The sequence below is a fragment of the Ipomoea nil genome, unplaced genomic scaffold (genome assembly GCF_001879475.1).
Source record: "Ipomoea nil cultivar Tokyo-kokei standard unplaced genomic scaffold, Asagao_1.1 scaffold2942, whole genome shotgun sequence".
NCBI lineage: Eukaryota > Viridiplantae > Streptophyta > Magnoliopsida > Solanales > Convolvulaceae > Ipomoea > Ipomoea nil.
In genome coordinates this window covers 1,974,971-2,047,059 of record NW_017619370.1, presented here as the reverse complement: position 1 = coordinate 2,047,059, position 72,089 = coordinate 1,974,971, and the positions used below count along the sequence as shown (strand labels likewise).

At 36.1% G+C, this 72,089-nt stretch overlaps 5 protein-coding genes and 3 long non-coding RNA genes across 9 annotated transcripts; 5 read left to right on the top strand and 3 right to left on the bottom strand.

Annotated features, from left to right (window-relative positions):
- Positions 1–28,887: 28,887 nt before the first annotated feature.
- On the top strand, positions 28,888–29,762 carry LOC109162504. The gene is made up of 3 exons (XR_002051105.1): positions 28,888–28,928; positions 29,552–29,659; positions 29,741–29,762. It is a non-coding gene; the product is annotated as an uncharacterized LOC109162504 (long non-coding RNA).
- Positions 29,763–30,124: 362 nt separating this feature from the next.
- On the bottom strand, positions 30,125–44,931 carry LOC109162506. Its single transcript, XR_002051107.1, has 3 exons — positions 44,694–44,931; positions 44,653–44,660; positions 30,125–30,138 (listed from the first exon to the last, which is right to left on the bottom strand). It is a non-coding gene; the product is annotated as an uncharacterized LOC109162506 (long non-coding RNA).
- On the bottom strand, positions 32,367–36,840 carry LOC109162502 (protein NRT1/ PTR FAMILY 4.4-like). The gene is made up of 6 exons (XM_019311211.1): positions 36,771–36,840; positions 36,584–36,680; positions 35,873–36,090; positions 34,959–35,402; positions 34,275–34,405; positions 32,367–33,377 (listed from the first exon to the last, which is right to left on the bottom strand). The coding sequence occupies exons 1-6, from the start codon at positions 36,771–36,773 to the stop codon at positions 32,498–32,500; spliced, it is 1,773 nt and encodes a 590-aa protein (XP_019166756.1). The 5' UTR covers positions 36,774–36,840; the 3' UTR covers positions 32,367–32,497.
- LOC109162505 lies at positions 36,516–42,647 on the top strand. The gene is made up of 3 exons (XR_002051106.1): positions 36,516–36,532; positions 42,446–42,496; positions 42,537–42,647. It is a non-coding gene; the product is annotated as an uncharacterized LOC109162505 (long non-coding RNA).
- On the bottom strand, positions 38,945–42,502 carry LOC109162503 (GPN-loop GTPase 1). Of its 2 annotated transcripts, none has more exons than XM_019311213.1 (7): positions 42,418–42,502; positions 41,600–41,701; positions 41,398–41,506; positions 40,944–41,170; positions 39,874–40,164; positions 39,572–39,777; positions 38,945–39,311 (listed from the first exon to the last, which is right to left on the bottom strand). In XM_019311213.1, the coding sequence occupies exons 2-7, from the start codon at positions 41,657–41,659 to the stop codon at positions 39,044–39,046; spliced, it is 1,161 nt and encodes a 386-aa protein (XP_019166758.1). In that variant the 5' UTR covers positions 41,660–41,701; positions 42,418–42,502; the 3' UTR covers positions 38,945–39,043. The 2 variants fall into 2 exon arrangements, with proteins under 2 accessions (XP_019166758.1, XP_019166759.1); XM_019311214.1 differs by lacking the exon at positions 42,418–42,502 and adding an exon at positions 42,256–42,282 and having other exon boundaries at positions 39,044–39,311; positions 41,600–41,700.
- Positions 44,932–51,908: 6,977 nt separating the features above from the next.
- LOC109162454 (probable leucine-rich repeat receptor-like protein kinase At1g35710) lies at positions 51,909–57,319 on the top strand. Its single transcript, XM_019311155.1, has 10 exons — positions 51,909–52,056; positions 53,626–53,752; positions 54,654–54,725; positions 54,827–54,898; positions 55,046–55,114; positions 55,717–55,788; positions 55,866–55,937; positions 56,039–56,110; positions 57,057–57,128; positions 57,244–57,319. The coding sequence occupies exons 1-10, from the start codon at positions 51,909–51,911 to the stop codon at positions 57,317–57,319; spliced, it is 852 nt and encodes a 283-aa protein (XP_019166700.1).
- A 1,080-nt stretch (positions 57,320–58,399) lies between these two features.
- Positions 58,400–61,743, top strand: LOC109162468 (probable LRR receptor-like serine/threonine-protein kinase At1g53430). Its single transcript, XM_019311170.1, has 11 exons — positions 58,400–58,448; positions 58,561–58,593; positions 58,731–58,783; positions 58,867–59,246; positions 59,324–59,519; positions 59,616–59,729; positions 59,873–59,982; positions 60,057–60,264; positions 60,356–60,572; positions 60,700–60,856; positions 60,960–61,743. Coding segments are annotated over exons 2-11 (1,800 nt in total). The 5' UTR covers positions 58,400–58,448; positions 58,561–58,591; the 3' UTR covers positions 61,323–61,743.
- A 1,526-nt stretch (positions 61,744–63,269) lies between these two features.
- LOC109162453 lies at positions 63,270–67,217 on the top strand. The gene is made up of 3 exons (XM_019311154.1): positions 63,270–63,320; positions 63,363–65,864; positions 65,961–67,217. Exons 1-3 carry the CDS (start codon positions 63,270–63,272, stop codon positions 67,215–67,217), a joined length of 3,810 nt encoding a protein of 1,269 aa, XP_019166699.1.
- The last annotated feature ends 4,872 nt before the right edge of the window (positions 67,218–72,089 follow it).

The following is a 72,089-nucleotide window of genomic DNA, read 5'->3' as shown; positions in this document are numbered from 1 at the left end:
TATTTTTAATTATTTCGGTTTAATAATATTATATCTTATTTATAAAAATTCAACGTAATACTTTTAGTACTATTGAATATTGATTGACTAAAAATTATCTTAATTATTATTAAGACAATTAATAAGTATTTAGCTTTAACAAGTCTTCAAATATATGAATTATACATAGTAGCATTGAATTGAATCAATTAGTAGGACAATTATATTAGGTAATCTAATTAATAATTTACTTTTTAAATTATATCTCATTTTAAATAATGAATATTTTCTTAAAGTATATACACAGACTATGCTTATCAATATAGAATTTAAAGTGTGTGTGTGTGTCTCTCTCTCTATATATATATATATATATATATATATATATATATATATATATATATATATATATATATATATATATATATATATATATATATATATATACACGAGAGCGAGATTGCGCTCAGGTGCGCCTACAGTCTTATAGATGATGGTTCCTTTGCACGAGGGACAGGCAGAACTAGAAGTACCCCCTAGAAGGGCGAAGTAACCAGGTTTTGGATAAATCCTGCCTGCCCGTTTTGAAGAAAGCTTCTTCTATGTAAAAAAGTCGCTTGTGGCCACCAGTCTTGACCACAAATCTAGCCCGAACTGAGGACCTTGGAGCCCGAGCGGGATGGTCCCGTCTTCGTTATTGACTTCATGAAAAAAAGTGATATATATATATATATATATATATATATATATATATATATATATATATATATATATATACACTTAATGTATAATATGTATTCAAATTAATTTTAAAATATTATTTAACCCCTAAACATGAGAAAATTTTATATTTTTAAAAAAGATACAATTTGATCAATATCATAAATTAATTATTGCAATATCATTTATGTTTACGATGAGAATAATTAAAGAGAAAATAAATAATTCAAATATGTGAACCAATGATTTCAAAATAAAATTAATATACATTTACAAATAAATATAGCATGATTAGATTTAATTTAATTAGTTTTAATTTCCTTAATAAAATGATTTTTATTTATCAGTTTTTGATGGGAGATTAATGGAGTGTTTGGGTTGCTGGAAAATATTTTAAAACAAAAATAATTTAAAATTTTTTCAACCGATAAACATGTAAAAGTTTTATATTTTTAAAAAGATACACTTTGATAAATATCATAAATTAATTATTGCAATATCATTTATGTTTACCATGCGAATAATTAATGAAAAAATAAATAATTCAAATATGTGAACCAATGATTTCAAAATAAAATTAATCTATCTATACTATTAATAAAAGTAAAATCTCCATTTTCAACATTCCCGCCCAAATTAATATGAATATTAATTAAATAGTAAAAAATTAATAAAGCTTAATTGGTAACAATAATATTTCGAATTGAGTAATTGACTAATTGACTAGAATGAAAAAAGAAATTGTCATGATCATTGCATTTTAATTAAAAAAAAAAAGAAACAAAAATTAAAAATTAGACAAAAATATTTCAATATTATTCTACATCATCAATAGGAAATGCATATTTTAAAGTTTAAACAATATAAAGGTAAATTAAAAATATAACGGAAATATTTCAATAAAAATATTATACATCATTTAAAAATGGAACGGAAATTAGGTAAAAATATCACTGCATCTAATAGTCTAATTAACTAATTGACTGGAAAAAAAAGAATAATTGGCTGAAAATGAATCTGATATTACTAATTGACTTAAAATATAAAAGGATCACTAATTGACTGATATTCTACCATTATATATTTTCACCCGAGTCACCCATCTTGATGGACTGAAGGTGTTAGCTCTAGAGGAAGATGGACAAGATTGTGTTACTATTACCAATGTTGTCTACAAAGATGTTTCTATAATGTGTAAATACAATCGGTGATATTATGTTTTTTTTTTTTAATGGCAAAATTGCTATATATCTAGACAAAAAATATATTTTTCATACAAATGAATTAGGATATCAATTCATTCTTATAACTGAGTTGCTAAAGAACGAGCACATTTGCCTAATTTATAAAAATACTAAACAATGATAAATAAAATCTCCAAAGCTACAACACCGCATGCGTACATCTACACATTAGCTATTAATTTGAGCAATTATTTGCTCAAATTCAAGCAATGATAGCATAAAAACACAAAGGATCCAAACCATACCTTCAATTGCACTATATAATATTTGATGTTATAATTTAAATAATTATATATCAATCCAAATATTCTTAATATATTACAACAAATTCATTCCCTGCATCGCACGGGTGAAAATATTAATAACAATAATAATCCAAACAAAACTAAATACAAAATAAAATTAAAATTAAAAAAAAAAAAAAAGACAAAGGGGAGCCACGAGCTCCGTTTGTAAATGATGTGAGATCATTTTGATCCCACATTGAAAATGTTTGAAAAGATGAGCTCTTGAGGTCTTCTATATAAGAGGTACAAACATAATTGATTTGTTTAAGAAACTTTAGCTTTGTTTCCTTTTTTTTTTTTTTTTTTTTTTTTTTTTTTTTTTAGTTTTTTATTATTTATTTATTTATTTATTATTTATTTATTATTAGTGGGGTTTGGGAAAGATTAACCCAAAATGTATGTGTTGTTTTAGTTTTTAGCAGTTGGGAGCAAATTACTGAGTTATTAAATAATATTTTGATGTTTTGATTAAAAATAAATTGTTAAAATAGCGAATTTGTTAAAATTTTGACGAAATTGTCAATAATCAAATAATAATAATAATAATAATAATAATAATAATAATAATAATAATAATAATAATAATAATAATAATAATAATAATAATAATCCAAACAAAACGATATACAAAATAATTTTTTTTTTAAAAAGAAGACAAAAGGGAGCTCGTGGCTCCCTTTGTAAATGATGTGCGATCATTTTGATGTCCAGCTCCTCTTACAAACATAATTGCTTGTCTATCAATGTCGACAAGTATTGAGAAGTCCAAAGTTTTTTTTTTTGTTTTTTTTTTTTTTGTTTTTTTTTTTTTTTGTTGAGAAGTAAAAAAAAATTAAAAATGGAAAGGAAATATTTCAATAATAATATTTTTACATCATCAAATAGTAAAGACATATTCTAAAAAATAGTAAAGATAAATAAAAAAAATGGAACAAAAATATTTCATTAATAAGATTCTACATCATCAAATTAAAATGGAACAGAAATTAAGTAAAAACACCACTGCATCTATATTATAATTGACTAATTGACTGAAAATAAAAAAGAATAATTGATTGAAAATGAATCTAATATTACTAATTGACTGAAAATATAAAAGGAAATGAATATTAATAATTGATTGTAAATAAAAAATGATCCATAATTGACTAAAAAAAAAAAAGAAATGGTCAGATCATTACATTTTAATTAAAAATTGAAGGAAAATATTTCAATAATAATATTTTACATTATCAATAGTAAATGCATATTTTAAACAATTGTAAAGGTAAATTAAAAATGGAATGGAAATAAAAATGGAACGAAAATTAGGTAAAAATATCATTGCATTTGATATTCTAATTGACTAATTGACTGAAAATATATATAAAAAATAATTGACTAAAAATGAATATGATATTAATAATTAACTGAAAATATAAAATGATAACTAATTAAGTGATATTCTACCATTATATATTTCCACCCAGGTAACCCGTCTTGATGGATTATTGAAAGCGTTAGCTCTAGACGAAGATGAACAAGATTGTGTTGCCACTACCAATGTCGTCTACAAAGAGGTTTCAATAACGTGTAAATATAATCGGTGATATTAAGTTTTTTTTTTTAAATGAAAAAATTGCTATATATCTTGACAAAAAAATATATCTTCCATACAAGTGAATAAGGATAGCAATTCATTTCTATAACTGAGTTGTTAGAGAACGAGCACATTTGCCTAATTTATGAAAATACTAAACAGTGATAAATAAAATCTTTAAAATATAGCACCGCATGCGTACATCTAAATATAGCTATTAATTTGAGCAATTATTTGCACAAATTCAAGCAATGATAACATCAAAATTAGGGCTGTGCAAACCCGACCAACCCGTCCGATCCGAAAGCCGAAACCACCACATCCGACCCGCCCGTGGTCCGATTAGCCATATCCGAACCGAAGGCATAAACGACGTCGGATAAAGGAGGTCGGATAGGGTTCGGTTTTTTCCCATCCGACCCGTCCGACCATCTGATCTAACCTAGGGTTAGGTTTTATGTGTATGCTAGACGACGTCGTATGAGGTGAGTATATATGTATGTTGAAGCCCTTGTGAAGCCAGATGCGCAGCCCTACTCTTCTCTCATTCTCTGAGACTCTCTCACTCTCAGATCTCTTCTCTCGTTCTCTCGTTCTCTGCTCTCTACTCCTCTCAATCTCATCCTCTCATTCCTTTGAGTCTCTCACAGTCTCACCTCTCTCTAGTCTGTACTCTCTGAGACTGAGAGTCTGACTGTATGAGACTCTGAGTCTCTGTGGACTGCGGAGTCTTCAACTGTCCGATTGTCCGATTGTCCGGTGGGCGGTGGTGGACTGGTGGAAGCCCTTCTCGAGTTGGTGGTGGAACGTGGACTGGTGATTAGAGGCCCTTGTTCTCCGGGGAATATTAAGGGGAAACCAAGTAAATCAGAAACCCTAGTTTTTCCATTGTTTTTGTGATCTGTTGATTCTTTTCTCTTTGTATGTTCATATGCTCGTATATTTGTGTTAGATTATGCTATGTTGTGTTCTATTCTCTGATCTATTATGGTGGAAGCAGAAACCCTAGTTTTTGTTTTTGTGATCTGTTGATTCTTTTCTCTTTGTATGTTCATATGCTTGTATATTTTTGTTAGATTATGCTATGTTGTGTTCTATTCTCTGATCTATTATGGTGGAAGCAGAAACCCTAGTTTTTGTTTTTGTGATCTGTTGATACTTTTCTCTCTGTATGTTCATATGCTCGTATATTTTTGTTAGATTATGCTATGTTGTGTTCTATTCTCTGATCTATTATGGTGGAAGCAGAAACCCTAGTTTTTTGTTTTTGTGATCTATTGATTCTTTTCTCTCTGTATGTTCATATGCTCGTATATTTTTGTTAGATTATGCTATGTTGTGTTCTATTTTGTGATCTATTATGGTAGAAGCAGAAACCCTAGTTTTGTACCTGTGATTCGTGTGGACTGTGATATTGTAATCTGTTGAGAAGTTCCAGATTGCATATCACTTGTCTCTAATTTTGTACTTGTGATTTGTGTGGACTGTGATACTGTGATATTGTTGATACTTGAGAAGTTCCAAATTGCATTTATTGGTGGAAGGCATTAAATGTTGAAATAAAAGTTAAAGGCTTGAATGCGAAATTATCAAGTTTCAAACTTGAAATTTCCATTTATTGGTGGAAGCCATTAACTGAAATCCAGATAATGATGAATTGGATACAATTCCTGAATTTGGATTTCTTTCATTATTTGAGTATGTTTATGGATGTATTACCTTTAATTGAATATTTGAACGTAAATATGTAAATATGAAAATGTGAAATCTTGATACATGATGACACAAAAAGTGTCTGAATCCTGATTTCTTTGTATGTTTATGTGAATGTGATTGTTGGCTTGTTGCCTTTGCTGAGTAATTGATGCCCATCATTTTAGATGGAAAACATCAATGTTCCTGACTCTAGACCTCAACTCAAGAGGGACATGGAGGACAAGCCCAAGGCACTGAGAATCCTGCTCAGCAGCCTCAGGTTGCTCCTGCTGTTCCTGCAAAAAAGAGGAGGGTGGTTGAGTCTAGATCTCCAGTCTGGGATCACTTTGAAAAGATCAAAAACTCTGAAAATATAGTGGTTAAAGGCAAGTGCCTTTACTGCCTGAAAGTGTTTTTCAGTGAGTCTAAGAAACATGGCACATCATCTTTGAAAAATCATATGATGGCATGCCATAAAAATCCTGTTTCAAAGGATATGAGGCAGTCCCTTCTCACATTCAATACTGTTTCAACTTCTGTAACAGAGGCTCCTGTGGGGGTTTTGGGGACTTGGGTCTTTAATCAAGAAGCCATTAGAAGCGCATTATGTGAGATGATCATAATAGATGAACTCCCTTTTAGGTTTGTTGAGGGTCAGGGGTTCAAGAAGTTTATTCTTGTAGCTTGTCCTAGGTTTCAGATTCCTTCTAGGTGGACTATTTCTAGGGATATCTACCAAATCTTCCTAGATGAGAGGTTGAGTCTTAAGAAGTTGTTTAGGGTGGGCACCCAAAGGGTTAGTTTAACCACTGATACTTGGACTTCTGTCCAAAGGATTAATTATATGTGCATTACTGCACATTTTATTGATGACCAGTGGAGGCTTCAGAAAAAAATCATTTCCTTTGTCCCTGTTTCTTCTCATAGGGGGAGTATATTGCCAAAGCCTTAGAGAGTTGTCTGTTGGAGTGGGGGATTAAAAATGTGTTCACTGTGACAGTGGACAATGCTTCTTCTAATGATACAGCTATGCGATTTTTTAAAAGCAAGTTGTTGTCTTGGGGGGGGTTCTTCTGTTAGGGTGCAGTATATGCACATGAGGTGTATAGCCCATATCTTAAACTTAGTGGTTCAAGATGGCTTGAGGTTTGCAGATGAGTCAGTTAAAAGGGTGAGGGATGCAGTGAGATGGGTTAGGAACTCACCTGCTAGGTTGAATAAGTTCAGAGAACTTGCTGAACTCATTGGGGTGGAAGCCAAATCAGCTTTGCAGCTTGATGTCCCTACAAGGTGGAACAACACCTACCTTATGCTCAACACTGCAATTCAATATCAAAGTGTCTTTGACTCATATCATCAAAATGATCCTTCTTTTTTCTGCTGACTTGGGTTCTGCACCTTCTTTCCTTGATTGGGAGGCTGTTGAAAGCTTAATGAAGCTTTTGAAAACTTTTTATGAAATGACTGTGAGAATATCTGGTTCTCTTTATGTCACTTCTAACACATTCTTCTCTGAGATCTCTGATCTCAGTTGCATGCTGGAAGATATGACTAAAGCTGAGAGAACTGAAAAGGTAAAAAACTTGTGCAATTTATTTGTGTAATTATGTATATCTTGTAAGTTGTTTACTTGTTTGTGTAATTGTGTTTTTAAATGCTTATGCTTTCTGAGTTTCTGCATTTATTAGGCAATGGGGACAAAAATGAAAGAGAAGTTTGATAAGTACTGGGGAGATCCAGAAAAAATGAACCATATCATTTTCTTTGCCAATATTCTGGACCCTAGAGATAAGGAGGAGTACATGCCTCACCAGTTTGTCCAGTTGTATGGAGAGGCCAAAGGCAAAGAATGTTTTGCCAAGGTCCAAAATTCAATGGTTGCATTGTACAATGATTATGCAGCTACATACTCTGACAGTTCATCCTCTAACCAACCTGTCCAGTCTCAGCCTACTACTTGTACAGTTGGTAGGCCTGTCTCAAGGATGAAGAGTGAACTTAAAAAAAAAAAAAAGAGATTGGAGAGTGGTGGTGGAAGCAGTAAGCAGACAGAGCTACAAATTTACTTGAGTGAAAATCTGGTTGAGGATGATGAATCTGTGAGTTTTGATGTTCTAAAGTGGTGGAAGAATCATAGTGAGAGATTTCCTATTCTCTCCAAAATGGCTAGAGATGTACTTGCAGTTCCTATTTCCACAGTGGCATCTGAGAGTGCATTTAGTACAAGTGGGAGGGTGCTTGATGCATTTAGGAGTTCCTTGACTCCTAAAATTGTGGAAGCCTTACTGTGTACCCAAGATTGGTTGAGGTTACATAATCAGCCAATCACACTTGAGGAAAATTTAGATGAGGTTGAAAGATTGGAGAAATGTAAAAATATCCATTAAATAATAGTTTCTTTTTTACTTTTGTAACTTGATAGTCTAGAACTAATTACATATTTACTTAACTGTTTTGCAGAGTTACCCACTGGAGCTGCAACTACTGTACCATCAATGCTGCCATCCATTCCTGTAATGTTTTCCATAATGATTATTTGTTTTACTAATTATTTATCTTTACTGTTGTTGTACTGTTGTTTGCTGTTGGCCTACACAAGATGAAACTGTACGAGTTTTAACAGTCTGAGTGGCTTGGAAACTTTCTATAATTATATTATAGAAATGTTACCCCACTTAGAGTTGAGCAATGAGCAGTACTCAGTAATCTGTACTGGTATCCCTTACTCCCATTACATCCATTCTGGATCTCTGGTATTCCTCTCACCCTCTGAAATCTGAATTGATCTCTGTTGATGCATTATTATTTATTACTTATTTTTTTGGCAATGATGATGCTTCCACCACTGTCTGAAAAAATGGTATAGTGTTGCTATGTTGCTCATGTGTTATTATAACACATTTGAGCAATTTGCCACTATCCTTACTTGAAATGGAAAATTGCAATCTGAGCCTACTATTGTTACTTAGTTAGCTGTTTACTACATATGTTGTCTAAATGTCTAATAATCTAATACTGTGTTAAGCTTTCATATGAACATGAAGAAGTGTAGAAATGATGATTGATGTAAGCTGATTTGCTGATTTGAATGATTGCTGATTTGAATGAGTCGAATTTTTGATGTTTTAGAATTTATAACTTCAACTTGGATTAAGTTTGTATTTTTGGTTTACTTAAATTATGTAGCATGTAATATTTTGTTTACTTATTAGTTATTACTTGTTTCAGTTTTAAATTTTATATTATTATTTATTAATGACCTTTTCCAAATCCGACTTAAGTCCGACAATCCGATCCGATCAATCCGAAATCCGACATTGCATATCCGATAGGGTTTTAGTTACAAAAAAAACGGGTAGGATTCCAAAATAGCAATCCGAAATCCGATCGGATGGTAGGAATATCAATCCGATCCGATCCGATCCGTCCGATGCTCAGGCCTAATCAAAATATATAAACGATCTAAATCATATCTTTAATTGTACTATATTATATTTGATGTTCTAATTTAAATAATTATATATTAATTCATATATTATTAATATATTACAACAAATCCATTCCGTGCATCGCACGGGTGCAAATACTAGTTAAAACAAAAGGATAATCCTAGAGGCTGCACTGGTATTCTTTTTTAAAAAAAAATAAATTATTATTTAGTAATAAAAAAACACCTGAATAGTTGAGAGAATCATTTAAGATCTTTGTTGTGCAATTATACGTCATGGCTATTGCGTAATGCAATGATGACGTGTCTGGACAGGCTTAACTCGAATTAATTGCGAGTGTAATAATGTAGCTCTTTTGTTTTTTGTTTTTTTTTTTAGGAGTGTTGACTCTATTACAAGGTAGTATCTGTTGTATATTTTTTTTTATCAATTGCAAGTTAATACTCTATCACTAGGGTTCGATCCTGTGATTTTCTCTCAATGAGAGCCATAGAGGTGTCATCTGAGCACAAATACTCAAAAAAGTTAACTCTATTTAAAATTTTAAAAATATGAAACTTTTATTCACTTAGTTGTGAGTGTAAGGTAAATTTAGTTCCTCAATTATTTGAAAGATGCACATAGTAAAATCTGTTTCAATAAGAGAATTCAGTATAAATAATAGAGTGTGCATGTTTATACCTTACAATATAACTTGCACTAAGGCCCAAACCCATAATCTTCCATTTAGAAAAGTCACTTCATAAGTTTTTTTATCTCACACATTACATAAGTTTATAATTACTTATATACGACAATAGATATACTGTTTTTAGTAGTTGGCCTCAAGTTTTCTGAATGCAATGACCTTCAGACTATTTCAAGTACACTTGCTACTACTTCAACGAGTAAACGAATGTTATGAATTTGACCTAAGATCAATATTCCATTAATTCGTCACTAGTCGGGCGCCCCCATGCTTTTTTGTTAGAGAGATTTACTTTGGGTGTAAATAACGGAAGGAAACAATAGCTAGAATCAAGACTTCAAGCATGTATCAAATACATTTTCTTACCAGTTTTTAATCACTTTATATAAGCAATATGGGTTTGATAGAACTTATGAAATACAAAATGTTGAAAAATTACTTGGATTGCAAAGAGATAATTCAACAAAGAGAGAAAAAGTTAGGAAAATATTTTAGAATTTTTCTTGAACTTATACTATAGATACATGCTCTAAAAAAACAATTCTACAAGATAAATATTGGTTCACTTTTTTTGAATCATCGAAAGCATGACACCTTATTAGGAAATATAAAATTAAGTTGAAAGTGAGAGTTAATTAGTATTACTTACGTTTTATTGTCCTCTAATACATATTTTTTTAGTTGAAGTGTCCGCATAGGTAGCTCAGTTGATCACATGGATAAAATTTGAAAATAATAATCTGGGATTGAGTTTTACTGGCGATAGTGTGGGAGCAACTTCTCAACTGAGTTACCATGATTTATCCCTTTCTCATATTGTATTCAACCTTTTGTAAGAATATTTTTAGTTGAAGTATCAAAATGTGTGAAGTCACCTTCAACACATATACCTAGGCAACGGATACTTTTGCATTATTCCACACAATGAAACTTTATAACTTTCCAACTGTATTCCACCCATAACTTAACTTTGCACAATCCAATTGTATGCATGCATATCTTCTCAATAATTGCATCAATAATAATGACTACATTCCCTTCTAAAAAATTCTTTTCTACCCGTTTTGTTTAATCAGTGAGAAATTTGTGACAAAAATACTCTCTATACAAATTTTCAACATTAACAAGAGAACATGGTCAAGAATCTAAAAAGGCTGAAAAATGTCGTAAATAATTAGCGGTTAAATTTTAATGTTGATTTAAAATATGAGAAATTATTCTCATATTTGATGAACTAGTCATTAATTTTTGAAAGCTTGGATCAACTAGAAATTAGCTAGATTCCATAAAGTAAAGGAAAATAAACCCCGATTATAGATGGTAGGATTCATTTTCGCAAGTAACTAGAAAAATATAAAACTTATCAAATTACTTATTTATTTATTTATTTTAGAACCATGTTTAAAAATCTCTTATAAATATACCGTATTTTTCTCTCCTGCAATGTTTGCTATTGATTTACCTATTTTAAGAAATATAACACTTAATTAGCCATTAAAGAAAAGATTACAACTCACCACAGAAAATTGAAACTCACGGAAAAAAGTATATATGTCGTTACTTTTTTTTTTTTTTTTGTTGGCAAATTTTCTTCTGTAGTATCTTATTGACGAAGTGTGTGTATAAAAGAGTTTGTCGATTTCATTGTTTTGTGTTAACGATCTGTGTTATGGAGGGTAAGATTCTTCTTTCTAAGTAAGTAGGGAAACATAAAATTTATTGAATTACATATTTACCCATTTTGGAACCAGGTTTAAAAACTCTCTTATAAATATATTGTATTTGTAACACCCCGTGTTACGACCTCTAACCTAAACTAATTATTTAATTACTTACCCTAAAAAGAGAATTAAAATCCATTAATTAGCTAAAAAGGGGTCCACCATAGTCCATGGACCCTTATCCCTAAAACCAACCCCTTAGTCCTGTAAGGAATAGAATTAGCAAGCCCATACCATGTAGACCCTAATTAGGACTCTTAGATATATAAATAGGGGCATAAGAGGCACCTAGAACCCACACCACAATAACTTTCACCACACAAGAATTCCCAAGAATTCCCATAGGAGAAATCAAGAAAGAAGAGATCTTAAAGAAAGACCCTTCATAGCCAAGGAATTTAATTAAGGCTAAGAGGTAACCCATGTCTCAACAAAACCTATTTTCCTTGCTATAATCTCCTTCTTTGGCTCCTTATTCTATACTTGTGTCTTGATAAAATCTTCTATGATAATTGTGATATGATCTTGATAATTGTTGAGATGATTTTATGTGTGATCTTGATGATCTTGATGATGATAAGAGGATCTTGATAATTGTGTGATGTTCTTGATAAATCTTGATGTTCTTGATTTTTAAAGATAAAGCATGATTTTGTGATTTAAATATGATTAGAGCCTTATGTTGAATCATGAATTTCGTATTGGGATTTTTCTTGGTATATTTGGGTGGGAATTCACATGTTCGGGTGTTGATTATGTTTAGAAGTCATGATAGGATGTGTCCTATGTGATCCTTGCTTTTGATCCATTAATTGTCTACGTGGTGTCGTTATTTGCGTTTAAAAAGTGTCTAAGCATGGTTTCGGGTTCCACGAAGGATCCTGGGACGTTTATTTTGATAAAGAGTCAGTGGGGGGTAGGGGGACCCGCCACCTACCCGCTGCCCAAAGAGACGCCGCCGGCAGCGGGCAGCCGGCGGGCAGGCGACTACCCGCCGGGCACCCGCTGCCCGGAAGTTTATCGCCAACGGGCAGCCGGCAGGTGGCCCTCCACCCACCGGCTATCCGCTGGTTGTTGCCCACCTTGGGACTTTGGTTTCCCCGTTTGATGTTCTCCAATCCCCGTGGTGTCCCAACAGACTCTGTTTGTCATGCATGAGTCTAGTTGATGTTTCGGGTACCGTTCGTAGGATAAAAGAGTCTCATTTATTGCATGCTAGTCGAATCGGTAACCCGTTGGCCTAGGAGGAAGATGTATAAACCCCTTAGGACTATTCTTAGTATGTGGATAATCACGCATAAGTTTATTTATACGCTTTCCCCCTTCCCAATGTGCTATTATGTGTTACTATGTGTTATGTGAGTATGATACCCCAATTTGGTTGCGATCGAATTGGTTAGTCCTGAGCTGCGGTTCAGAAGTTAGCTGCGGTCAAACTGGTTACTCATTAGCTGCGGTTCATTCTCCTGGCTGCGGTCAGTGATTCACTTCTTGGGCTGCGGTCCACATGGGCCTCGTGTGCTATGGTCCACCGACTGGACGCGCCAGGCGGTGTGTAGGGCCACTAGCCCGAGGAAGGCCATAGTCCACCGAATGAGTGATCAGGCGGTGTGTAGGGCTATAGTCGGCTGCGATCCACCGAGTGTATGTGCCAGCGGTGTGTAGGGTCGTAGTCCCCGAAGATCATCGCCCACCGAATGAGTCCCTCAGGCGGTGTGTAGGGCTTTGATCGGTTACGACCCACCGACTGAGCTCGTCAAGCGGTGTGTAGGGTCGCAGTCCCCAAAAGAGGATCACAGTCCACCGACTGAGCGTGTCAGCGGTGTGTAGGGCTGTGATCCGCCGTTGAAACTATCGACGGTCTATACAGTTGGCTGTGGTCAACTCCTTCATGCTGCTGTATGAGGTAGGGTGTTGCGGGGCCGTGTTAGTACTATATGTACTAACCCTCACGTTCGGAGCATGCGAATGGTCCCGTGGCGCCACCAAAGTGTGCTTGTGTGACATGAATGTTGATTGAATATTGATGTGAATGGTTTGAAAGTGAACTTTGACCTTAGATTCGCGTTCTTTATGATATTGTCTCTATATAACTGATTATCATTGTTTAATGTGTTTATCCCTACATGTCGAGTCTATTCCTGGTTTTAAAGCTAGAGTCTCCTAAGTATATATCTTCCTGCCTCAAAATGGTTTTCATATATCTATATATATATTTACCTATATTGTATTTCAACGCGTTGGAGTGGGTTACCAGCATCATTCGCTGAACAAATATATTTGGCTTTCAGGCACAGATGATTAGCTTCCGGAGTGCGCTAGAAGAACTTGGATTAGATAGATAGTTTTTCCTTTCGGCCTGCGTGCCATGATGATGTATTGAGGATATTTAGTTAGTTTAGCCTGTGCATCTGAGTTCTCCAGCTCAGATGTGGCATAGCACCCCGCACTCTTATGTTTAGTAATACTCCGTTTTGGGATTTAATGAGAATTTACCTTTATTATATAAGTTTTTAAAGTTTCAAAATTTTGGGGTGTTACAGTATTTGCCTCTCCTATCATGCTTTGCTTGCTACTACATTACCTATTTTAAGAAATATAACACTTTAATTACCATTAAAGAGAAATGATAAGTGCCAAATACACTATGTTTGTGAGGGGTTTTTGGGAGGCATCTTGTGTTATAATTGGAGTTCTTTGACCTTATTATATACTTAGAATCAGTGGCGGATCCAGGAATTTTCTCCAGTGGGGGCGAAACATTAAAATAAAAGAGATATATTGAAAAAAAAAAAATGAAACACTTAAGAAGTATAGCTATAAATATTGTTAGATATGAACGAAAAATAAAACACATCAAAACTTTATAAAAATATTGATAACAAAATATGAAACATAATTAAGTTGATAAAATAATTTGAATAAAAAATACATTATAAATCACACATCTTATTATAATAATAAAAAAAAAGTTTTATGTAATAGACTCATTATTAATATTTTATACTATTAAGTATTAATAATATTAAAAAAAAAGTTGTGTTGAAAGTTGAAATCACATTAATATTTAGCACTTAATAACATTAAAAGGGAAAGCCAAGCATGTATTCAAGGATTCAAACCCATACCCTTTCTCAAAATGAAAGGCATCCTTTGCCAACTAATCTAGCATCTCTTTTGTTAACCATTGTCTATTTTCATGTACTTATAATAAATCATGTACTATATATACATATATACATATATACATACAAGAATTATACATGGGGTGGGGGTGGGGTGTGGGGGCAGCTGCCCCCATACTGGATCCGCCTCTACTTAGAATAGCTTCATTTGCATAAAGTTAGGAATAAGAACTAATTGTGGTTGCATTTGTGCAATATAAGAAAACAATGTCATTTCAAGAGCATTTTGACAATAGTTTGGTATTGTGATCATATCTTGAGCTAGGAGTGTCCAAATGAGGTGATTCAAGTGGCATTGACATGGAAACTCAAAGGGCTACGACTTTGCTAAAGACCACAAAGTCTATTTCGAACATCTTCAAGGCCAAAATCACGCCACAAGTTACCGTCTGATGCAGCTCGTGACACCAACTTCTACAAGTTGCTTCTCCTGGTCACGCCACCAGTTATCGCGTGACGAGCTACGTGACAAGGAGTTTTTTGCGCACTGGTTTTCCTTGTCATGAGGTTACCACATGGTGAGTTGCGTGACATGAGGCAGATTTTTTGCTATAAATATATGCTTGTGATCTTGATCATTTGCGGGAGTAATCTAGATTTTTACCAATTGTTCAGCCTTGTACTTTAGATTTTAGAGAGAGAATCCTCCCTAGGGTTCTTAGAACAACTTTTCCCCTTGATCTAAGAATTCCTAGGGGGATTCCAACTACAATTAATTGAATATTGTGCTTTCAAAGCTAAGTGTTGATTTCAATTGCAATTGCTGTCATTTCAAATGCTTCCATTGATTCTTCATCTTAGCTATTCAATGAAAAACTATTATAATAGGCATTGAATGATTCAACCAATACTTTCATGAGAATCGTTAAAATACTAATCTGATTCCATAGAGATTGATGAAGCTTTGAGCCCTTTCTTCTTCACCACTTCTTGCTTCGGGTTTACAAAATATTTTTCTCTCTGGTCTTTCACGTTTAGTTTTCACTAGTGATAGGATAGGAAAATGTCTATTCAATATTAATTATTGGAATTATGGCAATAATGGGCCATAAACCCATACATTTAAATAGGCTTAAATAGCGTCATTGAAAGCCAGAGAGAGGGAAATAATAACCCATGATCTGTTACATAGTTTATTCCCATTACCTATCACAATGAGATTTTAATTGTCCAGGCCACTTAATACATGAACCACAATAACAATAGAATAAAAATATTCTAACATTCCCCCACTTGGCTCATGTGTATCATTGGTGGACTAGAATAACTTTAATTCGCGAAATATTCCAAAACATCAAGGAACTTTTACTTGAATTAAAGTCGGCAAGATCATGGCGGTCGCACATTATTTGAATAACATGTTCCCTTCCATGTATCATAAGTTAATTTCAATACTGACAACCATAGGTGCAAACATAGATATAACATTAATTGAATTCAACCAAGTCAATATAGCATAAAACTGAAAAAAAAAATTACAATGATAACAAGGCTCTATCCAAAATTCTCATACTCTCCACATGAAAAGAGAAGACATTATGTGCTAAACCTTTGGTCAAAGGATCTGCAACCATAAGTTCAATTTTGATATGCCGAATTGACACTCTCTGTTTCTGTGCTTCTTCTTTAACTGACAAGTATTTCAATTCCATATGCTTAGCACCTTTAGAGTACTTGTCATTCTTAGAGAATAACATTGCTACGGAGTTGTCACAATAAATTCTCAAAGTCCTAGAAATACTATCGACTACTCTAAGCCCCGAGATCAAATTCGTAGCCACAATCCATGAATTGTGGCTTCAAAGCACACCACAAATTCTGCCTCTATAGTGAAAGTAGCGATGACTAACTGCTTCGCACTTTTCCATGAAACTGCTCCTCCTGCTAATAGGAACAAATAACCAAATGTAGATTTTCTGGTATCTACACATCCAGCATAGTCTGAATCAAAATAGCCAATCACTTCAAGTGGATCTGACTTCCTATATGTAAGCATGTAATCTTTTGTGCCTTGTAGATATCTTAAAGCCTTTTTTTTTGCAGCTTTCCAGTGTTTTATGCCGGGATTACTTTGATATCAACCTAACACTCCAGCAGCAAAGCTAATGTCTGGCCGAGTACCAGTCTGTAAATATCCCAAACATCCAACCACTATTGCATAAGGTACACCTTCCATTTATTTATTGCTCAAGTTCATTTATGGGACATTGAGCTAAACTTAATTTGTCCCCTTTCTGCATTGGAACAACTCCCGAAGAACATTTATCCATATTAAATCTTTCAAAGATCTTGTTATTGTATCCTTTCTGATACAATCCTAATAATCCTTGTGTTCTATCTCGGAATATTTCTATTCCAATCACATAAGATGTCTCACCCATATTCTTCATTTCAATGTCTTAGAAAGAAATACTTTAACATCGCGCAACATGGTCTTATCATTCACAGCAAGTAAAATGTCATCAATATATAAGACCAAAATAGCAAACTTACTCCCGCTAACTTTCATGTAGATACACCGATCAACAGTTTTATTTTCCACAAAACCATAAGATGTAATAATACTGTCGAATTTAATGTACCACTGCCGGGAAGCTTGCTTGTTCATATATTGAATTTTCTAATTTACACACCAAGTGTTCCTTTGCTGTGGTCAAAAACCTTTTTGGTTGGTCCATATATAATTATATATATACTTCTTCCTCTAAATCACCATTTAGAAAGGCGGTCTTAACATCCATTTGGTGAAACTCTAAATCGTAATGAGCCACCAATGCCAAGACTATCTGCAACGAGTCCTTCTTAGAAACTGGGAAAAGGTCTGGGTATACATGCCACTTTTCTGAGTATAACCTTTGGCAACAAGTCTAGCTTTATACCTTTCGACATTAGCTTTGAGTTGCGTTTGGTCTTAAAGACCCATCTGCACCCAGCTCTTCTTGAATTTTCAGGTAATTCTACAAGGTTCCAAACTTTGTTGACCTCCATAGATTTCAACTCATCTTTCATCTATGGCATCTAACCATTTTTAGGAATTGTCATTTTCAATGGCTTGTTTGAAAGAAATCGGATCCTTGTCAATACTCAAATAATTTTCTTGTTCAGTAAAATATATCACGTAGTCATTAGAAATGGTAGACCGCCTTTCCCTTGTAGGCCGCCTTAATGTCATTTTTTCTCGGGGTTTATTGATTTCTTGTTGAATCGTGATTGATTCATTTTCATTGGTCACAATATCCTCATGTGGGTTTAGGACATTCTCATGTTGTTCCGGTGCACTAGAGGATTCTGATTTGCACCTGAAAAACATACGGTGTAAAAACCGTCAGCGAATAATGCTGGTAACCCACTTCAACGCGTTAAGTACAATATAGGTAGATATAAAAAAATCATTTTGAAACTGGAATACATATATAATCTAAGCAACTCTAGCTTTAAATCAAGATCAAGACTCAAGACACGATAATAGACTTGACAATATAGAGCAATCATAAAGACTAGCATGCATCCTAAGAACACGATACAAGACATAATAGACAGATAAGCATATAAATAGCAACTAGAGATAACAAAGGAATTCAAGACAGTCAATTAGCAAGTAAACATCAAGGCACACAGTCCATCTTCCAACCTTATACCAAGTTCCAACCTTGTAGCTCCCCTCCATCCTTATATCAGTTCCAACCTGTACCTCCAGGCCACCCTTATACCTCCTCCCTTATTCCTCCGGAGCAACTACATGCCCCACTTCGTAACCACCAACAAGTCCACCAACATGGTAGCACCGAAGTGTCATTCGTATGGTCCGTGCCTCTAACACCAATACCAAGGGGTCAGCGCATATAGCTCTAACATGACACCGCGGCGCTTATACCCTGACCCAAGCCTTTAGCCAGCAAGTCTAAGGGGTGGTCCGTGCCTTTAGCACGATAACCGAGCACTCGTTGTGCTTTCCGCCAACAATTCATCTGCACCAATCACAATCTCATCATCATCAGTCACATCGATCATTGTGCAATGACCACGGTACCCATCATCATTTAATCAGTCAATCATGTAATCAACAATAAAAATCAAGGCATATAAACAAACGACACACGCACTATACACAAATTCCTAGAACTGTACTCAAGACGTCGTACGAGACTCACAAACATCAAATGGGGCACAATGGGACACGGGGAAACAAAAAACGGGGGAAAACACCCCGCCACACCTCGCCTTTCCAGCGAGTGGGTGGTGGACCACCCGCCGGCGGCATCATTGTTCCAGCGAGTGCCCGGCGGGCAGTCGCCTGCCCGCTGGAATCGGGCAGTGTGGGTAGCGGGTAAGTGGCGGGGATTCGTCCCCCACCTACCCCCCACTGGTACGAGGGTAGAAGGTCCGGTTTGGGGTTCATTCGTGGAACCTAAAGCTATGTCCAAAGACATCTGACACGCAACAACAATATCACGGATTCCATTAAAGGAGATTAAACCAAGAATCATTCCAATTACGTTCTAACACGATCCCTAAACATGCCAAGACTCGACATCAATCACAAGGCTCCATAATCCCCTTTCATATAGGTTTAGGAATCCCTAATCATAGTCTAATTAATAATGGGCCCTCTTTCCTTATTCTACAGGCTTGGAATTTCATTAAGGGTAAGGGTCCGCGATCCTCCGTGGACCATATTAATTAATTTAGGGAATCCTGCCTGAATTAAATTCGTTTTAGCTATTCCTTTAACGGAATTAATTAAATAATTAACCCGAATTTAAAGGCGTAACACGGGGTGTCACAACGCCCGACAGATCATCGGAGCATCGGCCCCGACTACCTGCATCTTGGCCTGGAAACTGATGACATGGTCGCGCGGATCCCCCGTGCCATCATACGTGGGGTGATCGGGCAATTTAAAGCCAGCTGGTGCCCTATAGGCTTACACTTCTGCCGAAAAAGGCGAGGCGGTCAGGAGGCTGTCACTCACCAGCCTGTCTCTCCCATCGACCATCTTTCAGAGCTCCTAAACGGCGGCAAATAGACCAGCCACCTCTGGGTTAATCTAGTCGGGCAGCACGGATGACTATCCCATGCCTTCCGCAGCTTCTCGCCTCTGTCGGGCAACCACTCTCCTTTGGATAATGGCCCGCGGCTGCTCTCCGACTGGCCGGGCAGGGGGGCGCTGCCCGCCCCGCTTGCACAAACGCTCCAGGACCAACTGCGCCGGGGCTACGGGTCCAAGCCGAGAATGCGCTGAGCGGTTAGCTCGATGGCTGACGAGTGGATTATCTCCTGAATGTTTCGAGTGCTCGGGTGCTCCTCGATGGTTTTCCGTGGGAATTGAACATACGGGCTTCCGGACCTCGTTGGGGGGCACCTGACCCTATCCGCGCGCGTATGCATCAAAAGCTTGCACCTAGGGGTGTCAATACGGGCCGGCCCGCCCCACCGCGGGCTTTTTATTTGGCGAGCTTTGGCGGGCCGGCCCGCGGGCTTGGAACTATACAACCCAAGCCCGCCTCATGCGGGCTTGCGGGTCTTGCGGGCTGGCCCGCGGGCCATCACTTAAATTTAAAAAAAATATTAAATAGTATATAAACATGTTAAAACCGCTTGAAATATGGCACCGGAAACTTTCATAAAATTCATAAACCTCGCCCAAATCTCCCGGATCGATACCGCGCGTTCAGCAGAACTGTAGAAGGGTGATCAAAGCTAGGGTTCAACAGCACACTCGATTTCTCTCATGGCTTCAGATTTTCCCTCTACAATTCCCGTTTGTGTATAATACATATATAAATATGTATGTTTGCTAAACTTGGAGGCGATTTAGTAATTCATAAATATGTATGAATTGATGATTTAGTTTTAGTAATTATTTGATAGAGTTGGAGGAGGATGGAGACGGGAGAACCGAAGAACTATGTACTCTAGGAATTATTGAATTAAGAATTGGCGAAGGATTATTGAATTATTGGATTTCTCCCCTTCTGCGTACTCTTAGATAGTTAGATCTACATATTGCCTAAGACTTAAGATATTATATATATGATTTTTTTTTCTAAAAAAAGATATTATTTATATATATAATTTATTTATTTATTTTTAAAATATGACCTGGCCCGCGGGCCGGCCCGCAACCCGCGCGGATTTGCCCGCGCGGGCTCTGGCCCTCTGCGGACCATGCCCGTTAGGCCCGCATTTTCGCGAGCCTAATTTCTTGCGGCCCTAACCCGCCCCATTGTGGGGCGGGTGCGGGCTAACCCGCGGGCTTCGGCCCACTTTGACAACCCTACTTGCACCAACAACTCCGTGAAGTTGGCTTGGGCGTGAACGATAGGCGCTGGCGGGTTTTCCCCCGACGGCACAGGAGTCGGCACGATAGTACGCGCGGTACGTGCAGCCGACTATTCTCCGGAAGCGCGACGGTTTAGCGGCTCCCTCACGTCGCCGACGGACGCGCGCCTGCCGGCGGGCAGCTTTGGCGGGTTTACGACAACTGCCACATGCCCGTTAGCCGGCGGGGCAACGACATTGGGACGGTGTTGCGATTACTACGTCTCGTACGTGCCATTAGCAAAGCTTAGAAACAGGACCTTTAGTTTCAATCCCCACAGGCGGCGCCAATGTTGGTTTTCATAGCCTCGATGGCCGCTCGGCAGGCTAACACCACCGAAAAGATGTGCTTGCGAGATCATGAAAATGAGAGGTAAAGTATTAGAGAGAGAGAGAATAATGCGATATTAATTCTCTAGGGTTTTGCCCTCAAAGTTGTCGATCCGATACATGGTGATCCTGTGGGGATATTTATACATGAGTATGAGGTTCGTATAAGGTAAGTAGAGTTGCCGTAAAGCCAAGTCTAAAAGTGGAATAGGGTAGGGCTGATGCAGTTACCTACTTAATACGATAAACTGTCTAGACTAATTAAGGAAGCTACTTAAATGAACGAAGATAGCCTCCGCGGAATCCGCTGATATCCGTGTAACACCCCTAATTTTTAAAACATTTAAAGCTTATGAAATCAAGGTAAATCTATTATTAATCATCCAAATAGAGCATAAACTAATCATAAGAGTCGGGGTGCTATGCCACACCTAGGTTTGAGAACCTAGATGTACATGCTACAACTAACTAATCCAAGCATAATCCACAATTAATATTCAAACACAATTACTGGCACACAGCCCATAGCAACTATGACTAGAACTAACTAATGCTAAATCTGTGGGTCTGTCTAGCGCACTCCGAAGCTACTGGTCAGTGCCTGAAAAACATGCGGTGTAACAACCGTCAACGAATAATGCTGGTAACCCACTCCAACGCGTTAAGTACAATATAGGTAGATATAAGAAAATCATTTTGAAACTGGAATACATATATAACCTACGAGACTCTAATTTAAATCCAAGATCAAGACTCAAGACACGATAATAGACTTGACAATATAGAGCAATCATAAAGACTAGCATGCATCCTAAGAACACGATACAAGACATAATAGACAGATAAGCATATAAATAGCAACTAGAGACAACAAAGGAATTCAAGACAGTCAATTAGCAAGTAAACATCAAGGCACACAGTCCATCTTCCAACCTTATACCAAGTTCCAACCTTGTAGCTCCCCTCCGTCCTTATATCAGTTCCAACCTTGTAGCTCCCCTCCGTCCTTATATCAGTTCCAACCTATACCTCCAGGCCACCCTTACATCGCCTCCCTTATTCCTCCGGGCAACTACATGCCCCCACCGACAAACCACCTTTCAACCACCAACATATCAAAGATATTGCCGCAGTGCCATTCACATGATCCGCACCTCTTGTAACACCCCGAAATTTTGAAACTTTTAAAACTTATATAATAGAGGTGAATTCTCATTAAATCTTGAAACCAAACAAAAGAGTGCGGGGAGCTATGCCACATCTGAGCTGGAGAACTCGGATGCACAGGCTAAACTAACTAAATGTCCTTAAAGCAATGTCAATACATAATCATGGCACGCAGGCCGAAAGGGAAACTAACTAATCTACGCTTCGGATCTCTAGCGCGCTCTGGGGTCTACTCATCTGTGCCTGAAAGTCAAATATATCTGTTCAGCGAATGATGCTGGTAACCCACTCCAACGCGTTGAAATACAATATATATATATATATATATATATATATATATATACGAAAACCATTTTGAAGCAGGAAGATATATACTTAGGAGACTCTAGCTTTAAAACCAGGAATAGACTCGACAGGTAGGAATAAGCACATTCAACAATGATAAACAGTTATATAGAGTCAATATCATAAAGAACATGTATCTAAGGTCGCAGTTCACTTTCAAATCATTCACATCATCATTCAATCATCATTCAAGTCACACAAGCACACTTTGGTGGCGCCACGGGACCAATTTCATGCCCCGAACATGAAGGTTAGTACATATAGTACTTAACACGGCCCCGCAGCACCCTACCTCATACCGCAGCATGAAGGGGTTGATCGCAACCAACTGTAAAGACCGTTGACGATTTCAACGGCGGATCACAGCCCTACACACCGCTGACGCGCTCAGTCGGTGGACTGTGATCCTCTTTAGGGGACTGCGACCCTACACACCGCTTGACGAACTCAGTCGGTGGGTCGTAGTAGATCAAAGCCTTACACACCGCCTGAGGGACTCATTCGGTGGGCGATGATCTTCGGAGACTACGACCCTACACACCGCTGGCTCATACACTCGGTGGATCGTAGCCGACCGTAGCCCTACACACCGCCTGATCACTCATTCGGTGGGCTATGGCCTTCCTCGGGCTAATGGCTCTACACACCGCCTAGCACGTCTAGTCGGTGGACCATAGCACACGAGGCCCATGTGAACCGCAGCCCAAGAAGTGAATCACTGACCGCAGCTAGGAAAATGAACCGCAGCTCAGGAACACCCAATTTGATCGCAACCAAATTGGGGAATCATGCATCACATAACACATATTGGCACGTAATAGCACATTGGGAAGGGGGAGACGTATAAATAAACTTACGTGTGATCATTCACATACTAAGAATAGTCCTAAGGGGTTCATGCATTTTCCACCTAGGCCAACGGGTAACCGATTCAACTAGCATGCAATTTCTAAGACTCTTCTATCCTACGAATGGCACCCGAAACACCAAACTAGACTCAGGCACGACAAACGGGGTCCGTTGGGACACCACGGGGAATGGGGAACATCAAACGGGGAAGCCAAAGACCCGGGGTGGGCGACGACCAGCGGGTAGTCGGTGGGTGGAGGACCACCCGCCGGCTGCCCGCCGGTGACGAATTTCCGGGCAGCGGGTGCCCGGCGGGCAAACGCCTGCCCGCCGGCTGCGCGCTGCCTGGCGGTGTCTCTTTGGGCAGCGGGTCCCCCTACCCCCCCACTGACTCTTTATCAAATTAAACGTCCCGGGATCCTTTGTGGAACCCGAAACCATGCTTAGACACTTTTAAACACAAATAACGACACCACATAGGCAATTAACGAATCAAAAGCAACAATCACATAGAACATGACCTATCATGACTCCTAAACATAATCAACACCCAAACATTTGAATTCCCACCCAAATATACCAAGAAAATCCCAATACGAAATTCATGATTCAACCTAGGGCTCTAATCATATTTAAATCACAAAATCATGCTTTATCTTTAAAAATCAAGAATGTCAAGATTTATCAAGAACACCACATAATTATCAAGATCCTCTTATCATCATCAAGATCATCAAGATCACACATAAAATCATCACAACAATTATCAAGATCATATCACAATTATCATAGAAGATTTCACCAAGACACAAGTATAGAATAGGGAGCCAAAGAAGGAGATTATAGCAAGGAAAATAGGTTTTGTTGAGACATGGGTTACGTTTTAGCCTTAATTAAATTCCTTGGCTATGAAGGATCTTTCTTTAAGATTTCTTCTTTCTTGATTTCTCCTATGGGAATTCTTTAGAATTCTTGTGTGGTGAAAGTTATTGTGGTGTGAGTTCTAGGTGCCTCCTATGTCCCTATTTATATATCTAGGAGTCCTAATTAGGGTCTAAATGGTATGGGTTTGCCAATTCTATTCCTTATAGGACTAAGGGGTTGGTTTTAGGGATAAGGGCCCATGGACTATGGTGGACCCCCTTTTAGTTAATTAATGGATTTTAATTCCCTTTTTAGGGTAAGTAATTAATTAATTAATTTGGTTTAGGGGTCGCAACACGGGGTGTTACACCTCTAGTGCCAATATCAAGGGGTCAGCGCATATAGCTCTGACATGACACCGCAGCACTTATAACCTGACCCATGCTCAACGGCAAGCAGGTCTAAGGTGGGTTTGTGCCTTTAGCACAGTAACCGCTATGGCCTGTACCTTTAGTACAATGACCGGGCACAAGTGGTGCCAACCGCCAACAATTCATTTCCACCAATCACAATCTCATCATCATCATTCACACCGGCCATTGCCCAATGACCACGATACTCATCACCATTCAATCAACCAACACATAATCAAATAACAATCAAGACACAACAACAACGACATGTATTACACATAAATTCATAGAACGATACCCAAAACACCAAACGAGACTCATACACGACAAACGGAGTACAACGGGACACAACGGGACACGGGGAAAAACATCACGCCCTACATCAAGTTTCCAGCGGGTGGAGGACCACCCGCCGGCGGCGGTCATACTTTCCAACGGGCAATCACCTGCCCGCCGGTTGCCCGCTGGAAAGAAGCTCGGGCAGCGGGCACCCCTGCCCCCACCTACACCCCATTGACTCACAGGCAACTTTTCGGTCCCGGGATCTCTTCTGGAACCCAGAACCATGTCCAGACACATTCAAACACATAACAACAACACCACGTATTCAATTAACGGGATAACCCAAGAATTCTACCAAATACGTTCTAACACGATTCCTAAACATGTCAAGGCCAATCATTAATCATATAACGGTTTAGGAGCATCCGGAACCACAAGAATAACAAGAAATCTATATGCAAAGTCCTAAACACAAGTCCTAGGTTAGACTCAAACACCCGATCATGCATAAACCCACCCAAATATACCAAGAAAACCTTAATTACGAAATTCATGTTTTAAACCCTAGGGCTCTAGACATAATTAAAATACAAGATCATTCATATAATCAATTGCAATATCAAGAACATCAAGATTATCAAATAAACACAATATAAACCCTAATCAAAGCTCTATCAAGAATTACACATACGATTACCAAAGGAGCCAATGAATAAGATATAGCAAGGAAAATAGGTTTTGTCGAGACATGGGTTTCCTGATAGTTTTAATTAAAACTCCTTACAACTTCCTAAGGCCTTTCCTCAATCGATCCTCCCTAAGCTTGGTGGTGGGGAATTCCTTGGCCTGGAGGGGATTTCGTGTGGGGGAGAGGGAGATATGGGTGATAGGGTTCTAATGCCTTCTAATCCCCCCTTTATATAGGTTAGGATCCCTAATACGAATCTAACTGGGTAAGAGGTTTAGGATTCCTAATTAGAATCTGATTAATAATGGGCCCTCTTTCTTTATTCTTAACAGATATATAGGCCTAGGATTCCGAATTAGAATCTGAATAGTAAAATGTCTACTTTCTTTATTCCTAACAGGATTAAAGTTAAAGACTTAATTAGAGATAAGGGTCCATGGTCCGTTGTGGACCACATTAATTAACCAAGGGAATTCTAACCAACTTATATTCTTTTTAACTATTTGTTAATGAAATTAATTCCATAATTAATTCGGATTTGAAGGCCGTAACACGGGGTGTTACAATCCGTCTCTGGATACGTACCCGGCCGGGAACGCCCAGGCCGCCGTGGAGATGCCTTCAAGGGCTCCCGCATCTAAGCAAGGACACTCCGCCTGCGAAGCCTGGTGGCCCGGTCGGGTTTCGGAGCAGCGCACGGTCGGGGACACACCGCCCGGGTAGGTTGGTCGTATATCTGAATCCCACAGGGTACTCAGCCGAAGACACACCGACCACCAAGGCTGGTCGCCCAACCGGGTCTCGCCTGGGAGCTTTCCCGGGGACGCACCGGCTGCCGAGACTGGTTGCCAGAGGATGAACATTTTCCGTCGTAGAACGCCTTACACGATGGGTGGGAGAAGCCCTGGAGATCCTCCCCCTGCTAAGTATCAAGCCACGCCTTGGGCCGGCTGCCTTGCCAGGCCTTCCCGTCCGGCCGACTATTTTGGAATATCTATCAATATTAATTGTCAATTATTCATATAAATATAATTATCGTCATTACTGTCATTGCTTATGTTCATGTTGTTATTCAGACACAATTTCGCATTCAAGATGATACAAAGAGAGATATTGTATTGAGAATTGCATCATCGAGATGGGGAGACTTCAAGAGTAGATTGAATCGTAAACATATTGTCAAGAAGCACCCAAAGTATGAATCTCCTGTACAACTCTATAATTTCATAACTGACGATCAATGGGCAAAATTTGTTGCAGAACGCGAGAGTGAGTCGTCCAAGGTATGTTTATTTCCTTTTATTATAAGTAGTTCAAGTGTTTTAGTACAATTGTTTTATTAATATTAACATATGATTGAAACTATAGGAGAAAAGTATGAAGCCAAAGCAAAGGCAGGCATGTAATGTGCATCCACACTTCTTAGGTTCTGCGGGATATGCGGACAAACAATCAGAGTGGATGATATCAGACCCTCTATCTTCACAATCTTCTTGTGCTTCTATTAGCTCGTCATTATTGTCCGATGATCGCAGTTTTGACTGGGTACGGGCAAGAGTTAAGAAGTCAGCAGATGGAAATTATTACATTCCGAATGAGAAAACACAGGAGGTGTTTGGTAAAATTGTAAGTACTATTTTTAAAAAAAAAAAATTATAAGAATATATAATATTCATAAAAATACTCACACTTGGCTTTATCTAATTGATTGGAACATATAGAAAAATGTGATGAAATTAGTCAAGGGACATTTCAACTGAACAAACATCATGACATATTGTCTGTAGCTCTTGGTAAACTAGAGGATAAACGGGCCACTCCTCAAAGTTCATACTCTACTGATGATGTCCAACAGATGATGGAAAAGGTCAGGAAAAACACATTGTTGGAGGTGCAACCCAAGATTGAAATGCTCACCCAACAACTCAATATATTGATGAAAAACATGCCAGCCACACACCAATTTCCACAAGAAGTTTCGGTTGGCACTCCTCAAAGTGCGTATGCGCCTTCTGATCAACCTCCGACCCGAAGCAAATGTCATTCATATGATGTATATCCAGTAACCACAATTAAGGTAATATTAAAAATTATTTTATAATCAAAATATTATTTTCTTGTAAATTTAAACCTAACATATATATATATATATATATATATATATATATAGAGCCGGGAAAAGTGTAACCTTGCAATATGTGGTCTTGATGGTAAGCCAATTTTTGTTGCAAAGGGTACGGTTTACCCAAGTACAAATGAGATAACAATAGTGCAAAATGAGACACTTTTACCTAACCATGTCAAAGTGATGGTCGATGAAGTGAGTGATGGTGTAGGCGGATATAATCTCCCCGTGCAAACATCGCAGTATAAGACTTTGGGAGATATACTTTAGACTCACGCACAATGGCCTACTCATTTAGTTATTTTAGATGAGGTATGCATTCTAGTTGTGAAACTTCTATTTGTTTTATAAACAATTTTGTTCTATTCAAATGTTGTGCTTTGTCTGTTGTGATGATTGGCAATCAGTTTCTTTCAATTATTGTCTGCTATTGGTAGGAAAATGTCAAAATAAGCTCACAAAGACAATAAGCAAATGAAGGATCAAAGTGTTAAGCAATTTGCTACTACTACAAGACCCCAAATTGTTGGTGAAAATGTCTGTTTGCTTTTGGGGACATACTGTAAGGGGCTTGTTAGAGTGTTGTCATCACTCCCTGTTGAGGAAGAGTGCATTGATTTGGATATAGATTGGACAATCTTCCATCATGCACACGTGAATGGTATTTATGTGATGATAGAAGATATACATGATTTGTTGACAATGAATTGGCTCGATGTCTCAATTACACAAGTATTTATGATGTAAGTTTTAAATTGTTCATGTGTTTTATATACATTTGTTTTTTGAAGTTTATTGAAATTTCTTATTTGTTATTTTTCAGGTTTTTGAATAAGTTGTGTAAGCAGCATGGAGTGACATCAATTGGGTTTGCGTGTCCAACACAAATTTCAGCAGATATGATTAATTTAAATTCTACTGCTGTTACATCATATCTAATTCAGGTCATCAACGAACACAAGGATCAACAATTCATATTGGCACCATATCATCAAAAGTAAGTCTTTTACATTACTAGCTAATTTATTCCAATTAATTCCATTTTGGGTTCTCGGCCTGTTACATCTGGTGGGATTAATTCGGCTGCTGTTACTGGACCTTTCTTGTCTACCCATAATGCTAGTGGTATATGAATTAATATTGCTGAGCGTTTGTTAACAATGATAGTGTTGGTTGGGCCCATTCCAATTTTGAACTCTAATCCTAGCATTTTTCCTAGTGTTTCTGTTGGGCACAATGTGACTAGTGAGCCTACAATTGGATTTAATTCTTTTACTTTAGTAATTTATATAACTTAATAACATTATTTGAAGGGTTTGATATTAGAAATTTAATATAAATAAATAAATAAATATAAATATATTTTGAAAGCTACTGGTTCTATTACATTGTAGTATCTGTTCATATACTTTCTCAACCTACTGAAACACAAAGAACCAATAACGCCTCCACTAAGGCTCGAACTCATAATCTTCCAAATGGAAGTCCAACCCGGGTACCATTAGACCACATAGTCCTGGTATATATATATATATATATATATATATATATATATATATATATATATATATATATATATATATATATATATATATATATATATATGTTTTATACATGTAGTAATCATTGGATACTCATCGTGATTAGCACACCTTCAAAAACGGTGTATGTGTTTGATCCTTTGAAAAGTGTGCACCGCGACCTTGAAGTCAAAATTTATGTGAATATGTAAGTAAAAAAATCAATATATGTATTTTAAATGTTATTATGTTATTTATAAATTGATATAAATTTTTATTATTAATATAGGGCATTTCGATCTATTCCTACAAATGCATGAGGAGCTAGAACAATTCATTCGAAGGAATGCACAGTATGAAGTTAAAGTTAAAGTTTTAATATGATATTTATTGTTTTTATTTATTTTGATATGATCTTAACATGATTATATATATATATATATATATATATATATATATATATATATATATATATATATATATATATATATATATATATATATATATATATATATATATATATATATATATATATATATATATATATATATATATATATTTATTTATTTATTTATTTATTTATTTATTTATTTATTTATTTTGTAGTGTCCACAACAACCGGGAGGTTCTGAATGTGGATACTACGTACTGCGATACATGTACGAGATTGTTACTAAGCATTCCAAGCTTGATTGTCTAGATGAGGTAAGTAATTTAAATATAACAATATGTATATTTAAATTAATATTTATCAATTAACATGCACGTTAACTAATTTGATTAATTAAAATATTTTTGTAGGTATTTGAAAATGCACCCTACTCCATTAACGAAATAGATGAAGTTCGAGAGTTGTGGGCACATTACTTTAGTAAAGAGTGCGTGTAACTTTATTTCGTTTAAACATTATCTTTATTATTATTAACTTATGTTTATGTTTTGTTAAAGAATTGTATATCTTGATTTCAATTTTAAATGTGTTGCTAGTATAAGTATATTGTGGTGTTTTGTTGTGTTGATTATTAATTGTGAAGTATATATATAGTTATGTTTATGTTCATATTTATTAGAGTTGGTTTGAAAACCGTTGTGAATAGATAGTTTAATTTTTTGTAATTAGTTTGGTATATTTTTGGATGGATTTGGAAATAAAATTATGTACATGTTTTGAACAAATAATAGGTAATAATCAAAATTCGAATAAAATGTAAAAAATATATAAATTTCCGCAACACCTTCTTTGTAGAGGGTGTCGCGGAAATGAACATATAAAAAAAAATGGTTTCCGTTACACCCACGGTGACGTGGGTGCCGCGGAAATCAATTATTAAAAAAATAATAAAAGACTTTCGCGGCACCCTAAGCTTAGCGGGTGCCGCGGAAAGTCTATATTAAAAAAATTTAAAAAAAAAAAAACATTTTACGCTTTCGGGGTGTAGCGGAAATCCAGGGCTTTCAGCGACACTGGATTTCGCTACACCTGCACAGGTGTAGCGGAAAGCATTTTATGGGTGTAGTGGATATCTTTTGTTGTAGTAGTGGTGGTTGCTAAGATGTGGTCAACTGAATTAAAAGACCACCCAAATTGGATGATGAAAAGTTCAAGGATAAGGTGTGCAATAAGGAGGGATTTTATGTTAGTGATCAACAAGCCTATAGGGCTATTTGGAAGGCAAAGAAGCTAAAAGAAGGTCATGAGGAAGACAGCTTCAAGAAGATTTTGGAGATATTGTGCAGAAATTTCACGAATAAACCCAAAAATAACATGTGTTGTGAAGCTTAGTGATTTAACTGATGAAAGTGACAATCACAGATTTCTGAGAATGTATGTGTGTTGGGAATTGTAATGCAGCCTTGGTTAATGAAATTGTCCATTGTTCTCTTGCTATATAGTCATTGTAGAAAATGACTCAATATGCCAATATAGTATCTGAAATATGCAATAAATGAAAAGATAGCAAAGATACCAAAACATACATTAACAAAAGATACATTACCAAAACATACAATAATTCATACATTACCAAAAGATACCAAACTTCATACATTACACATAACCATAATTACGAAAGTTCATTACCAAACCCTACAACCAACAAATGCTACAAATATTACAATCAACACTATTATAACCTTGTTCATCCACTTAAACACTTTGCCATCATCTTTATCACTTTTAAGCTTCATATTTAATTTTCGTATCTCTTCATCTTGTCGGTTGATGTGTTTTAGCAATTCCGAAATTATTCGCTTTGAACAATAGCACATGGGAGGATCATGCCAATCAATAAATCAACATCCCACCTTCCTCTGGAATAATTCAAAAAATGCTTTATAAATTAGGTTCAAACAACCCTTACAAAAATATACAAAAATAAAAAATAAAAAAAAATAAAAAAATAATAATTTACAATACCACCCAAGCATTACCAAAATCTACGACCTGGATTTTCATTTGTCCATGAAGTTCGAATTTTCAGTTGCTCACCAAATCTACAATAGACAATTGAAAACATTTTCCCAAATTCCTAGTACTCACTACCATCATTAGAAAAACAAGAGCAATAGGAATTAGCCATACCCAGAACCTGGAGAATGGTGCGTGCGTCTTTCTTCCTCCTTCTCTTCTTTCTTCTCTTCCTCCTTCTCTTCTTTCTTCACTGCCTTCTTCTTCGCGTAATCAGAGATGCAATGGCGAGGAGGAAGCAGAAAACAGGCAACAAATAACTTTCCCCCTTTTTGTTAACTTCGAATGATTGTTTTACTCTCATTAATTAAAAAATTTAAAAGCATTTACATTTTTCGGGCAATATTTGGCGGGTAGAACCAAATATGTTAAAAATTACATAATTATGAGACTAAATTGATAGTTCTTAAAGTCAGCCACTCAAATTAACAATACCACAATAGTCATATGATCAAAAGTGTAATTTTCTTCCTTTGATTAATTTCCAAGAACAGTAATAAGAAGGATATATATATAGAATAATCAAGATTCAAGAATATCAGCCAACGGAGATATATAAGAGGCCGGCATGGTGGCCGGCTATTTACTCTCATCCTCATTGTCAGACATCATCGAATCATCATCGTCGTCACCTATTTGTTGCCTGTACTTGTACCTCTTAGAAACAAACAGATATACGAAGAAATTCACAAAGCTCAATCCAGACAGCAACGCATAAAACAGCTCCAAATGGTTCCTGTTAACGTTGTTCCCTCCAAGCCATCCGCCGCTCTCCGTCATCCCCTTCGTCGCGCCGTTCACCACCTTCACCAGCACAGAGCTGGTGAAGTACCCAAGCGACATGGAGCTCCACAGGAAGCAAGACGACACAGATTTCAGCTCCTTGGGTGCCTGCGAGTAGAAGAATTCCAGGAGTCCAACGTAGGTGAACATGTCGGCTATCCCGAATATAAAGTACTGGATCGAGAGCCAGAACACGCTGATCGGCAATGGCTGAAGGATCGGGATGGCGTCCAGCATGTTTCTCTCTCTGGCCACCTGTTTCCGTTTGAGTTCCAGTATCGCAGCTGCGGCCATGGACAGGGAGGAGAGGAGCAGCCCAACGGCGACGCGGTGGAGGGGGGTTATTCCGGTGGGGATTCCGGTGAGGCGGCGCATGGAGGGGACGAAGAGACGGTCATAGAGGGGGATTAAGAAGATGAGGAAGAGGATGGGGAGGAAGGGTAGTGAAGAAGGGAGGATTTGGAAGGATTTGGTGATGTTTAAGTCCATTGTGGAGCCTTGTTGGATTGAGAAAGTTTGGAGTTGGGCAAGGCAAAGTGTCATTATCACTGTGCATAAGAACACTGGGACGAGGTTTAGTAAGATCTTTGCATTCTCCACTTGTGTCACCCTGCAAACTCTCCATGGATTTGGTTCTTCATCCCAGGATGTTTGGATTGCTGCTTTGTCTAGGAACCTGGGAAACCAAAATTGTTACAATCAAACTGATAGATCAAATGTTTACCCCTACCTAAAAAAAACCATAACTACTAGAGGTAACTTTATTTCCTTATAGGGTCATTGCATTTCTGAGAGGAGCATATTGGACTTGGCCCTTTATCGGTCTCCACCCAAGAATCTTGACAAATTATTGTGTGGTGTGTGGACCACGGTCCAAAATATCGTCGTGAATATTACGAGTAAAGATAATGTATATTATTTGTTAGAATAATGTACATTACGTGTTAAAATAATGTACGTTATGTGTTAGAATAATGTAAATTACGTGTTTAGAATAATGAAATATCTAGGTTAACACAATGTACATTATGTTTTAAAATAATGTACATTATGAGTTATAAAAATGTAATACATTTGAGTTATAAAAATGTATGTTACAGCTTGACGCGCAAAAAAATAAAATTAAGCAAAACAACGTGGCTTTTTTGCCATGGTCCACACAGCTGTGTGGACCACGGTCCATGCAAAGGCTATTGAAGAATCTCCTAGCCAATAATTGTTGGACTTGGATGGCCCGTTACGAGTCTCCACCTAACACAAGCGCTTACCACTACACCAAATGATATAAATGGTAGCAAAGGTTCAAGCTAAGTGTATTTCCTTATATCGTCACATTTTCGAGATACAGAGTGTTAGACTTGACCCTTTAGATTTCCGTCCAGATCCCTTTAGTCACCTGGACGTGATCCTTCATGGATCTTCGACCACCAAAAATAAACCAAAAAGAAAAACATGGTGTTCTTTAATTAATTGTACAGAAGTCATTCACCCAAAATATATTCATGTCACGATCGTTGTACTGTCGAAATTCTTGTAAGTTAGTTGTAATAGTACTCTTTAAGTAATTAATAACCTGTATTTGTCAGTGTGGGGTAGAAATTCAGCACAAATTGTCACAGCTTCTTTGTCCTTACTGATCTCATATAGCTCACCGGAATCTTCCGGAAGTTGTAGCTTTCTGTTGTGGATGGCTGCCACAAAGACCTGCCAATCCAAATGGCACAACAATATATATAGAATCGAATACAATGGCTTATCAGCCGATTTTGAATCACTATTAGGTGTTTAACTACGGTCAATAAAAATGTTTGATTAATTAATTTTTCGTAACAGCTTATTGTTCTAAAACGCTAAAATTTTAAAAGTTACTCAAAGCATCTTTTTTGATCCGTTTTTTGAGAAATCATTTTGCATGTAATCAGCTATCAGCTAATTTACCAAACATCTTTCTACAATCAGCTAATGCTATCAATTAGCCAAAACCACTAACTCACTGCTGGAAATTATGAAATTTCCGACCACCTGAAAGTGATCTTAAATCAAGTCAAAAGCCTTGTTCCGACCACTTTTGGTATCCGGAAAAACCTTTGTTGCTATTTCTGATCACTTTTTACTTTCAACGTGATTTAAGATCACTTTCAAGTGGTCGAAAATTTCATAATTTCCAGTAGTGATCAATCAGCTAAAAAGCTATTTATCAAACACCCCAATATGAATATCCCTAAGTCGAAGGAATGAATGTATGATGATGTGGTACCTGAATAATTTGAGTAATGGCACTACTTCCTTGAATGACATACACACGATAAAACGGCAAGCCAAGAGTGAAGAAGATTCCACCAAAGAACATAGCCACCGTAGAAGCAGCAAAGCCCCAGTCCCAACCCTTGTGTTGGATAAGCCAGACGAAGAGCGTGAGGCTCACCGCCCCTCCTACGCAAACGCCCAGCAACAGCCAGTTGAAGAAGCTCGACATTTCCGAACCCTCTTTCCGGTCTTTCTCGTCGAATTGGTCCGCCCCGTGCGACGGCACCGCCGCTTTCACCCCCGCCGATCCCATCGCCACCGTGTACAGCGCCACAAACAGGATTGCCGCGTTGCGCCCCGCAACTTCCTCGCACTTTTCAGCCTTGTCAAGAGGGTTGCATGGAGGAGGCTTTAGCTTAGCGTAGTGAGCTTGCATTGCTAGAAGCCCTAGCCCCTACTTGAACAAACAAAAATTAATACACAAAAACATATATAAATGGAAAATATTATGTGTAACTTCAAAAGTAAAATTCCTGTCATATATCGTGACTAATCTTAAATCTACAGGACCTCACGATGCACAATCAGCCCATCAATAATAAAGGATCCAATCCATACTTTTCATCAAATTATTTTCTTATTCATGTTTTCAGTGAGATTCAAACCCTACACTGCCCCCTTTAGTCATGAATCAAGTCAGAACACAAATCACTAATTGATCACTATGTTAAGACTTAGGGACATGTAAATTGTTTTTTGTTTTGGATAAATCAAGCATGTCATATTATTACAAAATAAAAAGAAAAATGAATTAAAAGGACAACATCAACTAAGTTGATTAGACTATTAACTTGGTAACTATAAGATTACAATTTGACTCTCAAATCACTGAAATCACGTTAACCCGTGTTCAAGTAGACTTACCAAGAACTCAATCCAGGCAGAAATAAGAACAGCCCTGAATCGGCCAATGTAGGTATCAGCTAGGACGGCGGCTACAATAGTGAGAATGTAAGTTGCGCCGGCGAAGTTCGTCACATGGTTGGCTGCATCGGCTAGGTTCACGTTCATCACCCCATTTAAGTACGTCACCAATGTCACCCCCAGAACTATAGTTGCCATGTTCTCAAAACCAAATATTCCTGTTTCAAATCCGAAAATACCCACTATTAATCATGCATGCAAACAAAATGTTAGAATCAAGAGCTTGGCCCTTCCCTTCAATAATCTTAGTCACTAGACTTGACTATTCACCGGCTTTCACTTAGGATCAAACTCTTAATGATCAATTTATTAATTACCACTAGCCTAGTCATAACTCTATTTCTTTATACCGTCATATTTTCTAGCGATAGGGTATTGAACTTAACCCTTCACCCCTCCGTCCAACCAACAATTCCTAGCCACCTGGTTGTGCTGGACTTGGCTTTTCTAGCCTCTGTCCAGCCAACAATCCCTAGCTACCTAGAACTGGATTGGACCTCTGACCTCCGTCCAATAATCTTCTTAACTACATGGTGCTGAATTTGGACCTGTACCTGCCTAACACTTAATTACTTCCAGTCATGTAAATTATACAAATCCGTCAGAAACGCCGGTCTGGTAAAACAAAACCAACAGCCAATGTAGGTATACCTAATATGAAAATGGAAGCTCGGATTCCTCCATGTTTATCCTTCCGAGCTGTTCTTCCCCTCCAGTCCACTTTCCCGTCAATAAGCTCATATTTTTCCTGCGAATTAATTAAGAAATTAAACAAAAATAATGAAACCCATTATTTACAATAAATAAATAAATAAAGAGTAAAATGTTGATCGAGTACCATTGCCACTACAAAAGTGCAGTATTATATTCTCACTGCAACAATGTAACAAACTATATTAATGGGGAAGAATAATAATGGTTGAACCCAAGTGCATGTGAAAGCAATATATAAATGTAACATAAGAAGTATAGGGTGATGCGAGTATAATGACGACAAAGACAAACAACTGACGATACTATGCCGTAGGGGATCGGAAGAGAAATATTCCTATGACATAGTCAAAGAATTAAAGAACATTATTAAGAAATTAATTAAAGCTGGTTGGAAAGATGATGACAAACATTGGCCTGTTTGGTAAAATAGTTAGTCTATAGGCTAATTTTAGTTTATTTGACCATTATTAGCTGTTTGACTTTGTTAAAAAATTAATATAAGTTTTTGATTAATTAGTTTTTTATAACTTCAAAATGCTAAAATTCAAAAAACAGCTATCAGCTAGCAGTTAATTTGCCAAACACCATTCTACCATCAGCTAATGTTATCAACTAATTATACCATCTAATTAACTCAACCAACTAACAGCCATTTACCAAACATAATATGTACTAGTATAATTACGATTATAGTATTTATATATTAATCTTTAATTTCCCCAATAAGACCATTATTTTGCTCCATTCACGAAATGGTGTAACGTTTCTAATGTTTCTTAAGGAAATAATGATGGAATTACAACATTTTTCTTCTCCCAAAAGGTTAAATCTCCAATCCTTACCCGACAGAGCATGGTGACTCAATGGCTCAGTAGACAAGACCAAATGCCGGTGTGCATGCACAAGGGATTTCCACTTTTGGTAGGTCTTTTATTGAATACTACTGTCTCTGTTACAATATAGTATATGTTTATAACTACTTTCTCAATTTACTGAAGCACAAAGAGTCATTAACGCCTCACTGGGACTAAAACCCATTACCTCCCATTTGGGAGAGCACTAGACCATAAGGTGATTGGCCCTAAAAATAGGTCTATTCAATTATATTCTCAGGAATAGTATTATATATTTATATTTCAGGAAGTGAACTATTTGCTTTGTTAGCGATATTCGCGAATTCTTAAAAATAAATTATTATTATTATTATTATTATTATTATTATTATTATTATTATTATTATTATTACTATTATTATTATTATTATTATTATTATTATTATAATAAACAAGGAAGCTAGTACAAGTGGTAAGGCTTTTAAACGAGACAAAGCTAGAAGGTAGTGATTAGATGACAAAAGATAAAGGTTTGGAATAATGAGAAGAAAGAAAATGGAGAAAGAGCAAAGAGGTTTTGGACAAAGCTAGCTGGTATATACTTTGGAGGAGGCCGGAGATGGAATCAATATAATTACAATATATACCAGCTAGCTTTACCAACTACACTGCATGCCCGGCCTGGATCTTATATTAGCGCACAAAGCCGATTCAACTTAAATTTCACAAGTAAGATTACAAGAAATCAAGAAATTAAATATACTACCTCACCTCATCACTAATTAATAATTAATTAATTCTAACCTACTTTTCTTTTTCTAGAAAGGGAAACATTTAAAAATAAATAATATAAATACATACATATGAAGAGAAATTAAATTTTTCGCCTAACACAAATTAGAGTGTGCAATCTGCCTAATATGAGTACACACAATCTAGTGTGTGCACTCTTGTAGTAAATTGTATGCATTCTTGTAGTAGATCGTGTGCATTTATGTTGCGTCTAACAGTTTCATAGGAAAATGTTCTCACTAGAACATTAGCATATATATATATATATATATATGGAATCTTGTGAGAACAGACACCCACCCACCCATGTAAAAATTGTGAATTGATCTCAACCGTTGATCTTCTCACAATCAACGAAATATAGAAAAATCACGTTGCCATTTTCGTAAATATTATAAATTTCGAAGTGCATCATGCACAATTACAAAATACATTCAATGATATGCAGAAGTACACTCAAAAGTTGAAGTCCTACGTTACTAGTATATTTAATATTATCAAAATATATTACAAAGTATTTCTAACCTAAGGAATTTGACCATAGACGTGGACTTACTTTATACCATATCAATATTTGCTTTGTACTATGTGAACATTTAGTACATTTCACGTTAAAATGAGTTCATACTTGATAGTCATTTCACATCCAGTCTTCCTAATCTGTGAGGACCAATTATCACTGCATAAGGGCAAAACTGACATTTACGTCTCTTGTAAGTTGGTCCAGTTCACTTTCATCCATCAGTAATATACAAACTTTTCTTTTGCCATATCAGAAAGAAAAACTTCCAATTTCTTCATCCTCATCACTTATGCCACCATCATCATCATCATCATCCTCGCCGAATCTCCCAAAATCTTCCTCCAGATCTTCGTCCTCTTCATCTTCTTCCATCATGGTGTTATCCTTTAAGCTAGTGCTCAATACCACAGTTTCTCCCCGAGACTTCTCCATGTCTTTCCTGAGCTTCTCCATGTTCTCCATCCTGCGTTCTTCCTCCAACCGTTGCTTCTCCGCCAGTCTCTTGTCAAGTTCAGCCCTAAAATTGAACAATGCAAAAATCAAATGGATTACTATATAATACGCTTAGTAGGCGTAAAGTGGCTCTGCACTCTCATCCTTTAAGAGAAGTTGGGAGTTCAAAACCCCTCTCGTTTGGAAAAACCAATATGACCAGCACTTTAACCCTTAGTTGGAAAAACCAATATGATACCTCGTGGTTGAACCAAAAAATAAAAACAATGGTGTACTATATTTAATTAGAGTAGTTAAATTCTTAGGAACAGCAAAGCAATATACTTGTAAGTTTCCATGTACTCCTCTGCACTTGCATCAATGGCCTTAAAGAACGCATCCATCCCCGCGCCTGAAACAGCAGAAACTCCTACAGACCTCAGATTCTTATAGAACTCCTCCAGCGAAAGGGATAGGCTTCGTGTCAGAGTTGAAGTGTAAGAGTTGTCCGAGTCAAGCGCTGCATGAAATGCTTCAAAATCCTCCATCCACTGGACTCGCAAAATGTGAAAACACAACGTGAATCAGGAAACAGCAGAGTTCACTAATCAATAATACGATCCCATCATCATCCATTAAAACCATACCTCCAAAGCAAATTGATGCTGTGCTACGTCTGTCTTGTTGAATGCCAATACCAGAGGCAGTCGTGTCTTGTAGAGGATACTGCATGCATAAAGCATGTTGCTCATAAAAGTAGCAGGACTTGCAGATCGGGGTGTGTCAACTACATATGTTACCACAGTAGGAAAGGTAGATGCAAAAGCTTCTGTGATAATTGCACCAGAAGCAGACCAAGTGAATATCTCTATCTGACCAGGAGTGTCAACTAGAACATAGTCCAACTGGTCAGCTCGTTTTTCTATAGCTGAAATGACCTGCAATTTGTTGCAAAAATACGGCTTACCTCACAATGGGAGGAAGGAAGAGATAATTAATATGAAAGCATAATCTCCTTGTCTTATTATGAATTTTAACGGTGGAAAGAACAGCTTCTACAGGCTCACTGAAACCTTTTTCTTTCCGCCAATTTAATGTGTCATTTGGATTACTACCGGAAGTAGGGAACAAATAAATTTTTGCGGTGAACTTCATGTAATGCACAGAAATATCAAGAAAGGTACTCCCATAGTCCCATTTGTTAAATGGTTTCATATAGCACTATTTCAACCATACCAATCTACAGAGGCTAAGAGGGAAGATTGTATGCAAATTGAGGACAATAGTTTTCTTTTCACTTATTGAAGCTGGAAAAAGATACTGTAATTCATACATTCCAAAAGAGCAGTGCGTACAAAGATTTCTGGAACAATTCCTCTACACCCTATTGAGTTTGAAAAGTTATAGCATTTGTGGTTAAGCTGTGCTAGAGAATGGAGTATAGATCCTAGTCAAGACTGAAGACTCAGATATTCTAGACTAGAAGGATATAATTTTTGTTGCATACTTGGTCATTGAGTCATTCAATTCATCTATCCTAGCTAGAGGACAAGTATAATATATACAGATAAATCATACTTGTACAAGAAACATTTACAAAAAGGCATAGAAGTACTCAGAAGAGAGAAGGGGCCCAAACACCACAGCAAGCAAAGAGGGAAAAAATTGTTCAAAGGTGTTTAACGATAAAATTCAAGAGCAAAACTAAAAGCTTCACCTCATCAAACTTTGTTGCAAACAAGTTTAGTGAAGTAAGGATTCCTCCATTAGGCCCTAGATTGAATTGCTTCATGACTTCCTTGTAGCGAACAGTGTCTCTTATGTCAATATTTGCTCCAAATGGAAGGGTCAACACAGCAGGATCGAGGTTCATAACATAACCTCGAATATTAGAAGCCATCGTGTGACATACCAGCCGATGAAGAAGTGTAGTTTTCCCACTACCTAGTTAACAATAGTTTCTGATTCAGAGTCTTCAAGTATTACGGATATTACTAGTCTTCGTATAATAAAGTTTAAAAAAAAAAAAAAAAAAAAAAAAAAAAAAAAAAAAAAGAAGGATACATTTTTGCCAATGTTCAAGAGAATTACAGACATTACAAGTTCTTGTATAACAAAGATCAAAGATATATTTTTCAAATTAGATGAAGGCCTCTCGAAGTTAATCTTACCTGCCATTCCAACCACAATGATGATAACAGGCTTTTTCTTGAAAGTAGATGATGACCCATCAATTTTAAGCTTTTCCATTGAATTGGCTATGTCAACCTTCTCTTTATCCTATAATAAAGAAAAGCAGACTAAAAATTTTGGCAACTAGTGGAAATTGGAAATTTTGGAGAGAAAACAAATACTTAAACAGAAGATTTGTACCTTGCTTTCAGCTTTCATGGTAACCTGTTCTTCCTCGGGTGCTTTAGAATCAATGTCCATATCTCAAAATTGGCCAAATCCGTGAATACAGTCTTTTTTTCCCTAAGTACAACAGTTGCAAATGATCATATTATGCATCTGGAAGAATATCAGCAAACAAACAAAGAGCAAAATCTAATGATAATATAGATGGGAAACCAAGTTCCAAAATACATTTGATGAGTCAATTATTCCAGTAATCAACTTATTTCTACTAAGCTCATACTAAAGAAGTTGCTTGAAGTAGGTACTTGATGTGCATGTCCTTCCCCTGTACAAGAACCCAAGCTAACAAATCCTCTTTCTCCCCACACACATGTATAGTTATCTTTCTGTGCATTAATATATGGAAGCTTAAAACTATGGAAATTGATTTGCTATCTTATCATTTGAAAAATGTCCATAAATCCATACTAATTCAGAACCAAAGGAGACTTTTTTTTGACAAGTTTTGAAGCAACTGTTGCTAGTGTTCAAATGATTAAATTAGGTGTGATGCTTTAGCCATAACTGTGCAGCAAAAAAAAAAAAAAAAAAAAAACAAATTAGTATGGCTTTGTTAACATTGGCCTGAATTTTACTGGAAATCTAAACAGCCATAGTTTATAAAAACCTTCTTATGGCAAGGAGTAAACTTCTAATCTCTATCTACCATAAAAGAAAAAGTAACAAACCCAAGCTAAACTGAAACAATAACAATAAGATCAACATGGAGAAAGTTCAAAATAATAATATCTGAATCCCTTTTAATTTTAATATGTAAAAAAATAAATATTTACTTTGAGCCTTGGTGTTGCAGTCACTCAGTAAAGTAGAGCCGCAGAGGGCTGACTGGCTGAAGGGCGAGGCTGAGGTGAAGTCCGCGGAGCCGCTGAGATTGCTGAGTCGATGAAGTGAGGTCTGACCGTCTGAGGATGTGAGGACTGAGGAGCGAGGGCGGAGGCGACGGCCTGACCGGAGTGTCGCCGAGGGCGAAGGACGTGAGGGCCCAGAGGCGGTGAGAGACGACGGAGAAGGGGAGAACCGTCGTCCGAGTAGAAAATAAGGTATTAGGGATTAGGGCTATAATATTTTGCGTTTTGTATTGGACTAATGGATTGGGTCAAAACATTAAAGTAATTCTTTTGGGCTATTGGTAGAACGAATGCCAGTATTGAATATATATATATATATACTAGTTCTTTTACGAATAATGCCCAATGATTATTTTTAAATAAGTATTTCAAAGTATATCAATGCAATATTATATTGGAGATTTTCATACATAGGTAAATAAATATTAAATTTGTTTATTTAAATCGATAATTTAAAGTATATAAATGCAATATAATATATGAGAAATTGATTATATTATCACTAAAATAAATGTTTGCAACTTTGTAATAATGCTAGTCTAAATATTTAGTCTAAAAACAATAGTCTAAATAAATACTAGGGAAAATGGCACTTTTTCCTCCTAAATTATATACTTATAGCACTTCTTCCCCCTCAATTATTTATGTAAGCACATTAGTCCCCTCAATTATTTTAAAAGTGGTGGTTTTTCCCCCAAATATATTAAATTGACATTTCTACCCTTAAAGCAAACATTTTATTTATTTCACTTCTCCAACAAATTATTGCGTATATGTAGCGATTACCACGGTTCGGTTCGAACTGAACAAGACACTATAACAATCGAATTAAAATTTTTCAGTTATGATTCAGATCTAGAACCCAATATTTGGATTTTAATTTATTAAATTTAAGAATTAAAAAAAAAAAAAAAAAAAAAAACTGGATCATGAACCGTGAACCGGCGGTTTCGGATCCAGTTCGCGATTTTGAACCGTCTTTATTTTAAAATTTTATTTTTTATTTTAAAATAGTTAAATTCAACAATAAATGTATTTTATTTTTTCAGTTCGGAACATGAATCAGTCATTCCGGTTCGCGATTTTAATAAACTCTAAATATCGCGTTTTGATTATAAATTGTAATTGGAATATTTTGGTTTGGTTGCTATAGTATCTGTTTGGTTTGAACCAAATTATAGTAATAATTTGTTGGAGAATAAAAATAAATGAAATATTAATTTTAAATATTTATTTTAAGGGTAAATATGTCCATTTAACATTTTAGGGGTAAAAGAGCCACTTAAATAATTCAGGGGGAAAAAGTGCTATAAGTATATAATTTAGGGGGAAAAAGTGTCATTTTCCCTAAATACTATTTTTGGTTTAAATTTCCCTAATTCTTCTCAATTCTCTTTCGGGTAGCATCGTCATTGTCTTCATCTTTAGTACGTGTCCTCTTTTTTTTTTCTTTTAATATTGGTAGTGTGTCATGTGCAATTGGGTTACTGGTGGTAGAATAGATGGATTTATCGTGCAATGAAATTATGGTGTATGAAGCTTTAGATTTGCATTGTTGTGTATATGATGGGATCTTAGTTGTGCTATTAACTCTTTATCTTACAAGCACCTATTGATATTTGGTAGTAGTAGTTTTTCCCCTACATGTTTCCTGTATTGTGAAATGTGTGTCGTAGATTATCATGTGAAAGTATTGAACAAAATATTAATATTTATTATATTTGTATAAAATACTTGGTAAATAAATAAATAAATAAATATATATATATATATATATATATATATATATATATATATATATATATATATATATAATACATTTTGTATTATAACTTTGATATTTAATTACAAGATAATAATGTAAAAAGAAGACAATGGACAATGTAATGAATATAATAAATTAATAAATTTGAAGGTAATGAATCTTTGAATTGTAGAAAATAAAGATAAGGGAAAATCAACGATTTGGTCCCTCAATTGTTAGCGAAATATCAATGTAGTCCCTTAATCGCTTAATCATCGATTTAGTCCCTGGAAATAACTATTTTTTGTTGATTTAGCCCATCCGACCGTAATCCGTCAATAACCTGGCGAGAGCTCCGATTTGCCATGGCCAATTTAGTCATTTCAGGGGTAATTTAATCCTCCTCCTCTAACAACCCTTCCTCCTCTTCCCGCCGCAACTCCACCTCCGCCGTCACCACCCTCCTCCCCGAGCTCCGCCGCACCAAGTCATTCTCCGCTTCAAAGAACAAGTCTCTGAGCTTATCCACCGCCGCATTTGAGCCACAGCGCAAGTCCTGTGACGTCAGGGTCCTCCCCGAGCTCCGCCGCACCAAGTCATTCTCCGCTTCAAAGAACAAGTCTCTGACCTTATCCACCGCCGCATTTGAGCCCCAACGCAAGTCCTGTAACGCCAGGGTCCTTCTCCCCAAGCTCCGCCGCACGTTGACTTTAGATCTGTTGCAGCCCCTTAGATTAATTGCTCTGCCGGATCGATGCAAGACGAGGATACGAGCTGAGATCGAGAAAATCACGTAAGCGTAGGTTCCGACCAGAATGCCGGAATTAGTGGCGCAGAGATCGGCACAAAGCATGAAAAACAAAGCGCTGGTTTCAGTTGCAACATATACAAGAAGGCACCTGCTAAAACCAGATCAGATTGATAGCAAAATTACTGAGTTTTCAGAACCCCTAGTTGAAAACGCTGCTAGAAGTGTGGTTAGTTCGGAGATTGTGGGAGAAGAGGGCGTGAGAGGTGATATATTAAAGCATATGAAGGATCATATGGATCTTGATTCACAGACAAAAAAACCCTCTAGGGGAGGACTTGCATGGAGAATTTTGTCTACTGCGGTTATCAGTAGGGAATGGCATAAATGGAGGAACAAGCAGAAGCTGAAGAAGCAAGAAAATGGCAAAACTCCAGTTGCTTTGCCTGCTGAGATGCCAACGTCAAAGCAGAACAGAGAGATCCAACCGGAGATGACAGATTACGGGTTCGGTTTGTTGGGAGAATTAGCTTTGATGGTCCGAGGTACTCCCTGGATGAGTCCCGGGCTTCCTGGGATGGGTATTTGATTGGAAGAAGCTTTCCAAGAATGGCACCCATGGTTTCTGTGGTGGAGTTGCGGCGAGAAGAGGAGGAGGGGTTGTTAGAGAAGGAGGATTAAATTACCCCTGAAATGACTAAATTGCCCATGGCAAATCGGAGCTCTCGCCGGGTTATTGACGGATTACGGTCGGAGGGGCTAAATCAACAAAAAACAGTTATTTTCAGGGACTAAATCGATGATTACGCGATTAAGGGACTACATTGATATTTTGCTAACAATTGAGGGACCAAATCGTTGATTTTCCCTTATCTTTATTTTCTACAATTCAAAGATTCATTACCTTCAAATTTATTAATTTATTATATTCACTACATTGTCCATTGTCTTCTTTTTACATTATTATCTTGTAATTAAATATCAAAGTTATAATACAAAATGTATTATATATAAATATCAAAGTTATAACCAACTCCTTACGAATCGGTCTAGCTTCTAAAAGAATAGTTCTAGCTTGTGTTTAGCTTCACTTTGCATCAATTCCTAACATTACAAGAGCCATCTCCAGTGGAACGATATCTAAACTCTATACTATGATTTGATACTTGATGGATGCTTGAAAAACGTCCTCATCAGGGGTCCTACACTTTTGACAATATAGGGCCTCGTAGGGTGCCATATGAATACTTGCGTGGTAGTTATTGTTGTAGGAGAATTCGATCAGATCTAAATGTTCTTTCCACGATCCTTGAAATTCCAACATGTAGGCCCTCAACATGTCTTCAAGGGTCTGAATTGTTCTCTCGGTCTGGCCGTCGGTTGTGGGGTGAAAGGCGGTGCTTAGCTTTAGTCTTGTCCCCATGGCTGCTTGTAGTGATTTCCAAAACTAGGATAGGAACCTAGAATCCCTGTCCAAGACAATATCTCGTGGAACCCCGTGGTTCTTGACCACCTGACTTATATAAGCCTTGGCTAATTGGTTCATCGTCCAAGTCTCCTTCATGACGATGAATCGTGCGGTCTTGGTTAGTCAGCCTACAATTACCCATATCTTGTCCTTTCCCGTTCGGGTCACGGGTAAACCCCCCACGAAGTCCATAGAGATGGAGTCCCACTTCCCTTGGGGTATTTCTAGTGGTTGTACGAGTCCCTTGGGTTTACACCTTTCAACTTTAACTCTCTGGCAGTTCAGGCACTTACTCACAAAGCTTGCCACTTCTCCTTTCATGTTAGGCCACCAAAACTGTTTCTTCACATCCTTGTACAGTTTGTGGCCCCAGGGTGCACTGAGTATGGTGAACTGTGCCCCTCTTCTAGGATTCGTTTCTTCAGATGTGTGCATGCTGTGGGCACACACCACCTTCCTTTATAGCGAAGGCTACCATCATCAAACAGCTTGTACGACCCCTTTCTTCTCTCTGACAATCCAAGCCCTAATTTCATTAATTCGGGGTCTTGCTGCTGGCCATTTTTTATTTCCTCAAACAGTGTGGACACAACCGTCATGCTAATTAGCTGAATCTCGGCCTCCACTTATCTTTGCTCCACCACCTCCAAACCCATCCTCTGAAAATCCCTATATAACTCATCCGCCAATACCCATGTGGTGTTGAGGGAGTGGTTCATCTTCCTGCTGAACACATCTACCACTACGTTAGCCTTCCCCTCGTGGTATTGTATATCTAAATCATAGTCATTTATGAGTTCCAACCACCGTCGTTGTCGCGTGTTTAAGTCCTTTTGGGTGAAGATGTACTTCAAGCTTTTGTAATCCGTGTACACCTTAAAATATACTACCTTAAAATATAAATTCACCAATGCCTACCTTTCATCTTTGACACCCGAAATTTTTTTTGTCCGAGTAGTTGTGCAAATCGGAGCTTTCAAACCACGACTACAAAATATACTAAGCTCGTACTCCATATTCGCCTCACTCGTGAAGAATTCAGAGAAGATGACATCTCCAACAATTTCTAAGAAGATGAAAGGCAATAAGAGGGGAGAAGTGGTCTGAGTCAAATATTTAGGGTTTTGGTTGTTCATAAGCTTAATTTGGGGGAAACTGACGCAATAATATACGTATTTATTAGCCTAAAAATAAAAACTGGTCTGACGAGATAATAAGGCCTCATCAGTAGCTGAAACCGGCTCCGCGTCATAGTCACTACCGGATAACTTACAAAAAATGTTAGGCGGAAAAAAAATTAGTTTATGGCTCGAAATATCACTTATTAATGATCATGGTGCGACATGAATAATTAAGAATAGTTAATGGTGCGGGATGGCACTTTAGGCAAATATCTTTAAGAATTAATTTCACTTTTGGTCCCACGACTTTTGATGTTCTATCACTTTTGGTGCACAACTTTAAAATTTTTTAATTTTGGTGCCTAACTTTGTTATTTTTATCAATTTTGGTCCTTTCGGCCAAATTGACTGTGAAATGTTGTTGGATTTTATATTGTTAGGGGTAAAATCGTCATCCCAAGGAAACATCTTCAATATCTAAACAAAATCACCGTAAAATCATATCTATAGGTGTTTGATGATGAGAATAATGGGGAAGATGGGCAGAAACCAGACAGATCTATGGGATTTATAGTTTCGACCATTGGCAAACTCTTCTTTTCCTCTTAATATGATTTTTCTTTTGTTTAAATATTGAAGATCTTTCCATGGGATGACGATTTTGCCCCTAAAATATAAAATCTGGAAATATTTTACCGTCAATTTGGCTAGAAGGACCTAAACTGATAAAAATAACAAAGTTAGGCACCAAAATTGAAAAAATTTAAAGTTGTGCACCAAAAGTGATAAGAACTCAAAAGTCGTGGGACCAAAAGTGAAATTAATTATATCTTTAATCCATTTGTAATAGCATTACAATATTATATTCCTAAAGACAACATTCTTGTCTTTGTATTCATATATTTTATCTTTTAAAATTACTCTTTAATTATCTGGTTAAGTAATTCGGACTACCCGAATTAATTTAATCCATCAATTACTATATATATGAATTATATTGAATATATGTTTAATTTGACTCTCACCTTCCGAGCCTCAACGTTGTTGTTGTTGTTATTGTTATTATTACTATTATTATTATTATTATTATTATTATTATTATTATTATTATTATTATTATTATTATTATTATTATTATTATTATTATTATTATTATTATTATTATTGCCTTTTCTCTTTAGTTATTTTCAGAGTTAATTCCACCAGAAGACCCTTATTTTTTTTATGGCAATTCCAAATTTAATTTCACATTATTGTTTTTGCCATTTAACATCCTAGACTATTATTTTTTGAACATTGTTAGTCATTCTCATGACTTTTCTTATTTTTAGTAAGGACATTTTTATCTTTTCATTTTTTTTTGTTATTTTTCCAGTTTCAACCAGTTTAATTGGTTTAGAACTTTAGGTAACCTCTGATTTTTAGTAATCATATTTTTTAACCAATTTTTAGTAAAGTCATAAACCAATTAAACCGGTTGAAACTGAAAAAATAACAAAAGAAAAATATGAAGAGACAAAAATGCCCCTACTAAAAATAGAAAAAGTCATGAGAATGACTAAAAGTGTCCAAAAATAATAGTTTGGGATATTAAATCACAAACACAAAAATGTGGAATTAAATTTAAAATTGTCAAAAAAACAAGGGACCTCTGGTGCGTTAATGGTTTTTTTTTTTTCAATCGCTTCTATATATATATATTTTTTCTTAGCATGAATTGCTTTCTATATAACTTTTCCCTCTTAAGTCTCATGTGTTTGCATCATTTCTATCCATCATACCACGTTGGATATGATGTCGAATAGTTATAATTTTAGAAACAAGTTAATTTTGATTGCATACTTTTAGAATGTTTAATTGTTTAAAGACCTAGTTGTAACTTTTTTTTTTTTTTTTTTTTGGAATAAGGGTCAAATAGGCCATCGCACACGATAATTCAATTAGGCCACAGAACTTAAAAATCCAACAATTGGGTCCCTAAACTAACCAATTGCAAACAATTCTTCCAATTTGAAGGTTTTCAACAGGTCATCCTTCCAAATTAATTATTTTTAAAAAAAATTTTAAAAATTAATTATTTAAACTAAAAAAAAAAAAAACGACTCCGGCCGGAGACGACCGTCTCCGGCAGGAGTCCATGTTTTTTTTTTTTTTTTTTTTTTTTTTTTTTTTTTAAATTTAATTTAAAAATAATTAATTTGGGAGATGACATGTTGACCTGTTGAAAACCTTCAAATTGGAAGAATTGTTTGAAATTGATTAGTTTAGGGACCTAATTGTTGTTTTTTAGGTTCAGTGACCTAATTGCATTATCGTGTGCAGTTCGATGGCCTATTTGACCCTTATTCCTTTTTTTTTTCTTTTTTCTTTCTTTTTTTTTTTGAGTTGGAAGGTCTAATTGCATTTTTGCGTATAGTTTGATAATTTGTTTAAAAATTATTCCTAAATTTCTTGACTTCATATCTCTCTCTTTTTTGTTTTTTTTTTTTGTTTTTTTTTTTGTTTTTTTTTTTAAATGTTTGAGGATTCCTACAATCAATATTCTTGAATTGTCACACATTTTATCATTGATTAAGCAAAAAGGAAAGGGAAAAAAGGACTATTCTTAACACTAAGAATTCCTTCTTTATTACTTTTTATTGATTGAATTTTTTTTTTGAAAAGTTATTGATTGAATTTAGAAGTTGAGAAATTTTACTTTTAATCACTGATTATTATGACATTGCCACATTTAGTTATATTCTTTTAATTTTATCACATTGCATTATTGATTTTTTATTTGTTTGCCAAAATTAGTCATTCGTTTAAACTTTTGTCTTTTCACAATTTAATAAAAATGACTAACATGTAATTTTATCATTCAAATCTCTTGTCCCAACACGTAATTTCTCTCTCTTCTATTGTAAACTCTTTTAATTGAAATGATTAAATTACATATTAGTCATATTTATTAAACTGTAGAATAACAAAATTTTAAAAGAGCATGAGTAATATATTATTGAAATGATTAAATTACATATTACTTGTCAACTACTATGTAGTGTGATGTCACATCTATTACCATTTTAAATAGGTAATCACAGAATCAAATTCCGGTGGTGGAGACATTGATTTTTATATAAGCTAGCATGTCGCTGTAGTAGATGAAATTAAAGAAAGCAAATACTCACATGCTAATAAAAGGGAATTGTAGCCTTCACAGTACAAATGATTGATGCAACTACTGAGAAGCTAAGCACTACGCATGAAGTGTATAATACAGTGTGGAAAGTTAAAAAGCAAGTTAATTGCATTTTATTTTATTTTTGTGTTAGTGTTGACTGTTTGAGGGTGACTTCACACAAAATTATACTCCATGGACTCCTAAATTCTACTCCTTGAAGTGACAAATCAGGATTAATTATTTTCATCATGTGAGTTCACAGAAAAGTGTCTACGTCAAAAACATGAGAGAAGAAGTACAAGTTAGGAGTATAAAATGGGAGTACACCAAATATTTTTCCTTCACAAATTTGTTGCATGTCCTTCAGCTCAAAAGAAAAATGTAATATTTAAGGGTTACATAGTTGTTTGAGAAAAAAATGTAATACTAATCATGATAAATTATTTAATTGTTACTTATGAGATAAAGTGTAAAACTTATGAGAAAAAATAAGATATTTTTGATAAAAAAAAAAAAAGTAATATTAGGAGTTAAAGGGCAATATATAATTATATATTATGGACCAGGGTCCACACTCCACATACCATTATGGACTCTGGATCAAAACGACGAGGTGCAGAATTCATACTCGTAAGTTACAAAATTTCATAACACAAGACACATACGCATGTTATATATTTACTTATTTTTCAAATCTAATTTAGGTACATAATTTGTGTTCATAGGCACAAAATTTCACAACACACGACACAAAAATTCATAACATAAGACACAATTACTAATTTGTTTCAGGTACATAAAGTACAGAATTTCATAACACAAGACACAAAAACTCATAACATATGACACATATATAGGCATGCACTATGGCCCACAATGCAATGTGAACCCTGATTCATGGTATAAGGATTGGAGTTCAAGGGCTACTTAAAATATGAAAATTTAATACTTATGTAAAAAAATATAATATTTATCAAAAACTCGACCCGTCTCATGAATGAGGATCCACGAGAGTGTGAGACGATCTCATGGGAGAATTGTGACATGACATATATGCATCTTTTTGCCACTTGCTTACACAATAAATAGGAGGGGATGATAGGTTGTGGAGTCAATTAAGAGATACGAAGCAAGCAATTAGAATTGAATGAAGCTAAGTCAATTATTGAGAGATGGAAACGGTGAAGTTTTTGGTGTTTGTGTTGTTGCTCTTCTCTCTCAACTGTCAACTAACCATGGGAGAAGGAGAAGTAAGTGTAAGTACAACATTCTGCACTACAACATACGGCGATGGACATAAACCTCTTGGCACCGAAGATAGTGAGTCCCCATAAATATTCTTTTCCTTTAGATTACTATACATACACCGATATCCATATATACTTTATTCATCTTTCCATATTCTAAAATAATTATCTTTATGCAATAAATTTTTTTTTTTTTTCACTTCTTAAGTTTTTTTTTTTTTTTTTTTTTTTTTTTTTTAAGTACTACCGACTCTGTTACAATGCAGTATCTGTACATAGCTACTTTCTCAACCTACTGAAATACAAAGAGTCAATACCACTCCACAGAGGCTCAAACCCCAGCTACTTCTTAAGTTCTTATTTAAAAAAGAAATAATATTTCTGTTTTCAAAAAAAAAAAAAGATATAATATTTATTTGTTAACATATTTAATATTATCATTACTTTGAAAAAATCTCATAAAATATATTTTCAAAATTTAATTTTTTTAATTATAAAAATTCTTTCTTTTCAAAGTTTTGTTTTTACTCAAATTAAATAAACCAAAGCTATTATTTATGTTAAGTAATAATAAATTAATGAATTAATAATAGTAGCTTTGAAAATAATACTTTTTAAGAAAACATCTTATTACTTCTAAAAAACTACTTCTTGTGAGTAATATTAGTATTATTATTATTTATGTTTTAACCTATGGTTGTTTATATGTGGTTAGAATTAGTCAATTGTTAATAACCTGTTAGATAGGATCAGTTAGAGGTAGTTTCAGATATACACTCTTGTAATTCTATCTTTCTTCGTTGAATCAGAAATCTTGAATTCTCATCTGGTATCAGCCAAACCAGCGATCCTCCACCACAAACACTAAACCCCCTCCCTAGCCTAGCTGTTGTTTTTGTTATTTTATAATAATAATAATAATAATAATAATAATAATAATAATAATAATAATAATAATAATAATAATAATAATAATAATAATAATAATAATAATAATAATAATAATTATTATTATTATTATTATTATTATTATTATTATTATTATTATTATTATTATTATTATAGTAATAATAGCAAATTTGAAAAGAAATATTTCTTTTAGTGGTAAATGGATTTAACATTTCAAATATTTGTTTCCAAAATTAATATTATTTATTTATTATATAGCATTTAAAAACATAATTAATAATTTTGATTTATTTATGTAAAGTAACAACAGTTTTCAAAAAAAAAAAAAATGTAAAGTAACAACAACGTTGTAAATAAAGAGTTCATTGGGTGCACTCCCGTGCGAGTTGGTCGGGTGATAGACTTGGTAACCACAACCTATCTTGGTTTATCTTCTTGTAGTCCTTATTGATTTGAGCCCGTGAAATAACTTGAGCTAGTTTACCACTTTATGCTCCTTTTAGTGGCTAGTGTCACAAGGCTGGCTTCATCGAAAACTCAGCAGTGACTGTGAAGATTTCCTGTAAAGCAAAGAGTTTATTAGCATTAAAAGAATTTAATTATAGGAAAACATATTAAGCGATATATATGATCTGAGAATAACAACATTATTACATAGAAATTATTTTTCATTTTTCATTTTTTATTTTTATTATCTATTGATTGTAACTTAATTATTGCATTCAAATGCCAGAGGCTGCCATCAATGAATTGCTTGGATGTTCAAAATTGATTTCTAGCGAGAAGTGTGTCCCTAATCCAACAAATACTATTATTTGCGACTGCAATCTCGAAGACAAAATTTGCCGGGTGACAGAAATGTATATTCGTTTTATTTTAATAGATATATTCCAAATAATTCTTATAATTTTCTCTTTTGTTTGACGTTTGATTAGCGAAATAAAGATAGAGAAAATGAAATATGTGTCAAATAAAATAAATATATTAAATATCAACTACTATATAGTCTGATGACACCTCTGTTACTATTCTAAATGATTGGTAATTTTTAAGAATATGAAAATTGTTAATTATATAGCACTTATACATATACTAGTATTGTTTTATGCGCGATGCGCAAAAAATAAGTGCCCAATATTAATACTTTATACTAAAATTTTAAATTTATTTAGATTTTAAATATTTAAATTATTGTACGTAATAATAATAATAATAATAATAATAATAATAATAATAATAATAATAATAATAATAATAATAATAATAATAATAATAATAATAATAATAATGTAAAATATTTTTATAAATTTGATATTTATATTTTAGAAAATAACAACTAACATACTCCAATATATAATTTGTATATATTATTATTATTGAAGAAGATAAGAAAATATATGGTGGATGCATGTGCATGGTAACAATAGTGAAAAAGATAACGGAAATTATAATGGTATGAGTATGTTTGTCTAAAATATTGTAAAGTACAACTTTTATAGCATAATGTATTAAAAAAAAAACTTAACAGAAAAAAACAAACATAAATGAAGGGTATAACATTTATTCACACTTATTATATTTTTAGATTAACGATATATTACATAGTTTTTGTTAAGAAAATATTTGTTTTCTTACTATATGTATACTTTGTTAGGGTCTTTGCTAAGTTTGTATGCTATATATCAAGGTTATTTTGTCCAATTAGCTAATTGTATAATTATGGGATTATTATTGATGTGATTTTCTTCAAATATGTTGTAGTCGTTTCTCATACCGGAGTTTTGAAGGTGAATTGCCAGAAACGATCGGAGAACTTAAAAATCTAAGTAAACTGTATGCACCATGAACTAGTATATTTACTCCTAGTATGTTTAGTTCTTAATATTTATTACAAAGTATAGTTAAAATAGTCATGTGTGTTGTACTTGTTATAGTGTGTTGTATGGAAACAAGTTTCTTGGCAAGATTCCGGAGTCATATGCAAATCTAACGAATCTAAAGCATTTGTAAGTTCTCTCTGAACAAAAATAAAACTTATTTATCTTTTTTTTTTTTTTTCTTTTTACCCAATTCTTTATATGATGAGATATTAATAAATATATGAACATAAACATTTTTTTTTAAATTATTCTAAACTCCATGGTAATTGACAGGGATCTTAAAGACAACTCATTGGAAGGACCAATACCCCCCTTTCTTGGTGATATGAAGTTGGAATTCTTGTAAGCTAACCCCACACTCCCTAGTCCCTAAGATGGATCGGAAGAAAACAAAACATTGTTTGTTATATTGTGTTTGGTTTGCTGAATAGGATAAACATATAATAATATTTCTACAAAATAAGTATATTTTACTATGTGGTTCACTTTTTATTTCACGAAATATATTTTACAAATTTGATCCCCTGCCAATAGTTATTTTTGTCTTTTTTAAAAATAGCTATTTTTTACAAATTTATATTTATTTATATTATTGGGTATAATTTATTACATATTTTTTAAAAATATTTGTTAAATCAATCAAACACTTGAATATATATATATATATATATATATATATATATATATATATATATATATATATATATATATATATATATATATTTTTTTTTTTTTAATTCTTCAAACCAACCAAATGTCATGTGAATATTGTTGACAACAAACCAGGAATTCCAAAAATTTGTCTATTATATTGATATTTTTAATTTTTAATTTACGAGTGATATTATATTTACTATCATTTTTCATCGTCTTAATGCAATAACATGCTATGATTAATTCAAAAATTAACTCCTTCTGAAATGTATTTGTGGTTTGAATTACAGGGATCTATCTGATAATTTATTTAATGGTTCAATTCCAGTTCAATTGGGTTCCCTCGTAAACCTAACTTCACTGTAAGTTTAACTTGTCCCAGATCCGTTTTGTTATCTTTCTTTCTTGTTCATTTTCTACGTTTTGTTTGTTGTTTCAGAGATTTGAGCAATAATTTATTGTCAGCAAAAATTCCAAGTGCAGTGGGGAACTTTAAGAGCCTGGTGACTTTGTAAGGCCACATGAATGTAACATTGAAATTTATCAATTCTGAATTTTGAACATATCATATATGTACTTGATCAATTTTTGCACTTCCATTTTGTTATTCAGGGACCTTAGTGACAACGAACTCACGGGTCCTCTACCCGACCATCTTGGAAATCTAACTTGTCTTGAGAATCTGTAAGTAAATGCTTTTAGATGGTCATGTTAAAATGAAAATGTAATACTTATACTATAAAATATAATATTTTATCTGTCTTATTTTATGTGTGTGATTTGATTAATGGGGATTAATCGAAGTTATTTTTAATTCAATTTTTCATAATATTAAGTTTAGTATTAGTATATATAAAATTTATAAATTTAGAAACTTGGTTAAAAAGTATTATCAAACACAACAAATCAATATAAAAAATAATTTTAAAATATTAAAAAATATGCAAAAAAATAAAAAATAAATAAAGAGTTGGTTTGACCAATAAATAATAAACATGATAGGTAAAATGAGACAGATGTAATACTAATTATGAATACGTTGTTTGTTACTTATAAGAGAAAACATAATGCTTTTAAGAAAAATGTAATACTTTTAAAAGTTGAGTTTGTTACTTATAAGAGAAAACATAATGTTTTTAAGAAAAATGAAATACTTTTAAATTAAAATGTAATAATATTTAGAGATTTAACATTTACTTGTGTAATACTTATTTATTAGGAAAAATGTTATACTTTAATTGTACAATGTAATACTTTTAAATCAAGATGTAATATTAATGACTGAAGAGTTATAATTGTAATAGTGGAATACTCGTGAAAAATTCTATATGTGTAACAGATATAAAGGATGTTGCCAATGTTTTTGATTTGATATGATGCATTTGAAACAATTGATGCCCTTACTTTGCCAAAGAATCTTATGCTCAATTAGTATCTTTGTGACTCTTCTTGAAGAAATGATACAGGATTGAATCTCAGTGCTCTCACTTCTTTACAACTGATTGAGAAAGTATTGTGATTGATCTCTGTTGTTTTAACTGATTAAGAAAGTATATTGAACAGATATTACATGTAATAAAATCAATACTACTCAAAAAGCCGTTACTTGATGACTAACAAATGACTTCAGATATCTACAAAATAACAAATTTGTTGATGCATTGCCGCTAAGAATCATGGATATGAAGAAGCTGATTAAATTGTAAGTGGCTGTTTTTGGTTCCTTTTTCATTTTTGACAAACACTTCAACCATTGCAATATTTTGGTGTAAGAGTATTTGTACTTGATCAATGAGTCATCTGCAAAATTTCTTCAGCGATGTTCGAGGGAACGACTTGACTGGACGAATCCCAGATTCTATTGGCCAACTACTGAACCTCCAATACTTGTAAGGCATATGATTGACTGACCTGTGCTGATATATCTGTGAGAAACTTGTGATCGATTTTATGATCTTCAATTCTCGAGTAGGGTTCTGATTGGGAACAATTTTGAAAGCCCTCTGCCTGCTGGAATCTCAAATTTGACAAAACTTCAATATTTGTAAGATCTTGTAAAAAATTTGACCAATCTTTTCACCTGGCTTTACATGCAAATTTTAGTGAAATTCTCACTGTCGTATCAATATTCAGGCTTGTAAGTGATTTAGTTGAAGGAGAGTTTCCGTTTCAGTTTCCTGATTTTTCAAAGATGAATTCCTTGAAATATCTGTGAGCTTTCTAGTACACTCCTAGCTCATACTGAATTTACTTGTTTCTCCTTGAAGCACTACCATAATCTTATGAATTATCTTCGGTTTTCAGGACATTGAGGAAATGTTTGCTTGCTGGTCCTATTCCTGATACAATTTGGAAGCTAAATACTCTGAATTATCTGTAAGTTATCTGTTAGTATATTTTTGCAAATTATTCTGTGTCATTGGAAAAGTTTTGCATGTTTTGTGAATAAAAACATATTTGATTTTCATTTTCCATTTCTTATTCAGGGACTTGAGTTTCAACCGTTTGTTTGGTGAAATTCCAAAAGATGTTTCCAGCCAACCAAAATACATGTAAGGGAGTTTACACTACATATGTTCTTCCCTGCAGAGAATTTTGGCCTGCATGCTTTATTGGTTTCACAAAAAATATTTTAAATGTTATCTTTGTCTTTGTATTGTTTTTCAGATTTCTCCGAGGAAATGAACTGAATGGGACAATTCCGACATGGATAATGAATTCGACTGGGCATATGTAATTGCTCTGAACCCAAACTTAATGATCAACTTCCTCACTATAATAAAAATCAACATTAAAGAAGCTGATGTCTAATGATTTTGGCAACAATGATCTCATCGTGTAGGATTTGAACCAAAAGTGTTAAGCCAAGTCGTCACTCTCGTTCTCATTCCATTCCATTCCACCTATGATAATTAATAGTGGTTTGTTCTTATTGTTTTCTTTCCATTTAATGCAGCGACGTATCTGAAAATCTGTTCACAAACAATGTCACAGAAATTACAAATTCAAACTCATCAAACCTGTGAGGATTTCCAATTGACTATCCTTTGATTTATAATGCATTTTCCTTATGTGCAATGTTTTGATTCTTCTTACTTTGCAAATCGACCATACTTTGGATCTTTCTATTGCAGGAACTTGTTCTCATGCCTCAAGTCCGATGAAATGTAAGCAATTTCTTTTCATGTGGTGAACACTTATTCCTCCCACCCACTCACCTCATCCTAAATAAATACTGTAAACAGATGACTAGTTTGTTTGAAGTGCATGATGATCCCGTGTTGTGTTTATTTTGATATTTTAGGGCTACACATTGGGAACAAGTTGGCTATAGCTGCAGCAAGAAAGAACACTTGTGTAAGTATATTATGATAAAGCTATTATAACTCTAAAGAGAAACATTTATTTTAGATATAATGACACTTTGGTTTCCATTGCAGTAGACCATCTATATATAAATTGTGGTGGTGAATCAATGCCAATCAATGGAACTAATTATGAAGGTGATCTGAGTTCAAATGGAAGTTCGACTTTCTTTCTGAGTAGCAGTTCAAGTTGGGGTTTTAGTAGTATGGGAACTTACCTATTATCAAGACCCTGGATTGACACATACATAATCAACAATACATGCATTGCTGGTGTTGATGATGGACCTCTTTACAGTACAGCACGTGTATCCCCAATCTCCTTGAAGTATTATGGATTTTGTTTAAGAAATGATAGATACACTGTGAAACTTCACTTTGCTGAATTAGTTAGCGATGACTACAAAGCCCCATATATCAACAAATCTGGCCGTGTTTTTGATGTGGATATCCAGGTATGGTACAACTACCAATAGAATCATTGCACTATAAGTTGACAAACTCGAATCTTGAAAGCTGATTGTAATTGCAGGGGAAGAATGTACTGAAAAGTTTCAACATAGAAAATAAAGCAGGGGGTGTAAATAAGGCTTACACTGTGGAAATAGAAAATATTATAGTTAACAATAGTCGACTGGAGATTCACTTATATTGGTCAGGGAAGGGTTCATCGGAAGTCCCGACAGATCACTATGGTCCCCTTATATCTGCAATTTCTGTATATCCTTGTAAGTCGTATTTATTTATTTTATTCTTTACCTAGTGCACCAATTCGCGTCCTACTTTTCTTATCTAATATTTCTAGATGGCAATTCCTGATCCAGCTATAGAGAGTGGTATGCCTCCTCCACAGATGGCTGCAATCTCATTATCTGCCTTACTTCTGCTGATAGTGTTGATAGTTTATTTATGGAAAATGGAAGACAAATTGCATGAAGGTAACTTCTACTTTAAAACTGTTGGCTTGGCTAATAATACTGTTGTTGTTGTTGTTGTGGGGGAGGGGGGCTACACAATAAGATTTCCAGCATTCATTGCCCTTTGTTGATTGTCCGATTTATTCCACCGAGTTTTCTTTTAGGACTGGTTGAGTTGTATCCTGGGGGACTTTACAACTTCCAAAAACTAAAAGCTGCTGCAAAGAATTTCAAGGACAAACTTGGTGAGGGTGGCTTTGGAACTTTCTATGAGGTTAGTTTTTCCATGAGCTCCTCCCATTTTGATGTTATAGAAGTGTCATTGTTAGCTACTGAATTTCAATTCAGGCTACACTTGGCAACGGAACTGTCGTTGCAGTTGAAAAGGTTTCAGCAACAAAAGATATAATTCGGGCATTTAGGGAGAAGGATTCTACAATTTCTCTCATGGAACATCCGAACCTTGTAAAGTTAATAGGATGCATTGCAGAGAAGAACCAACTGTTGCTTGTTTATGAAGATATAGGTCGTAATTCTCTCCAAAACGCACTTTTTGGTAGTGCCTCTATCTCTGCGGGCCTTTATACTGAAGTTTTTCTTCACTTTAGCATGTCTAGCAGCAGTAAACGATGGTAGTTTCCTCACAGGTTCAAACAGGTTGAAATTAGATTGGCCAACAAGGCGCAACATTTGCCTTGGCATAGCAGAAGGTCTAGCTTTTCTTCACGAGTGCAAGCAGAAAATTGTCCATGGAAATATCAAACCAACCAGCATTTTTCTTGACGAACATCTCAATGCAAAGATATCTGACTTTGGATTTTCCACACTCCATGACCAAGGAAAGTCGCGGTTGGAAGGAACAGTGTAATGATACTTAATTGGTCCCTCTTTTTTTCTGGACAACCATCTCTTGATGTTTTCTTAAAATTGTAAATAAGCTAACAATCCAATAGATTCGCATGGAACATTCTTACCCGAAAGCACTTTGCAGGGTATACATGGCGCCTGAATACGCGAAATATGACCTCTTAACAACAAAGGCAGACGTGTATAGCTTCGGAGTTCTTGTGCTCATAGTTGTCAGTGGAATGAAAGAAAAGACTTCAATGTCTAGCAGTGGGGTTGACACCGAGTACCTTCCAGATGTGGTGAGCCAATCTTAATTTACATGATTATATTGATCACTATAATAAAAGCATTATTTATTAGCATTGTCAAATTCTATTAGCTGCATTCTGTGTATGATCGCAGGCAGCACGCGAAAAGCATAGAGAAGGGCATTTTATGAATCTAGTTGACAGAAACATGTCTAATACCGTCGATTGGGAACAGGTAGATACAATGTTAGAATTAGCAATGTTGTGCTTGGACCAGTATCCAGATCAAAGACCGACCATGACTCAAGTTGTGAAGGTTCTAAAGGAAGAACTTGAATTGAAGGATCTAAAGGAAAGACTAAAGCAGCTTACTTCTGGCAGATATCGGCCTGAACCATATGGTGAGATTTCCACAGTTGAAGACACAACTTGGCATTCAAAATCAGGGAGCACTTCAAGGGGTGGAGTGATAGACACCCAAATCTCTGCTTCTCCCAGCACCAGCAGCACTGTTTGAAGAAATACCAATCTATGCTAGTTCCGAGTTCTGCTGAAATGAGTGGTTTTCCGAATTGAATTAAGTTCGCTTTCTGAAGTTTACAAGTGATGGTGCTAATTAATGTCCCTTATCTGAAAATGGTCATAAAAGAATTTCAGAGGGCAGCATGTACAAGCTGCCAAAGGAATTAAGTTAGCCCTCTGAAATTCTTTTAGGACCATTTTTCGGATAAGGGAACTTTATAGCATCATCACTTGTGAGCTTCAGAATATATATATATGCAGTAGTGCTTTCCTGTTTCAGTAATGTTTGTCTCTCCTCTCCTGCTAGTAGTGGTGTATTATGTTTGCTTTTGTGAAATAGTTTATAGTTGTGCTATATGGCATGCATGTACAGTGCTATTATTAATATTTCAACTTTGTAAATTGTTTTTGTGATATGAGGCAAATTATACCATGTATCAGGTTCCATCTTGCATTGTAGATTCTGGTCCAAAAATAACATTAAGATTCTGTATTTATAGTTGACACATTTTGTACCTGCAGTTGATAGTTTCTGTACTTATAGCTATCAATATTATGTGTCAGCAATATCAAGTGAGATTCTGTATCTATAGTTGACACATTTTGTACTTTCAGTTGATAGTTTCGATCTGTACCTGTAGATATCTTATTATGTGTCAGTAATTATTAAGTTATTTGTTTACATGTACAAAAACTATTAACTGTAAGTATAGAATGTATTAACTGAAGATACAAAATTTTTGTATCAAGGTTGCAATATGAACCCTGGTCCATGGTATAACAATTGGTGATATGACAATTGTTATACCATGCACCAGGGCGCACATAACATGTGCGTCCCGCGCTTAACAAAAAGACGTCGTTTTGTTAATTTCAGGTATAAAATTCTGTGCATTCTATTATATAATTTTGTACATTCGAAACATGGGAATTTTCAATTATAAAATTATGTGTTTCCAGATATAAAATTCTGTGTTTTCATATATAAAATTCTATACATTCTATTATATAATTCTGTACATTCGAAACATGGATTTTTTTTAAGAGTTAAGAGTTTATGTGTATTACGTTAAGAGTTTATGTATATTATGTTAATAGCTTATGTATATTATGTATTATGTTAGATTATGTGTATTCAGTTATAAAATTCTGTGTTTTCAAGTATAAAATTCTGTGTATTCTATTATACAATTATGTACATTCGAAACATGACTTTTTTTTTTAAGAGTTAACAGCAAACACGCGAAAAGGTACAAAACGACGTCGTTTTGGGCCAGAGCGCACAATGCATTGTGCACCCTGGTTGACGGTATAATTTGCCGTGATATGATGTGTAGGTTTACATTCAGCCCAAGTTAATGAAAGCTTTTGTGAACTGAGACCCATTTCATTTTGCACAAAATCACAAGGTCAAAGATGGAATAAATCATCATCAGTGGCAATTTGTTCAGTATCAAGACATTGATGCATGCATGTTTGTATGATAATTTTGTATTGAGAATATTAATTTATCATTAATTAATGCTACGATAATGTTTATATTATCATGGTAAAACCTCACTTATGATTCCTCAATTATTTTGGAGTTATAAACTCTGTTCGTTACTTTCCATTTTTAAAAATATATTCCTCAAGTTGTAAATATAAATAAGGTTTTATGAAGACATTTTTGTAATTTCCAAATTTTCCAAAAAAATTTCACCATGTTTGCCCTCTACAACCTAATATCTCAATATAATATCTCAATCAAATATACCAACAGGGGAGGAAAGGGAAGAAGAAAGGGGGAAGGAAAAAGAGAGGAAAGGGGAGGGGCCATCTCAAGAAATAGAATGAGAGTCATATGTTGGAATGTAAGGGGTGTAAAGTCACAAGGCACCCCTTATAGAATCAGGATTTGGTGAGGTCTCAAAGACCAAGTGTACTGTGTCTACTGGAACCAATGAGAGAGGAAAACCATAGGAAAGAGCAAAGCTTGTCTATGGGGTGGGATGTAACAAAAAGCTTAGGGAATGGGAAAATTTGGATATTCTAGAATAATGATGTCACTGTGAGCATTGTGGAGGTGAGGCAGCAAGTGGTGACAATAAAAATTGAGAGTGCGGAATGGGAAAAAGAAGCATATGTGTCTTTTGTTTATGCAAGCTGTAATGTGAGAGAGAGGAGGGAACTATGGGACTGTCTGGAAAACCTAGCTAAGGGGGAGATAGGGCAGAATAGTTGGGCAGTGATGGGGGATTTTAATTGCATTCTGAGGGTTGAGGAAAAGAAGGGGGGTACCCCCTATAGAATAGCCAAGAGTAAAGAGTTTCAGGAATGTATTGACAGAGCAATGTTGAGTGAGGTTGCCTATTATGGTGGGACTTACACATGGTGGAATGGGAGAGAAGGTGATCAAGCAGTCTGGAAACAGTTAGATAGGTGCTTGGTGAACAATAAGTGGGAGGATGGGAGAAAAACATATACTCAGTATCTATCAAAGGCTTATTCAGACCACTCTCCAATGGTGGTCAATATGGAAGCACAAATAAAGATGGGAAGGAAGCCATTTATATTTTTGAATGTTTGGAGTGATCATGAGCAGTTCATGGCAGTGGTAAAAGGAGTGTGGAGTCAAGAAATTCAAGGAAATGCTATGTTCAGACTTAAAACAAAGTTAAAAAATTTGAGAATGGAATTGAAAAAATGGAACTGGGAAACTTTTGGCAATATATTTGAGAAGGTGAAGGAGCAGGAGGAGAAGATGGAGACTGTGGAGAAAGGGTTGCAGAATGACCCCTCTGAGAATAACCTGATTCTCTATAAAAAAACACAAGCTGAGATGAAAAAGGCTTTGACGGTGGAAGAGAAATATTGGCAACAAAAGGCACATATGCAGTGGGTGGTTGAGGGAGAAAAAAATACAAGATACTTTCATGGGATGGTGAGGGAAAGAAGGAGAAAACAGACAATACATAAGATAAAAAATGAAAAGGGAAAGTGGGTGGAGGAACAAGAGCAGATAGCCAATCTGGCAGTGGGGTTCTACCAGAAATTATTTGAAGCTGAGGAGACTCAGCTTGATCTAACCAATTTTGAATGTTTGCAGGAAAGAGTGACTGAGGAAGAGAATGGAAAGCTGGTGCAAATACCTTCAATGGAGGAAATAAGGAGCTGCATCTTCAATATGAACCCCAACAGCTCACCTGGTCCTGATGGATTTGGTGGAGGATTCTATCAAAGCTGTTGGGAAGTCATTAAGGGGGATCTATATGAGGTAATCAAAGAATTCTTTGAGGGTAAAGCCCTGACCAAATTCATAACACACACAACAATAGTCCTAATCCCTAAAACCCCAAATCCAGCCACATTTGCAGATTTTAGACCAATAAGTCTTAGCAATTTCTGCAACAAAATAATTTCAAAAATAATGGTCACAAGGTTGGCAGAGATATTGTCTAGACTAATTGGTCCATCCCAGGCTGGATTTGTGAAGGAAAGAAATATAATTGACAACATACTTTTGGCACAAGAATTGTGCCATGGAATGAAGGAGGCAAATGAAGATGTGGTTCTAAAACTGGACATGGCTAAGGCATATGACAGGATGTCCTGGAAATGTGTCTTAGCTGTCCTAGAAAAGTTTGGTTTTTGTACAAAATGGATTGAGTTAGTGGAAAGAACCATCAACAACATTTGGTACTCAGTTGTGGTAAATGGTAGTCAACATGGTGTTTTCCACTCAACAAGAGGTCTAAGACAAGGGGACCCACTGTCCCCAAGTCTCTTTATAATAGCAGCAGAACTTTTGTCTTGTCTTTTGGGAAAAAATGGGGTTACTTTTTCACAAGCTGAGGGGGGTCCAGGGATCAATCATCTCTCATTTGCAGATGATATGATCATATTTACTTCTGGGAAAGGGGGGGCATTGAGTGAGGTGATGAAAACCTTGGAGTGCTATGAAAAACAATCAGGTCAATTTGTGAACAAAAATAAGAGTGGCTTTTATATGCATCCAAAAGTGAGGGGGGAAGTGATCCAGAGAGTGAAAAAAACAACAAAATGCCAACACAGGGAGTTTCCATTCACATACCTGGGGTGCCCTATATATCTTGGTAGGAAAAGAGTGCACTTGTTTTCTTCTTTAATTGACAGGATATCTGCAAGATGCAAGGGGTGGCAATCTAGGCTGCTGTCGCCAGGTGGCAAGGCAGTGTTGATCAAATCAGAGCTTCAAGCTCTGCCAATGTATATATTTTCAGCAATAAACCCTCCAAAGGCTGTGATCAAACAGATAGAGAGGATTTTTGCTGACTTTTTCTGGGGCAAAGTGGATGGCAAGCAGAAATATCATTGGAGCTCATGGGAATCATTGACAAAAGCAACAGATAGGGGAGGGGTTGGATTTACTAGCCTAAAGGAAATGATAGCTGCATCAGGAACAAGGTTGTGGTGGCATTTTAGAACAGAAAAGTCCTTGTGGGGGGACTACTTGAAAGCAAAATACTGTAAAAGATCTAATCCAGTCTGTAAAGTTTGGCAGTACAAGGACTCACATGTTTGGAGGAGAATGGTGGAGGCAAGGGATAGAGTGGAAAGAGAGATTGAATGGAAAATTGGGGAAGGATTGGTGAATTTTTGGTGGGATAATTAGTCAGGGGAGGGGGCTATAGCATCAGTTCTGAACATAGGGGGAAAGAGAACAGCTACAGAAAGTTTGAGAGAATTCTTCAGAGGGGAAAGATGGGAAGTGGGGGAGTTGGGGGAAGGAGTGAGAAGATTGACTGCCAGAGTGAGGATAAGGGATGGGGTCCAAGATGTTGCTACTTGGAAACCTGATACTAAGGGACAGTTTAGCTTCGCTGCTGCAAAAGCATTTGAGAGAAAGCAATTGGGTGAAAAAGCATGTCATAAACACTGGAGTAGGAAGATATGGGCAAACCATGTGCCTTGGAAAATGGCGTTCTTGTCTTGGAGAGTCTTCAAGAGGAAAATCCCAATGGATGATGTACTGATTAGATTTGGTTTCAATGTGGTTTCCAGGTGTAGTTGTTGTTCAAGTCCCACTTTAAGCTCCTTGCAGCATGTATTTTGTAGAGGAGAAATAGCTAGAGAAGTCTGGGGCTACTTTGCAAAATCCTTGGGCATTAATCTGCAGATAAGGTACTTGGAGCAAGTGTGTTATAGCTGGTGGGGGAGAAAAGTCAAGAATAGATTGGAGAGGTTCATTGTTCAAAGGCTCCCAATGATAATAATATGGGAAATTTGGGTCAGTTTCACTCAGTGCAAATATGGGGGCATGAATATCTCTGCAGCAAGGATCAAATTTAAAGTGGCTAAGGTTGTGGCAGAATGCATAACAAGTAGGTGGCCTATGTGGGACCCTTTTCCCCCTAACTGGAATGTAATTCTAAGAAGGGTAGATGGGTTTGGTGTGCAGAGAAAAATTGTGAAGGAAAGTTGGTGCAAACCTCCTATGGGATGGGTGAAGGTGAATCTTGCAGAGAGTAAAAATGGACAGAGCTACTCCTTCTTTATCAGAAATGGGAAGGGACAATTCTGCCTAGCTGGAATCTATTCTTCTGATCTCTTTGGGCCACAAAGCAGTTTAAAAAAGGAGATAGTAAAAGATGTGAGGGCTTGGTGTAGAAGAAAGAAATTGTGTAGACTGGAATTTGAGACGGATGAACCTGGTTTTAAGTATGACAATGCAGGTCATGATGATGGCCTGGAGAGGTGGAATAGCTGTAGCTCAAGAGTGAACAGCTTGGCTGTTTGGATTGCTAATAAGTGGGAAGGTTTGAGTCTGGTATTTTGGAAGGTTGGAAGCCTTCCCCAGGGCTTCATGCAGCTGCTTGCTATTGAGGGAGTGCCTCATTTTGCTCTTCTCCCTGGACAAGATCTGGCATAGCGCTTCGCTGAGGATTACCTGATGATGATGCTTTTGCTGAGAAGCATTCTTGAGGGTGTTGGTTTATTTTGTATGATGCCTGGAGTGGATCTGCTGCCTGTCTCACATAGCAGAAGAACCTGGGATCCAGGGGGTGATTGAAGCTGAAAGGCTGCAAAACCTGATGATGGGCCTTTGCTGAGAGGTTTCTGAGGGTGGCAGCAGGAGGGTGTCCTGGCTGTGGGGCAAGGAAGACCAACATCTATGGAGGCTTGAAGCTGTCATTATGAAGGTTTTATCCTTTTGCAAAACATCTTAGTAAGTAAGCTTCTTCCCTATGGGAGAGTGGTGTGATATGTATGATTTACATGGCTTGCAGGCTTAAGCTCATGGAATCTGCTGCTTGACCCTTGGGAGTAAATGGTTCCCCTTATGCAAGTATCTCAGATATTAGTAAGGAGGATCATCCCAATGGTTTAAGGGTGGGTCTTGGGCTATGTCCAAAGGGTTGGTGAAGGAATGTTCAACGGAAATTCCACATGTTCCATAACTTGTGAGCCCGGAATGGGGGCATGGGAAATCTGGAAAAAAGAAGAAGAAAAGATGGGAAATGAAGGAAAGAAGTGAAAAAGAAAGGCTCAAAAAGACTTGTTAGAAAGAAATAACAATGAGATCATGAGACTATATAAGAAAGGAGAAATGGAATAGCTTGGTGGAGCTCCACTTTTGCCTAGGTCATGAGGCCGAATGGTCCCCTTATGCATGTACCAAGAGTACTAGTAAGGAGTACCATCTTGTAGCCTAGGGAAGGTGGCTCCGGGTTACCATGGCCTGGCACAAGAGGCAAAATGATCTCTTTGCGCAAATACTTGTATTAGCAAGGGGTATCATCTCTTGTGTTAAGGATGGGTGTAACACCCCAGATTTTCAAGACATTTTAAGCTTATATAATAAAGGTAATATCTCATTACATCCCAAGGTATATCATAAGTGTACGGGGTGCTATGCCACACCTGGGCTAGAGAACCCAGGTGTACAGGCTGTCTAACTAATAACCATTGAAACACAATGCATAATATGGCACGCAGGCCGAAAGGGAAACTACTCTACTTCTACGCTCCAGTTCTAGCGCGCTCCAGTGCTCTAGTCCTCTGTGCCTGAAAGCCAAATATATCTGTTCAGCGAGAGATGCTGGTAACCCACTCCAACGCGTTGAAATACAATACATATAGAGATATATATAGATATACGAAAACCATTTTGAGCATGGAGATATATCCTACGAACTCTAGCTTTAAAACCGGGAATGACTCGACAGATAAGGTCAGACACAAGCAACAGTTATAACGAGCATATGCAGTTCACAACAGATAAGGCAGGCAAAGCATAAACAATGATCATAACCCAACATGAACAATCCCCAATATAAATCCCATAGTCACATCCCCCAAGACACTCATAATCACCACTCATCCATATCACAACACATAGCACACTTTGTTGGCGCCACAGGACCAATCGCATGCCCATACATGAGGGTCAGCGCATATAGCTCTGACACGGCCCCGCAGCACCCTGCCCCATATCGCAACACGGAGGGGTCGATCGCAACCGACTGATGAACCGCAGCTCATCATAGTGTTTGATCGCAACCAAACAGTGGACCGCAGCCCAAGAGAATGTCATCTGACCGCAGCCAGGAAAAAGGACGAACCGCAGCTCGTATAGAAACGTTTGATCGCAACCAAACGGTGGACCGCAGCCCAAGAGTATCAATCTGACCGCAGCCAGCTTCTGAACCGCAGCTCAGGATAACCAATCCGATCGCAACCGAATTGGGGTAACACACACATAACACATAACAAGCACATGCAACCCACATTACACATTAGGAAGGGGGAGAAAACGTATAACAAAACCTATGCGTGATCCATCACTTACTAAGAATAGTCCTAAGGGTTTCATACTTCTTCCACCTAGGTCAACGGGATACCAATTCAACTAGCATGCAATATAATAGACTCATAAACCTACGAACGGTACCCGAAACATCAAACTAGACATAGGCACGATAAACGGAGTCCGTTGGGACACCACGGGGAACGGGGAACATCAAACGGGGAAGCCGGGATCCCGGGTGGGATGAATTTCCAGCGGGTAGCCGGTGGGTGGGGGCCACCCGCCGGCTGCCCGCCGGAGAATACTGTTCCGGGCAGCGGGTCGCCGGCGGGCAGTTGCCCGCCCGCCGACCACCCGCTGCCGGGCGGTGTTTCACGGCCATGGGTAGGTGGCGGGTCCCCTACCCCCCACCTACCCCCCACTGACTCTTTTCACACACTTTACGCCCCGGGAACCGTTGTGGAACCCGAAACCATGCTTAGACACTTTACAACGCAATTAATGACAACACGTAGACAATTAACGAATCAAATACAAGAAACGGACGGCACATAACCTATCATGCTTTTCTAAATATAATCAACACCCAAACATGTGATTTCCCCACCCGATAATCCAAGAATAAGATCATACGATACAACCTAGGGTTCTAATCACTTTTATGTCAACAAGTATACGGTTCGTCTTCTAATTGCAAGATTCGGTAAGAATAACACATAAGCATTAAGAATGCCATACAATAATCAAGAACGACATATAATCATCAAGAACTCCACATAATCATCAAGAACGCCATAATTATCAAGAATCTCCCAATATCAAGATCACCCAGGGAATTATCCCATCAATCATCAATAATAATATCACAAGTCACCAATACACAATAATACGGGGAAATCCTACGGGGGAAATCATAGCTATGAAAATAGGTTTTGTTGAGACATGGGTTACCTCTTAGCCTTAATTAATTCCTTGGCTATGAAGGGTCTTTCTTTAAGCTTTCTTGCTTTCTTGATTTCTTCTAAGGGGATTCTTGGAGCACTTTGGGGTGGTGGAACGTTTATTGTGGTGGGGGGTTCTAGGTGCCTCTTAAGTCCCCTATTTATATATTTAGGAGTCCTGGTTAGGAACTAATATTATAGGCTTGCTAATTCTATTCCTTTTGGAACTAAAGATTGGGTTTAGGGATAAGGGTCCATGGTCCATAGTGGACCATATTAATTAATTAAAGGGAATCCTAATCGTAGTCTGAATAGTAAAAGGCCTACTTCCTTTATTCCTAATAGATAACTAGGTCTAGGATTCCTAATTAGAATCTGAATAGTAAAAGGTTTACTTTCTTTATTCCTAATAGGCTTAGGACTCTACTTTAGGCAAGGGTCCACGGTTCATGGTGGACCTTTATTAATTAATTAAAGGAAACCTAACCGAATTAAATCATATTTAATTATTATTAACGGGATTAATTTAATAATTAATCCGGGATTGAAGGCCGTAACACGGGGTGTTACAATGGGTCCCATTGCCTTGGGTGGGGGCATAAGTGGCCTTCCCGGTTAAAACATAGAGCTCTATGCGGGAGGGTTGACCTTGCGCTCTTGGGGTGGGGGCTCGGAGTTCATTTGGGGTGAAGCAGGTTATGGCATATGTGGAATTTCTTGAAAACATGGGGGTCGGGTGGAAGGACCAATGGCATCTTCGAAGAGACCGGGAGCCGAGTGCTTAGGCTTGCAAGCCTAGCAAAAAGGCTCGTGGATGAATGGTATGAAGGGGAGGGGCTTACTTACAAGATTGCATTATGGAAGGATAAGGTTTTGATATGGTGGCCGAAAGACTTGAAGGATGAAGTGCTTTCTTTGTCTCCTAGTCTTGGTTTTAGCTCCACTTGGTTTTAGTACATGTTGGTTTCATAAGGCCGAATGGCCTCTGTTTTGGTGCCTTATTAGCTAGGCTTTCATGTAAGGCCAAAGGGCCATACTTGTATCTTGGTCACTTTGGGGCCAAGGAACCATTGTAAGGCTTTGCCTCTTGTTCTGTTGATGATATACATACAAGTTTAAAAAAAAAAAAAAAAATATACCAACATAGTAAGCAGAAATCCTAAGTCTAAATCTTACAAGGCGTTTGGTTGAAGGGAATTTAAATTTCCTTCCCATTTAATTCTCACCTAATTCCAAAGGCCACAAAATTCCCTTGTTTGGTTGAAAAGAATTGTAATTCCCCCATTTTCATGGAACTGAAATCCCATGTCCCCCACTGTGATTTTAATTCCTGGGATTTTAGGAAGAAAAAAAGATAGTGATATGTCAAAATTACCCCTTCTTTTTTAATCTAAAATTAATGTCTAACAGCAACAATGGACATTTTTGAATTTATACTACTTATTCCCTTTCAATTTCGATGTATACCAAACATTGGAATTGAAATTCTCAGTAATTCTATTATTGTAAACCAAACATTGTAATTTAAATTCCCACTTTATTCCGAGTAATTCATCTCCCATGGAATTGCAATTTCTTTCCCACGCAATTCCCCCTCTCCAACCAAACGCCCTGTTAGTGGTTATATATGCCTGAAGAGAGTTGCGGGCAACTATGTTAATACGAAAACGAATCTCATAAATGTCCTAAAAAACTTCTCCTAAAAAGTTGAATTTGCAATCCCAAAGGCTCTCACACTTCGGACGACAGAATATTTGGGAGAATGTAAATCACGGTGATTCAATGACCCATGTCGATGTGCACAAGGGATCTACTCATTCTAGACATACGTTGCCGAAGTTCGAACGTTATTGATCTCTTCTCCTAAATACTGTCTATTGAACCCGTGGTTCTAAAAAAACTTACTTTCAAATGGAATTGGAGGACTCTATTAAATAAAAGATTATATGTATAACTCAATAACAAATTAAAAGATCAAATTTTGGTACAAGTTTTAGTATTTTTAAGTTTACTTTTAAAAACCTTTAATCATGTATTAAAAAAAAAAACTACA

Bases quoted from the DNA above. Each gene is read 5' to 3' on its own strand.
- LOC109162502 (XM_019311211.1), bottom strand. The intron at 36,091-36,583 runs GTATACCTACAT...GATTTGAAACAG, and splicing joins AGCTTCCATTTTCATATTAG to GAATATTTGGTTTTGAGAAC. The intron at 35,403-35,872 runs GTAAGTCTACTT...TTGTTCAAGTAG, and splicing joins CTGCCTGGATTGAGTTCTTG to GGGCTAGGGCTTCTAGCAAT.
- LOC109162503 (XM_019311213.1), bottom strand. From the start codon at position 41,659: ATGGACATTGATTCTAAAGCACCCGAGGAAGAACAGGTTACCATGAAA. The intron at 40,165-40,943 runs GTGAAGCTTTTA...AACAAATTGCAG, and splicing joins TTGCAACAAAGTTTGATGAG to GTCATTTCAGCTATAGAAAA. The intron at 39,312-39,571 runs GTATATTGCTTT...GTTCAATTTTAG, and splicing joins GAGTACATGGAAACTTACAA to GGCTGAACTTGACAAGAGAC.
- LOC109162454 (XM_019311155.1), top strand. From the start codon at position 51,909: ATGGAAACGGTGAAGTTTTTGGTGTTTGTGTTGTTGCTCTTCTCTCTC. The intron at 54,899-55,045 runs GTAAGTTCTCTC...GGTAATTGACAG, and splicing joins CTAACGAATCTAAAGCATTT to GGATCTTAAAGACAACTCAT. The intron at 55,789-55,865 runs GTAAGTTTAACT...TTGTTGTTTCAG, and splicing joins CTCGTAAACCTAACTTCACT to AGATTTGAGCAATAATTTAT.
- LOC109162468 (XM_019311170.1), top strand. The intron at 58,784-58,866 runs GTAAGTATATTA...TTTCCATTGCAG, and splicing joins CAGCAAGAAAGAACACTTGT to TAGACCATCTATATATAAAT. The intron at 59,247-59,323 runs GTATGGTACAAC...TTGTAATTGCAG, and splicing joins TTTTTGATGTGGATATCCAG to GGGAAGAATGTACTGAAAAG.
- LOC109162453 (XM_019311154.1), top strand. From the start codon at position 63,270: ATGAGAGAGGAAAACCATAGGAAAGAGCAAAGCTTGTCTATGGGGTGG. The intron at 63,321-63,362 runs GTAACAAAAAGC...TGGATATTCTAG, and splicing joins GCTTGTCTATGGGGTGGGAT to AATAATGATGTCACTGTGAG. The intron at 65,865-65,960 runs GTTTGGAGGAGA...TGGGATAATTAG, and splicing joins GGCAGTACAAGGACTCACAT to TCAGGGGAGGGGGCTATAGC.